Below are 72,089 nucleotides of genomic sequence, written 5' to 3' on the forward strand. Positions count from 1 at the left end.
GTTGGGATGCTGCATAAAACCAGAGATTGAAATTAGCACAGATACTGTTCCATAAGCCAAATATATAATAGACAAAACCTACTCCTTGCTCAACGAAATGGACTCAACACCCTATATTCAACGCCTGGGATGATACCTGACAAGTAAGAATCTTAAAACCCATGGATTTATATGTCTCTATAAGGAAATCAAGCGTGTGTACAGTGGCCTAAAAGCAGCAGTGAAAATCCGATAAATCCCATTATCAAAATGAATTTCAAAAACAAAACACAATGACAGTGAAATAGAGAGCAATTCTTAAATAATTCATTCAGGGCTTGAGATGCAACCTGTATTTACCACATCTACACCCAGAGCTGGATGAGACATAAGGCTGGACACTTCGGGCTGATAGCATTGGTGAGGTTCGGTGAACAAACGCAGACCCTTTGAAGTCATACTGCATGGTACCCATTCCATGGGTCCCAACTCTCCAGGTTTAAGGGATTCTTCCTTCAGCTAAAACATGCATGGGAAACCCAGAATATCGTACACCATGAGATTGGGAAACGTTTTCAAATGCATCTCAGTTTTCGACCCTGGTACTCGGGTTCAACATTTGAACGCTTTACTAACACTCTCCCCACTTGGAGAGTCAGTGCCATTAACCTCCTGTTTGGCACAGTTTGCAATTTCTGCGCAAGATGAACAAGAATAGGGAGAAGCAATGAGAGACTAGCTGTAGGTGTCTGCACGGGCAAATGGAACGCTCATTTCCCACCAGGAAGAGGAATTAATCAAAGGCTCAGCGTGCCCTGCCGGAAACAGATTAGGGCCTGAAGCAATCCTGCGGTTTTGCGGCCAGCTCACAAGAAAAGGAGTTGAAGAAAGGAGCTCAGGGGCACTGTAATTCACAAACCTGCAGAGTTATGAATGACAGCTATCGTCCAAAAATGTACTGAAGTAAGTCTTCAAAGAGGACTTGAAAGCGGGGCAGAATTTCAGGAAAACGATTTCAGGGGGTAGACTGGAATTGCACTTAAAGCATAGGAAAAGAGGCAGAATGTCGACAATGATGAGTTGGCCAAAAAGGGCGTATGCGTTTTTTCCTGAATATATTCAGGAAAAAACGCATATGCACTTTTTTGCCAACCAAGCAAGCGTGTAAAGGAAATCTGCACTACAATGAAGTCTCACTGCCCCCCAGTCAAAAGTGCCATCTGAAAAAAGAGTAAAATCCAGAAAGACAGGACAGGTCATGGAGAACAGGGAGCCTTATTATGCTGATGGGCGGGATGTAAATTGCCAACAGCCACTCTGGAGAAATGTATGGTGTATCCTGAAACACGTAGGAAACAAAGCAACACAGCCTATGTCACTTCCACTTATGGTCCTATAGCTTAGGGAAATTAAAATCAAAAACACACAGCCACCCCAGAGTTTGGGACGGCTCTGTTTACAAGAACCTCGTCTACGGTACAAGTAAAATATCCCAGAAAGTAAGAAATGGATAAAGAAGTTGTGGTACGCACGTACAATGGAATATCACTCAGCAATGAAATCTACGTCATCAGGCCCGTAGCGGCATAATGAGTGGATTCAGGTATGATGATTCTACGAGAAATAAGTCACACAGAAAAAGAAACATCATAAGATATCACTAATACACGGAATGTAAACTTGGCTACCCATGAACTGAATTACAAAACAGAACAGGGTCTCAAATTTAGAAAACCAACTTATGCTTGCTTATGGCGAAAGGTGAGTTGGGGTGCTGCATAAAACCAGAGATTGAAATTAGCACAGATACCGTTCCATAAGCCAAATATATAATAGACAAGACCTACCCCTTGCTCAACTAAATGGACTCAACACCCCATATTCAACGCCTGGCAAGATACCTGACAAGTAAGAATCTTAAAACCCATGGATTTATATGTCTCCATAAGGAAATCAAGCGTGTGTACAGCGGCCTAAACGCAGCAGTGAAAATCCGATAAATCCCATTATCAAAATAAATTTCAAAAACAAAACACAATGACAGTGAAATAGAGAGCAATTCTTAAATAATTCATTCAGGGCTTGTGATGCAACCTGGATTTCCCACATCTACACCCAGAGCTCGGTGAGACATAAGGCTGGACACTTCGGGCTGATAGCGTTGGTGAGGTTCGGTGAGCAAACGCAGACCCTTTGAAGTCATACTGCATGGTACCCATTCCATGGGTTCCAAATTTCCAGGTTTAAGGGATTCTTCCTTCAGCTAAAACATGCATGGGAAACCCATAGTATGGTCCACCGTGTGATTGGGAAACGTTTTCAAATGCATCTCAGTTTTCGTCCCCTGGTACTCGGGTTCACCATTCCAGACGCTTTACTAACACTCTCCCCACTTGGAGAGTCAGTGCATTTAACCTCCTGTTTGGCACACTTTGCAATTTCTGTGCAAGATGAACAGGAATAGGGAGAAGCAATGAGAGACTAGCTGTAGGTGTCTGCACGGGCAAATGGAACGCTCATTTCCCACCAGGAAGAGGAATTAACCAAAGGCTCAGCGTGCCCTGCCGGAAAGAGATTAGGGCCTGAAGCAATCCTGCGGGTTTGCGGCCAGCTCACAAGAAAGCGAGTTGAAGAAAGGAGCTCAGGGGCACTGTAATTCACAAACCTGCAGAGTTATGAATGACAGCTATCGTCCAAAAATGTATAGAAGTAAGTCTTCGGAGAGGACTTCAATGCGGGGCAGAATTTCAGGAAAACGATTTCAGGGGGTAGACTGGAATTGCACTTAAAGCATAGGAAAAGAGGCAGAATATCGACAATGATGCACTTGGCCAAAAAGGGCGTATGCGTTTTTTCCTTAATATGTTCAGGAAAAAACGCATACGCCCCTTTTGGCCAACCAAGCAAGCGTGTAAAGGAAATCTGCACTACAATGAAGTCTCACTGCCCCCCGGTCAAAAGGGACATCTGAAAAAAGTGTAAAATCCAGAAAGGCAGGACAGGTCATGGAGAATAGGGAGCCTTGTTATGCTGATGGGCGGATTCAAATTGCCAACAGCCACTCTGGAAAAGTGTATGGTGTTTCCTGAAACACGTAGGAAACAAAGCAACACAGCCTATGGCACTTCCACTTATGGTCCTATAGCTTAGGGAAATTAAAATCAAAAACACACAGCCACCCCAAAGTTTGGGATGGCTCTGTTTACAAGAACCTCATCTACGGTAGCAGTTAAATATCCGAGAAAGCATAAAATGGATAAAGAAGTTGTGGTACGCACGTACAATGGAATATCACTCAGCAATGAAATCTACGTCATCAGGACCGTAGCGGCATAATGAGTGGATTCAGGTACGATGATTCTATGAGAAATAAGTCAGACAGAAAAAGAAATATCATAAGTTATCACTAATACACGGAATGTAAACTTGGCTACCCATGAACTGAACTACAAAACAGAACAGGGTCTCAAATTTAGCAAAACAACTTATGCTTGCTTATGGGGAAAGGTCAGTTGGGATGCTGCATAAAACCAGAGATTGAAATTAGCACAGATACCGTTCCATAAGCCAAATATATAATAGACAAAACCTACTCCTTGCTCAACGAAATGGACTCAACACCCTATATTCATCGCCTGGGAAGATACCTGACAAGTAAGAATCTTAAAACCCATGGATTTATATGTCTCCATAAGGAAATCAAGCATGTGTACAGTGGCCTAAAAGCAACAGTGAAAATCCGATAAATCCCATTATCAAAATGATTTTCAAAAACAAAACACAATGACAGTGAAATAGAGAGCAATTCTTAAATAATTCATTCAGGGCTTGTGATGCAACCTGGATTTACCACATCTACACCCAGAGCTGGATGAGACATAAGGCTGGACACTTCGGGCTGATAGCATTGGTGAGGTTCGGTGAGCAAACGCAGACCCTTTGAAGTCACACTGCATGGTACCCATTCCATGGGTCCCAACTCTCCAGGTTTAAGGGATTCTTCCTTCAGCTAAAACATGCATGGGAAACCCATAGTATGGTCCACCGTGTGACTGGGAAACGTTTTCAAATGCATCTCAGTTTTCGACCCTGGTACTCGGGTTCAACATTTGAACGCTTTACTAACACTCTCCCCACTTGGAGAGTTAGTGCCATTAACCTCCTGTTTGGCACAGTTTGCAATTTCTGCGCAAGATGAACAGGAATAGGGAGAAGCAATGAGAGACTAGCTGTTGGTGTCTGCACGGGCAAATTGAACGATCATTTCCCACCAGGAAGAGGAATTAACCAAAGGCTCAGCGTGCCCGGCCGGAAACATATTAGGGCCTGAAGCAATCCTGCGGTTTTGCGGCCAGCTCACAAGAAAACGAGTTGAAGAAAGGAGCTCAGGGGCACTGTAATTCAAAAACCTGCAGAGTTATGAATGACAGCTATCGTCCAAAAATGTACTGAAGTAAGTCTTCAAAGAGGACTTGAAAGCGGGGCAGAATTTCAGGAAAACGATTTCAGGGGGTAGACTGGAATTGCACTTAAAGCATAGGAAAAGAGGCAGAATGTCAACAATGATGCACTTGGCCAAAAAGGGCGTATGCGTTTTTTCCTGAATATATTCAGGAAAAAACGCATACGCCCTTTTTGGCCAACCAAGCAAGCGTGTAAAGGAAATCTGCACTACAATGAAGTCTCACTGCCCCCCGGTCAAAAGGGCCATCTGAAAAAAGAGTAAACTCCAGAAAGACAGGACAGGTCATGGAGAACAGGGAGCCTTGTTATGCTGATGGGCGGGATGTAAATTGCCAACAGCCACTCTGGAGAAATGTATGGTGTATCCTGAAACACGTAGGAAACAAAGCAACACAGCCTATGTCATTTCCACTTATGGTCCTATAGCTTAGGGAAATTAAAATCAAAAACACACAGCCACCCCAGAGTTTGGGATAGCTCTGTTTACAAGAACCTTGTCTACGGTACAAGTTAAATATCCGAGAAAGGAAAAAATGGATAAAGAAGTTGTGGTACGCACGTACAATGGAATATCACTCAGCAATGAAATCTACGTCATCAGGCCCATAGCGGCATAATGAGTGGATTCAGTTATGATGATTCTACGAGAAATAAGTCACACAGAAAAAGAAACATCATAATATATCAGTAATACACGGAATGTAAACTTGGCTACCCATAAACTGAATTACAAAACAGAACAGGGTCTCAAATTTAGAAAACCAACTTATGCTTGCTTATGGCGAAAGGTGAGTTGGGGTGCTGCATAAAACCAGAGATTGAAATTAGCACAGATACCGTTCCATAAGCCAAATATATAATAGACAAGCCCTACTCCTTGCTCAACGAAATGGACTCAACACCCCATATTCAACGCCTGGCAAGATACCTGACAAGTAAGAATCTTAAAACCCATGGATTTATATGTCTCCATAAGGAAATCAAGCGTGTGTACAGCGGCCTAAACGCAGCAGTGAAAATCCGATAATTCCCATTATCAAAATAAATTTCAAAAACAAAACACAATGACAGTGAAATAGAGAGCAATTCTTAAATAATTCATTCAGGGTTTGTGATGCAACCTGGATTTCCCACATCTACACCCAGAGCTGGGTGAGACATAAGGCTGGACACTTCGGGCTGATAGCGTTGGTGAGGTTCGGTGAGCAAACGCAGAGCCTTTGAAGTCATACTGCATGGTACCCATTCCATGGGTTCCAAATTTCCAGGTTTAAGGGATTCTTCCTTCAGCTAAAACATGCATGGGAAACCCATAGTATGGTCCACCGTGTGACCGGGAAACGTTTTCAAATGCATCTCAGTTATCGTCCCCTGGTACTCGGGTTCACCATTCCAGACGCTTTACTAACACTCTCCCTACTTGGAGACTCAGTGCCATTAACCTCCTGTTTGGCACAGTTTGCAATTTCTGCGCAAGATGTACAGGAATAGGGAGAACCAATGAGAGACCAGCTGTAGGTGCCTGCACAGGAAAAAGGAACGCTCATTTCCGACCAGGAAGAGGAATTAAACAAAGGCTCAGCATGCCCTGCCAGAAAGAGATTAGGGCCTGAAGCAATCCTGCGGTTTTGCGGCCAGCTCAAAAGAAAGCGAGTTGAAGAAAGGAGCTCAGGGGCACTGTAATTCACAAACCTGCAGAGTTATGAATGACACCTATCGTCCAAAAATGTATAGAAGTAAGTCTTCGAAGAGGACTTGAAAGTGGGGCAGAATTTCAGGAAAACGATTTCGGGGGTAGACTGGAATTGCACTTAAAGCATAGGAAAAGAGGCAGAATGTTGACAATGATGCACTGGGCCAAAAAGGGCGTATGCGTTTTTTCCTGAATATATTCAGGAAAAAACGCATACGCCCTTTTTGGCCAACCAAGCAAGCGTGTAAAGGAAATCTGCACTACAATGAAGTCTCACTGCCCCCCGGTCAAAAGGGCCATCTGAAAAAAGTGTAAAATCCAGAAAGGCAGGACAGGTCATGGAGAACAGGGAGCCTTGTTATGCTGATGGGCGGATTTAAATTGCCAACAGCCACTCTGGAAAAGTGTATGGTGTTTCCTGAAACACGTAGGAAACAAAGCAACACAGCCTATGGCACTTCCACTTATGGTCCTATAGCTTAGGGAAATTAAAATCAAAAACACACAGCCACCCCAAAGTTTGGGATGGCTCTGTTTACAAGAACCTCATCTACGGTAGCAGTTAAATATCCGAGAAAGCATAAAATGGATAAAGAAGTTGTGGTACGCACGTACAATGGAATATCACTCAGCAATTAAATCTACGTCATCAGGACCGTAGCGGCATAATGAGTGGATTCAGGTACGATGATTCTATGAGAAATAAGTCAGACAGAAAAAGAAACATCATAAGTTATCACTAATACACGGAATGAAAACTTGGCTACCCATGAACTGAATTACAAAACAGAACAGGGTCTCAAATTTAGCAAACCAACTTATGCTTGCTTATGGGGAAAGGTCAGTTGGGATGCTGCATAAAACCAGAGATTGAAATTAGCACAGATACCGTTCCATAAGCCAAATATATAATAGAAAAATCCTACTCCTTGTTCAACGAAATGGACTCAACACCCTATATTCAACGCCTGGGAAGATACCTGACAAGTAAGAATCTTAAAGCCCATGGATTTATATGTCTCCATAAGGAAATCAAGCGTGTGTACAGTGGCCTAAAAGCAGCAGTGAAAATCCGATAAATCCCATTATCAAAATGAATTTCAAAAACAAAACACAATGACAGTGAAATAGAGAGCAATTCTTAAATAATTCATTCAGGGCTTGTGATGCAACCTGGATTTACCACATCTACACCCAGAGCTGGATGAGACATAAGGCTGGACACTTCGGGCTGATAGCATTGGTGAGATTCGGTGAGCAAACACAGACCCTTTGAAGTCATACTGCATGGTACCCATTCCATGGGTCCCAACTCTCCAGGTTTAAGGGATTCTTCCTTCAGCTAAAACATGCATGGGAAACCTAGAGTATGGTCCACCGTGTGATTGGGAAACGTTTTCAAATGCATCTCAGTTTTCGTCCCCTGGTACTCGGGTTCAACATTTGAACGCTTTACTAACACTCTCCCCACTTGGAGAGTCAGTGCCATTAACCTCCTGTTTGGCACAGTTTGCAATTTCTGTGCAAGATGAACAGGAATAGGGAGAAGCAATGAGAGATTAGCTGTAGGTGTCTGCACGGGCAAATGGAACGCTCATTTCCCACCAGGAAGAGGAATTAACCAAAGGCTCAGCGTGCCCTGCCGGAAAAAGATTAGGGCCTGAAGCAATCCTGTGGTTTTGCGGCCAGCTCACAAGAAAGCGAGTTGAAGAAATGAGCTCAGGGGCACTGTAATTCACAAACTTGCAGAGTTATGAATGACAGCTATCGTCCAAAAATATATTTAAGTAAGTCTTCAAAGAGGACTTGAAAGCGGGGCAGAATTTCAGGAAAACGATTTCAGGGGGGAGACTGGAATTGTACTAAAAGCATAGGAAAAGAGGCAGAATGTCGACAATGATGCACTTGGCCAAAAAGGGCGTATGCGTTTTTTCCTGAATATATTCAGGAAAAAACGCATACGCCCTTTTTGGCCAACCAAGCAAGCGTGTAATGGAAATCTGCACTACAATGAAGTCTCACTGCCCCCCGGTCAAAATGGCCATCTGAAAAAAATTTAAAATCCAGAAAGTCAGGACAGATCATGGAGAACAGGGAGCCTTGTCATGCTGATTGGCGGGATGTAAATTGCCAACAACCACTCTGGAGAAGTGTATGGTGTTTCCAGAAACACGTAGGAAACAAAGCAACACAGCCTATGGCACTTCCACTTATGGTCCTATAGCTTAGGGAAATTAAAATCAAAAACACACAGCCACCCCAGAGTTTGGGACGGCTCTGTTTACAAGAACCTCGTCTACGGTACAAGTAAAATATCCCAGAAAGCAAAAAATGGATAAAGAAGTTGTGGTACGCACGTACAATGGAATATCACTCAGCAATGAAATCTACGTCATCAGGCCCGTAGCGGCATAATGAGTGGATTCAGGTACGATGATTCTACGAGAAATAAGTCACACAGAAAAAGAAACATCATAAGATATCACTAATACATGGAATATAAACTTGGCTACACATGAACTGAATTACAAAACAGAACAGGGTCTCAAATTTAGAAAACCAACTTATGCTTGCTTATGGGGAAAGGTGAGTTCGGGTGCTGCATAAAACCAGAGATTGAAATTAGCACAGATACCGTTCCATAAGCCAAATATATAATAGACAAGCCCTACTCCTTGCTCAACGAAATGGACTCAACACCACATATTCAACGCCTGGCAAGATACCTGACAAGTAAGAATCTTAAAACCCATGGATTTATATGTCTCCATAAGGAAATCAAGCGTGTGTACAGTGGCCTAAACGCAGCAGTGAAAATCCGATAAATCCCATTATCAAAAATAAATTTCAAAAACTAAACACAATGATAGTGAAATAGAGAGCAATTCTTAAATAATTCATTCAGGGCTTGTGATGCAACCTTGATTTACCACATCTACACGCAGAGCTGTGTGAGACATAAGGCTGGACACTTCGGGCTGATAGCATTGGTGACGTTCGGTGAGCAAAGGCAACCCTTTGAAGTCATACTGCATGGTACCCATTCCATGGGTCCCAACTCTCCAGGTTGAAGGGATTCTTCCTTCAGGTAAAACATGCATGGGCAACCCAGAATATGGTCCACCGTATGACCGGGAAACCTTTTTAAATGCATCTCAGTTTTCGTCCCCTCGTACTCGGTTTTACCATTCCAGACGCTTTACTAACACTCTCCCCACTTGGAGAGTCAGTGCCTTTAACCTCCTGTTTGCACAGTTTGGAATTTCTGCGCAAGATGAACAGGAATAGGGAGAACCAATGAGAGATTAGCTGTAGGTGTCTGCACAAACAAATTTAACACTCATTTCCCACCAGGAAGAGGAATTAGCCAAAGGCTCAGCATGCCGTGCCGGAACCAGATTAGGGCCTGAAGCAATCCTGCGGTTTTGCGGCCAGCTCACAAGAAAGCGAGTTGAAGAAAGGAGCTCAGGGGCACTGTAATTCACAAACCTGCAGAGTTATAAATGACAGCTATCGTCCAAAAATATATTGAAGTAAGGCTGCAAAGAGGACTTGAACGCGGGGCAGAATTCCAGGAATACGATTTCAGGAGGTAGACGGGAAGTCCTCTGAAAGTATAGGAGAAGAGGCAGAACATCGACAATGATGCACTTGCTCAAAAAGGGCATATGCGTTTCTTCCAGGGCCCTTATTAAAGAGGGTAGGAGGCTCCCAGCATGCTTCAGTGGCCAACAGAGGGCCTACGTCGCCAAGGCGACATGAGCCATCCAGGCAGTAGTGACCTCACATCAGAGGGCCCACCTCACAGAAGGGTAAGGAACCCAGTCAGGATCAGACTCTCACCAGGGTGCCCACATAAGCAAGGGGCTGGGAATCAGGCACGAGTGTCCTCACACCCGTGGGGCCACATCATCGAAAGTTGAGGTACCCAGCACATGTGGCCTCAAACCAGAGGACCCACATCACCATGGGTCTCGGAGCGAGGCAGGCAGGATTAACCTCAAAACACATGGCCCATTGTATAAAAAAGGTGAGGAATCCAGCAGTTGGAACATCCCAGCAGGCGGCCCAGAGCACCGAGGCTATGGGATCCAGGCAGTGATGAACTCACAACAGAGGGCCCTCATCGTGATACTGTAAGCAACCCAGCCGTTGTAACCTCAGAGCACAAGGCCCACATCCCCATGGGGAAGGGAAACAAGCAGGAGTGTCATCGCACCATTGGGCACACATCAGGAAATGTGGGGAGCCCAGCAGTTAGGGCCGGACGCCAGAGGGCCCTCATCACTGAGGAGAGGAGGCTCCCAGCAAGCTCCAACTGCTACCAGAAGGCCGATGTCGCCAATGCGGGGTGTGCCAGCCAGGCAGGAGTGACCTCACAGCAGAGGGCCAACCACACAAAAGTGTGAGGAACCCAAAGAGGATCAGACACTCACCGGAGGGCCCACATCACCAAGGGAATGGAAACCAGGCAGGAGTGTCCTCACACCAGTGGGGCCACATCACCGAAATGTGACGGACCCAGCACACGTGGCCTCAAACCAGAGGACACACATCACCAAGGGGCTGGGAGTGAGGCAGGCAGGAGGAGCCTCCAAACAGAGGGCCCATAGCGTAAAAAAGGTGAGGAATCCCGCAGTTGGAACCTCCCAGCAGGCGGCCAGGAGCAGCGAGGCTATGGGATCCAGGCCTGACTGAACTCAAAACAGAGGGCCCTCATCATGAAACTGTGAGCAACCCAGCCGTTGGGACCTTAGAGCAGAAGGCCCACATTCCCATGTGGTTGGGAACTTGGCAGAAGTGTACTCACACCACAGGGCGCACATCAGAGAATTTTGGGAGCCCAGAAGTTAGGGCCTGACGCCAGAGAGCCCTCATTACCAAGGGGAGGAGACCCCAAGCAGGCACCAACTCCCAACTGAGGGCCCATGTCGCCAAGGTGACGTGCAACAGCCAGGCAGGAGTGACCTCACAGCTGAGGGCCTACCTCACAGAATGGTGAGGAACCCAGCCAGGGTAAGACTCTCACCAGAGGGCCCACATCACCAAGGGCATCAGAACCAGGCAGGACTGTCTTCACACCAGGGTGGCCACATCATAGAAAGGTGAGGAACCCAGCACATGTGGCCTAAACCAGAGGATCCAGATCTCCAAGGGGCTCGGAGTGAGGCAGGCAAGAGTAGCCTCACAACACAGGGCCAATAGAATAAAAAAGCTGAGGAATCCTGCAGTGGGAACCTCCCAGCAGGCGGCCCAGAGCACCGAGTCTATGTGATCCAGGCCAAGGTGAACTCACAGCAGAGGGCCCACATCATGAAACTGTGAGCAACCCAGGCGTTGGGACCTCAGAGCAGAAGGCCCACATCCCCATGGGGATGGGAACCTCGCAGGAGTGTCCACGCACAACTTAGCACGTATCAGAAAATGTGGGAACCCAGCAGTTATGGCCTGACGCCAGAGGGCCCTCATCACGGAGGAGAGGAGGCTACCAGCAGGCTCCAAATGCCACCAGAGGGCCGACGTCACCAAGGCAATGGGAGCAAGCCAGGCAGGAGTTACCTCACAGCAGAGGGCCCACCTCACAGAAGTGTGAGGAGCCCAAACAGGATCAGACTCTAACCAGTGCGCCCACATCACCAAGGGGATGGAAACCAGGCAAGAGTGTCCTCACACCAGTGGGGCCACATCAGCGAAAGGTGAGGAACACAGCACATGTGGCCTCAAACAAGCGGACACACATCACGAAAGGGCTGGGAGTGAGGCATGCAGGAGGAAACTCACAACAGAGCGCCCATAGAATAAAAAAGGTGAGGAACCCCGCAGATGGAAGCTCCAAGCGGGTGGCCCAGAGCACCGAGGCTATGGGATCCATGCCGGAGTGAACTCACAGCAGAGGGCCCACATTCTGACACTGTGAGCAACCCAGGCGTTGGGACCTCAGAGCAGAAAGCCCACATCCCCATGGGGATGGGACCCTGGCTGGAGTGTACTCGCACGACAGGGCGCACATCAGAAAATTTTGGGAGCCCATGAGTTAGGGCCTGACGCCAGAGGGCCCTCATTACCGAGGGGAGGAGACTCCCAGCAGGCACCAACTCCCAACTGAGGGCCCACATCGCCAACGTGACGTGTGCCAGCCAGACAGGAGTGACCTCACAGCAGAGGGCCCACCTCCCAGAAGTGTGAGGAATCCAGACAGGATCAGACTCTCACCAGAGGGCCCCCATCAACAAGAGGATGGGAACCAGGCAGGAGTGTTCTCACACCAGTGGGGCCACATCAATAAAGGTGAGGAAACCGGTACATGTGGCCTTAAACCAGAGGACCTACATCACAAATGGGTTGGGAGTGAGTCAGGAAGTAGGAGCATGAAAACACAGGACCAAAAGAATAAAAAAGGTAAGGAATCCAGCAGTAGCAACCTCCCAGCAGGCCGCTCAGAGCACAGAGTCTATGGGATCTAGGCCTGAGTGAACTAACACCAGAGAGCCAACATCATGAAACGGTGAACAACACAGGTGTTGGGACCTTAGAGCAGAAGGCCCGCATGCCCATGTGGATGGGAACCTCGCAGGAGTGTCCTCGCACCACTTAGCACGTATCAGAAAATGTGGGTACCCAGCAGTTAGGGCCTGACGCAAGAGGGCCCCCATCACCGAGGGGAGGTTCCCAGCAGGCTCCAACTGCCACAAGAGGGCCGATGTTACTCAGGTGGGGTGTGCCAGCCAGGCAGGAGTGACCTCACAGCAGAGGGCCCCCCTCACAGAAGGGTGAGGAACCCAGCCAGGATCAGACTCTCACCAGAGGGCCCACATCATCAAGGGGATAGGAACCAGGCAGGAGTGTCCTCACACCTGTGGGGCCACATCATCGAAAGGCGAGGGACCCAGCATACGTGGCCTCAAACCAGAGGACACACATCACCAAGGGGCTGGGAGTGAGGCAGGCAGGAGGAGTCTCAAAACAGAGGGCCCATAGAAGAAAAAAGGTGAGGAATCCCGCAGTTGTAACCTCCCAGCAGGTGGCCAGGAGCAGCGAGCTTATGGGATCCAGGCCAGAGAGAACTCACAGCAGAGGGCCCTCATCATGAAACTGAGCAACCCACGGTTGGGACCTCAGAGCAGAAGGCCCACATTCCCATGGGGTTGGGAACCTGGCAGGAGTGTACTCGAACCACAGGGCGCATATCAGAAAATATTGGGAGCCCAGGAATTAGGGCCTGACGCCAGAGGGCCCTCATTACCGAGGGGAGGAGACACCCAGCAGGCACCAAATCCCACCAGAGGGCCGACGTCGCCAAGGCGGGGTGTGCCAGCCAGGCAGGAGTGACCTCAGAGAAGAGGGCCCACCTCACAGAAGTGTGAGGAACCCAACCAGGATCAGACTCTCACCGGAGGGCCCACATCACCAAGGGGATGGGAACCAGGCAGGAATGTCCTCACAGCAGTGGGGCCACATCAGCCAAAGGTGAGGAACCCAGCACATGTGGCCTCAAACCACAGGACACACATCACCAAGGGGCTAGGAGTGAGGCAGGTGTCTGGAGGGGCACATTTAACTCTAATTTCCCACCAGGAAGTGGAATGAACCAAAGTCTCAGAGTGCCGTGCCGGACCCTGATTATGGCCTGAAGCAAACCTGCGGTTCGGTGGCCAGTTTTCAAGGAAACGTGTTAAGAAAGGAAATCACGGGCACTGTAATTCACAAACCTGCAGAGTTATAAATGACATCTATTGGCAAAAATATATGGAAGTAAGTCTGCAAAGAGGACTTGAAAACGAGGCAGAATTGCAGGAATCATATTTCAGGAGGTAGATTGGAATTGCATTTAAAGCATGTGAAAAGCGGCAGATCTTTGACAGTGATGCACTTGGACAAAAGTGCGTAAACATTTTTTCCTGAATATATTCAGGAAAAAACACATATGCCCTTTTTGGCCAACCAAGCACTTGAGAAATGGAAATCCACACTACAATGAAGTTTCATTTCCCATTCGTCAAAAGGGCCATCTGAAAAAAGTGTAAAAACCAGAAACACAGGACAGGCCATGGAGAACAGGGAGCCTTGTTATGCTGATGGGCGGGATGTAAATTGCCAACAGACACTCTGGAGATGTTTATGGTGTATCCTGAAACATCTGAAAAACAAAGCTACAGACCCTAGGGCACTTCCACATTTGGCCCTGTAGCTTAGGAAAATTAAAATCAACAAGACACAGCCAACACAAAATTTAGGGCTGCTGTGTTTACAAGAACCTTGAGTCCAGTACAAATTAAATATCCCAGAAAGAAAAAATGGATAAAGGAGTTGTGCTACTTACGTACAACGGAATATCACTCAGCAATGAAATCAATGTCATCAGGCCTGTAGCAGCAAATTGAGTGGATTTAAGTATGATGATTCTAAGAGAAATAGGTCACACAGAGAAAGATAATTATCATAAGATATCACTAATAGAGAGAGTGTAAACTTGGCTACACATCAACTGAATTCCAAAACCGAACAGAGTCTCACATTTAGATAAAATCTTATGCTTGCTTAAGGGGAAAGTTGAGTTGCGGTGCTGTATAAAACCAGAGATTGAAATTAGCACACATACCGTTCCATAAGCCAAATATGTAATAGACAAGACCTACTCTTTGCTCAACGAAATAGACTCATCCATGGTGTATCACCTCACACCTGTTAGAATGGGCATCATCAGAAAATCTACAAACAACAAATGCTGGAAAGGGTGTGGAGATAAGGAACCCTCTTCCGCTATTGTTGGGAATGTAAATTGATACAGTCACTGTGGAGAACATTATGGAGTTTCTTATAACACTAAGAATAGAATTACCATATGATACAGCAATCCCACTACTGGGCATATACCCAGACAAAACCATAAATCAAAAAGAGACATTCACTGCAATGTTCATTGCATCACTATTTACAATATCCAGGTAATGGAAGCAACCTAAATGCCCACAGACAGACGAATGCATAAAGATGTGGTACATATATGAAATGGAATATTACTAAGCCATAAAAAGGAATGAAATTGGGTCATTTGTAGAGACGTTGCTGGATCTAGAGACTGTCATACAGAGTGAAGTCAGAAAGAGAAAAACAAATCTTGTCTATTAATGCATATATGTGGAACCTAGAAAAATTGTACAGATGAACCGTTTTGCAAGGCAGAAATAGAGCAACAGACGTAGACAACAAACGTATGGACACCAAGGGGGGAAAGCTGTTGGGGGGTGGTGGTGGGAGGAGTTGAGAGATTGGGATTGGCATGTATACATTTATATGTATAAAATAGATAACCAAAAAGAACCTGCTGTATAAAAAAATAAAATTCAAATTACAAAAAGTAAAACAGAAAAAATATTCTTCCCTTCACATACATGTATTTATATGAATAAATTATTTCCATGCTTATATCTGTAAATACAAAAAAGAGGAATAAAATCTACCTTGAACCAAAAAAGAAAAAAAAAACAGAACCCACCAGCTACACAGAGGAAAACCGTATCAGGGCACTTGCTCCAGTTGTAAACAATTCTGAATTTGGTCAGTGGTGGGGAATCATCTCCCATTCAGCCAGCAGGCCCCACGCAACAAGCTTCCTCATTGCAAAGCTGGGGGACAGTGCCGAGGCATCTGTGAGTAAACGTGGGCTGAGCCCCAGGCCAGCTGCTGCTGAAATGTTCCCACCCTTCCCAGGTAAAACACCTGAATATGTACAAGGACTTGAAAGCCTAGAGGAAGGGCCATGGAGCCACATGAGTGACAGCATGCCAGCCGACTTGGTGCCTGCAGGCCAGCCAGGATGGTCCTGGCCCTGGGTACTCTTCTGGAAGCTTTCCATTTCCCTGCTTGAGATACCCCTGCTGTCCCGGCCCCCACTGCTTTCTTCCTCACTCACCTCTGCCCAGGGAGAAATTCCAGCGGCAGGTATGGGTGACACGTCCTCTTCTTTAGCAGGTGGCATCTTGGCAACTGCTGCAGAAAGTCCAGCAGAGCCCCACTCACACTGGGCCACCCACAAAGCCGTGGCCTCTCACTCCCTCCCACCAGTCCAGCCCCAAGACTGCTGACAGGGCAGAGAAAATGGCGTCAGGCACAGCTGCAGGGGCTCTTGCTGCCTGGAGCGGTGTTTATATTGATCTGAACCCAGGCACACCTGGGGAGGGCTGGCCGGCATGGTCGGGCTTCCCAGGCCAGCCAATAATCACCCCTCAGGGGCTCACAGTTGCAGAAACTGGAACTTGCTGAATCGGCCAGGTCCAAGGAACAGGTGTGGGCTCCTGAGAGTCAGGATAGACAAGGGGCTGCAGCTCTGGCTTGTTTTCTAATTATATTATCTGGCCCATGAGTGGGAGACAACTTCAAGAAAACCCTCTCCTAATGAGAGGAACCCAGGAGTCAGGGAGAGGAGGAGTGGCTGGTGGGTGGAGACAGAGGCCTGGTGCCCCGGGTGCAGTGGAAGTCTCTGAAAGGCCAGGTGGAGGGAGGCCACACAGAGTGATGCCCAGGGTCACAGACCTGTCGGAGCTGCTGTTTGTTAGTTCAAGTCCTGCTCTGAGGTGCTCTGTGTCAGATCTGAGTGACAGGTGAGCTGGGAGTGCTCTGCAATGAGGGCGATATGCACGGTTCCTGTGTTCCCAGCCCTGCCATGGTACCTGCATGGGTAGCTCTGTATCCTGGGAGGGGCCTGACCACGAGAGCCCCATGAGCTGCAGGGGAACCTGCCAAGGGAACCCCATATCCTGGGAGGGGCCTGACCACGAGAACCCCATGGTATGGGGTTCGGGTAGGGTACCTGCGCAGGTGATCTCCATATCCTGGGATTGGCCTGACCTCGAGAGCCCCACGGGCTGCTGGAGTCCTGGTAAATGATGTCAGGACAGTCAGTGAAGCCACCGAGGATATACCTCCAGTAGTTCCTAAATTCTACACCCTGCTGGTCATTCTACCAACCACCAGGACATGGTATTCTGTATTAGTCTTCAATGATGCCTTCTTTTGTATTCTATTAGTCCCAGAGTCACAAGAAATTTTGGCTTGTGAGTGGCAGGACTCAACATACAACTAAAACAATACTTCTGGGCCGTCTTGCCCTAAGGGTTCAAAAATTCCCACACCATCTTTGGGGAAAGCTCAGCTAAAGACCTAAAAGTTCTACCTCTGGAAAAGGAAACACTCCTTCAATTTGCAGATGACATTCTGATTGCCAGCCCTACTAAGGAGACCTCTGAACTACCAAGCCAATAAAGGATACAGGTTGTCCAAGAAAAAGCTCAAATATCACAGACTACGGTGACCTGCCTGGGCTTCATTCTCACAGAAGGTCGGAGAAGCCCATCCCAGGAAAGGGAAGAAACAATTTACAGTCTTACCCATATCTAAAACTAGAAGACAGCTTAGGGGTTCCTGGGGAGGCCAGGGTTTGCTGCTTCTGGATCCCTAACTACAGTCTACTAGCTGGGCCTCTATATGAAACACTGAAAGGAAAAGATGATGATCCTTTTGAATAGAATCCAGAAGTGGCCTTTCAAGAATGGAAAGAGCAGTCAATTCAGACCCTTGCCCTGGAACTCCCTAATTTAGCTAAACCCTTTGATCTTTACATTCCTGGTGAAAAGTGAATCGCCATTGGAGTATTAGTGCAAAACCTGGGACCACTTGAAATGGAACAATGCAAGAATGCCATCCAGGTAGGATAAACTACAGTCACCAAGGGGCTTGGCCCACTGCCACATCTGGCCAAGATACTGGCGGTATCTAAAAACCTGGAAATCAGCAGCCCAAAAGGCCACCTCCCTCCTAAGGGAAAAGGACCCCACGTGGTGATCCTAACCCCCAACCATGCCCTGAAGTTGCAGGGTTTGCTCCGTGGGCACACTGACCTCGAGTGAGGAGGCCCTCCAACTCCAACCTCCAGAGAGATAACCGGGGGCAACGGGGCACCATGACGACTCATGTGACCATCACTTGACCTGGAGTTTCTCTCATAAAACAACAAGAGTGTGTCCCAAAAGAGTAGACTACTGCTTGCAGGACTTACTGCACCCAGAGCGGACCTAATAATCTTGGCAGGGGAACCGTATATCACGCTGTCACCATAGAAAAGCCTACAGACACTGTGATAATGGTGGCCAATAAGACCGGCTGGACTCCTGTTTACTTCAAAAGGCTGTTGACTCAGTGGCCATCATGGTCCTTCATCACCAGTGACCCTGGACTGTCTGGGAGTTGAGCGGACAGGGTCCTGACACCTGGTGCTGTTTTTACGTTAATTCAGCGGCCTAATTGAAGAAAGCGCAGACTACTGGTCAGAGCATCTAGGCTGGCAGAAACGGTCAGCCTAAGGTGGCCAAACAAATGTGGGGCGGGGTGAAACTGGACCTCACAGCGTCACTGCACATCTCCTTCCTGGACCCTTAAAGGTCATTAGAATCTATAACACTTCCAATACTGGTGCTCAGGCGGACGAGCAGGGAGGCAGGAGGCCTGGGGACAATCAACGTCACCTGGAGGCTGCTGGGGAGAAGTTCTGACCCTCGCCCACGGGTATGAGGGCTCCTAACTCAGCACTCAGCAGTTACAGAAGAAGGGTCTGCACCCTCAGCACTCCAAGAATGAGGAAGGGGACAAAAGGCAGAAGAGGGTTTTGTCCCAGGCAAAGCCCCTTAAAAATCCCTGGGAGATAAAAATAGAATCTGGGCAATAAAATAAAGTCTAACCTTTTTTATCCTTTGTGCTTTGTCTAATTTCACATGCTCCTAGGGTCCCGCATACAGAGGTTCCACACCCAGCACTTCAGACCAGAGTTCCTAGTGCAGAATGTCTGGGTCGACACCTCAGCTCCTGGGGCACAGTGCACACTCTGTGATATAGAGCCTGAGCTGCAGCCAACTCTGACAGGATATCTACACAGCAGCCCAGCCCACAGCCCACGGGGTAGCACATGCTCTCACCTCTCCACTCTCTGATCAAAATATAAAGTTTCCTTTGCTTCTGAACCAAACTCAGTCTCGATCTGTTGGCTCCAATGACACTGGGCAGGGGGACACTTGTTGGGGTCTACTCTGGAGGATCAGTAACAGAAATTGAGAACATTGTAACTTCAATGAACAGATGTGTGAGCCAAACTGTAATTAACATAGAACAGTGTATAAGGCTCGGGTAAAATAAGATGTTTCTAACACTTCCATTTGATATTTCCATCACTTTATTATAAGCAAGTTCAGTGAAAAGGTTTGTCTTATTTGTCAGGTCAATATTAGAGAAACGAAGTGATTTCTTTCCAAGGATGTACATCTAATAATCTTGGTTAAAGCTTCAATCTTGTTTTAAATGCTTTTCCATTGAAAATGATACCTCTCTTTCAGCTCCCCCATTTCTGAGAAGTATAAAGTCTTATAATTTATTATTGCCAAAGGGGAAAGGTGAGAGGAGGGATAAATTAACAGTTTGGGATTAACACATACACACTGCTATGTATAAAATCGATCATCAACAAGGAACTACTGTATAGCACAGGGAACTACACTCAATATTTTGCAATAACCTATAAGGGGAAATAATCTGAAAAAGAATAGATATTTTTATTGACATCATCTATTAATGACAGTTAAAATGGAACCTAAGGGAAGCCGGTGGTGAGTGCTTCTGACCCTGAAGACTTCAATCATCTAAAGTTTGGACTCTGCCTACTTCCCAAGGCCCTTAATGAACATATGTGTAGCCGTAGCTTAAAAAATTCGCCAGTTTGGGTTGCGGAGAGACACTGATTTTGAAAAAGCCCTGGTGTTCTCCTCACATGAATGGGACCCTTCCTACAGCTAAAGCATGCCTGTCACACCCAGAGGATGGTATACCGTCTGATCGGGAAGAGTTTGGAAAAGGCATCTCATCTCCTCATCTCCTGGTGCTCGGGTTCACCCCTCCAGCGTCTTTACTAACAGTCTCCCCACTTGGAGATGTCAGCACTGTCAACATCCTGTTGCATACAGTTTGGAATTTGTCCAGAGGATGAAGCAGAAGGAGGAGGAACAATGAGAGACAAGTCCTAGGGGTTCGGACAGGCACATGTCACTCTAATTTCCAATCAGGAAGACGAATTGACCAAAGGCTAGGGTTGCCCATGGAAACAGAATAGGGCTTGAGGAAATCCCGCTGCTTTGTGGCCAGTTCCCATAAACACAAGTTGAAAAATGGAGCTCAGTGGCACTAAAATTCACGAAACTGCAGAGTTGAAAATATCTATCACTGAAAAATGTCCTGAGGAAAGTCAGAGAAAAGGACTTGTAAGCAACGGAGAATGGCAGGAAAGGGATTGGAAGAGGTAGAAAGGACTCGCCATTAAGCACAAGAAAAGGGGCTGAACATTGCCAACATTGCAGTTGGCCAAAAAGGGTGTATGCGTCTTTTTCTGTATATATTCAAGAAAAGAGCATACACGTTTTTAGCCAACCAAACAGGTGGGCACTGGAAATCAATACTACAAAACATGTCACTTCGCATCAGTCAGAAGAGCCGTCCTCATAAAGTGTAAACACCGGAAATGCAGGACAGGGCAAGGAGAAAAGGGAGCCCTGTGAGGCTTATACTGGAAATGTATATTACCAATGGTCACTCTGGAGAAGTGTATTGTGTTTACTAAAGCATCTAAAAAATGAGCTACAGAGCACAGGGCACTTGCACTCATGGACGTATATCTTGGGAAAAACAAAAATCGAGAGGACACAGGCACCCCAATGTATACCGCCTCACTGTTTAAAAGATCCTCGAATAGGATATAACTTAAATGTCTCTGGAGGGAAAAAATGGATACAGATGTGGTGCTCATGTAGAGTGGAATATGACTCAGCCTGGAAATCAATGCAATATGGCCACTTGTAACAACTCCAGAGGAGTTACATATGATCATACAAAGTCACAGAATTCAAAAAGTAAAAGACATACTATATCACTAATACATGGAATGTAAACTTGGCTACACATGAACTGAATTACAAAACAGAACAGGGTCTCATATTTAGAAAACCAACTTATTCTTGCTTAAGGATAAAGGTGAGTTGGGGTGCTGCAAAAAACCAGAGATTGAAATTAGCACAGATACTGTTCCATAAGACAAATATGTAATAGTCAAGACCTACTGCTTGCTCAACAAAATGGACTCAACACCACATATTCAACGCCTAGGAATATACCTGACTAGTAAGAATCTTCAAACCTATGGGTTTATATGTCTCCGAAAGACAATCAAGCGTGTGTACAGCGGCATGAACACAGCAGTGAAAATACGATAAATCCCATTATCAAAATAAATTACAGAAACAAAACACAATGACAATGAAATAGAGAGCAATTCTTAAATAATTCATTCAGGGCCTGTGATGCAACCTGGATTTATCATATCTACACCTAGAGATGAGTGAGACATAAGGCTGGACACCAGGCTGATAGCACTGGTGAGGTTCGGTGAGCAAATGCAGACCCCTTGAAGTACCCATTCCATGGGTCTCAACTCTCCAGGTATAAGGGATTCTTCCTTCAGCTAAAACATGCCTTTGAAACCCACAGTATGCTGCACCAAGTGACCGAGAAACGTTTTCCAATGCATCTCAGGTTTCGTCCCCTTTTACACGGGTTCAACATTCCAGACGCTTTACTAACACTCTCCCCACTTGGAGAGTCAGTGCCTTTAACCTCCTGTTTGGCACAGTTTGCAATTTCTGCGCAAGATGAACAGGCATAGGGAGAACCAATGAGAGACTAGCTGTTGGTGTCTGCATGGGCAAATTGAACGCTCATTTCCCACCAGGAAGAGGAATTAACCAAAGGCTCATCATGCCATGCCGGAAACAGATTAGGGCCTGAAGCAATCCTGCGGTTTTGCGGCCAGCTCACAAGAAAACGAGTTGAAGAAAGGGGCTCAGGGGCACTGTAATTCACAAACCTGCAGAGTTATGAATGACAGCTATCGTCCAAAAATGTACTGAAGTAAGTCTTCAAAGAGGACTTGAAATCGGGGCAGAATTTCAGGAAAACGATTTCAGGGGGTAGACTGGAATTGCACTTAAAGCATAGGAAAAGAGGCAGAATGTCGACAATGATGCACTTGGCCAAAAAGGGCGTATGCGTTTTTTCCTGAATATATTCAGGAAAAAACGCATACGCCCTTTTTGGCCAACCAAGCAAGCGTGTAAAGGAAATCTGCACTACAATGAAGTCTCACTGCCCCCCGGTCAAAAGGGCCATCTGAATAAAGAGTAAAATCCAGAAAGACAGCACAGGTCATGGAGAACAGGGAGCCTTGTTATGCGGATGGGCGGGATGTAAATTGCCAACAGCCACTCTGGAGAAATGTATGGTGTATCCTGAAACACGTAGGAAACAAAGCAACACAGCCTATGTCACTTCCACTTATGGTCCTATAGCTTAGGGAAATTAAAATCAAAAACACACAGCCACCCCAAAGTTTGGGATGGCTCTGTTTACAAGAACCTTGTCTACGGTACAAGTTAAATATCCGAGAAAGGAAAAAATGGATAAAGAAGTTCTGGTACGCACGTACAATGGAATATCACTCAGCAATGAAATCTACGTCTTCAGGCCCATAGCGGCATAATGAGTGGATTCAGGTACGATGATTCTACGAGAAATAAGTCACACAGAAAAAGAAACATCATAATATATCAGTAATACACGGAATGTAAACTTGGCTACACATAAACTGAATTACAAAACAGAACAGGGTCTCAAATTTAGAAAACCAACTTATGCTTGCTTATGGGGAAAGGTGAGTTGGGGTGCTGCATAAAACCAGAGATTGAAATTAGCACAGATACCGTTCCATAAGCCAAATATATAATAGACAAGCCCTACTCCTTGCTCAACGAAATGGACTCAACACCCCATATTCAACGCCTGGCAAGATACCTGACAAGTAAGAATCTTAAAACCCATGGATTTATATGTCTCCATAAGGAAATCAAGCGTGTGTACAGCAGCCTAAACGCAGCAGTGAAAATCCGATAAATCCCATTATCAAAATAAATTTCAAAAACAAAACACAATGACAGTGAAATAGAGAGCAATTCTTAAATAATTCATTCAGGGCTTGTGATGCAACCTGGATTTACCACATCTACACCCAGAGCTGGGTGAGACATAAGGCTGGACACTTCGGGCTGATAGCATTGGTGAGGTTCGGTGAGCAAACGCAGACCCTTTGAAGTCATACTGCATGGTACCCATTCCTTGGGTCCCAACTCTCCAGGTTTAAGGGATTCTTCCTTCAGCTAAAACATGCATGGGAAACCCACAGTACAGTGCACTGTGTGACCGGAAAACGTTTTCAAATGCATCTCAGTTTTCGTCCCCTGGTACTCGGGTTCACCATTCCAGACGCTTTACTAACACTCTCCCCACTTGGAGAGTCAGTCCCATTAACATCCTGTTTGGCACAGTTTGCAATTTCTGCGCAAGATGTACAGGAATAGGGAGAAGCAATGAGAGACTAGCTGTAGGTGTCTGCTCGGGCAAATGGAACGCTCATTTCCGACCAGGAAGAGGAATTAAACAAAGGCTCAGCGTGCCCTGCCGGAAAGAGACTTTGGCCTGAAGCAATCCTGCGGTTTTGCGGCCAGCTCACAAGAAAGCGAGTTGAAGACATGAGCTCAGGGGCACTGTAATTCACAAACCTGCAGAGTTATGAATGACAGCTATCATCCAAAAATGTATTGAAGTAAGTCTTCCAAGAGGACTTGAAAGCGGGGCAGAATTTCAGGAAAACGATTTCAGGGGGTAGACTGGAATTGTACTAAAAGCATAGGAAAAGAGGCAGAATGTCGACAATGATGCACTTGGCCAAAAAGGGCATATGCGTTTTTTCCTGAATATATTCAGGAAAAAACGCATACGCCCTTTTTGGCCAAGCAAGCAAGCATGTAATGGAAATCTGCACTACAATGAAGTCTCACTGCCCCCCGGTCAAAAGGGCCATCTGAAAAAAATGTAAAATCCAGAAAGTCAGGACAGGTCATGGAGAACAGGGAGCCTTGTCATGCTGATGGGCGGGATGTAAATTGCCAACAACCACTCTGGAGAAGTGTATGGTGTTTCCAGAAACACGTAGGAAACAAAGCAACACAGCCTATGGCACTTCCACTTATGGTCCTATAGCTTAGGGAAATTAAAATCACAAACACACAGCCACCCCAAAGTTTGGGATGGCTCTGTTTACAAGAACCTTGTCTACGGTACAAGTTAAATATCCGAGAAAGGAAAAAATGGATAAGGAAGTTCTGGTACGCACGTACAATGGAATATCACTCAGCAATGAAATCTACGTCTTCAGGCCCGTAGCGGCATAATGAGTGGATTCAGGTACGATGATTCTACGAGAAATACGTCACACAGAAAAAGAAACATCATAATATATCAGTAATACACGGAATGTAAACTTGGCTACACATAAACTGAATTACAAAACAGAACAGGGTCTCAAATTTAGAAAACCAACTTATGCTTGCTTATGGGGAAAGGTGAGTTGGGGTGCTGCATAAAACCAGAGATTGAAATTAGCACAGATACCGTTCCATAAGCCAAATATATAATAGACAAGCCCTACTACTTGCTCAACGAAATGGACTCAACACAACATATTCAACGCCTGGCAAGATACCTGATAATTAAGAATCTTAAAACCCATGGATTTATATGTCTCCATAAGGAAATCAAGCGTGTGTACAGCGGCCTAAACACAGCAGTGAAAATCCGATAAATCCCATTATCAAAATAAATTTCAATAACAAAACACAATGACAGTGAAATAGAGAGCAATTCTTAAATAATTCATTCAGGGCTTGTGATGCAACCTGGATTTACCACATCTACACCCAGAGCTGGGTGAGACATAAGGCTGGGCACTTCGGGCTGATAGCATTGGTGAGGTTCGGTGAGCAAACGCAGACCCTTTGAAGTCATACTGCATGGTACCCATTCCATGGGTCCTAACTCTCCAGGTTTAAGGGATTCTTCCTTCAGCTAAAACATGCATGGGAAACCCAGACTATCGTCCACCGTGTGATTGGGAAACGTTTTCAAATGCATCTCAGTTTTCGTCCCCTGGTACTCGGGTTCACCATTCCAGACGCTTTACTAACACTCTCCCCACTTGGAGAGTCAGTGCCTTTAACCTCCTGTTTGGCACACTTTGCAATTTCTGCGCAAGATGAACAGGCATAGGGAGAACCAATGAGAGACTAGCTGTTGGTGTCTGCACGGGCAAATTGAACGCTCATTTCCCACCAGGAAGAGGAATTAACCAAAGGCTCATCGTGCCCGGCCAGAAACAGATTAGGGCCTGAAGCAATCCTGCGGTTTTGCGGCCAGCTCACAAGAAAACGAGTTGAAGAAAGGAGCTCAGGGGCACTGTAATTCACAAACCTGTAGAGTTATGAATGTCAGCTTTCGTCCAAAAATATACTGAAGTAAGTCTTCAAAGAGGACTTAAAAGCGGGGCAGAATTTCAGGAAAACGATTTCAGGGGGTAGACTGGAATTGCACTTAAAGCGTAGGAAAAGAGGCAGAATGTCAACAATGATGCACTTGGCCAAAAAGGGCGTATGTGTTTTTTCCTGTATATATTCAGGAAAAAACGCATACGCACTTTTTGGCCAACCAAGCAACCGTGTAAAGGAAATCTGCACTACAATGAAGTCTCACTGCCCCCCGGTCAAAAGGGACATCTGAAAAAAGTGTAAAATCCAGAAAGACAGGACAGGTCATGGAGAACAGGGAGCCTTGTCATGCTGATGGGCGGGATGTAAATTGCCAACAACCACTCTGGAGAAGTTTATGGTTTTTCCAGAAACACGTAGGAAACAAAGCAACACAGCCTATGGCACTTCCACTTATGGTCCTATAGCTTAGGGAAATTAAATTCAAAAACACACAGCCACCCCAGAGTTTGGGACGGCTCTGTTTACAAGAACCTCGTCTACGGTACAAGTAAAATATCGCAGAAAGCAAAAAATGGATAAAGAAGTTGTGGTACGCACGTACAACGGAATATCACTCAGCAATGAAATCTACGTCATCAGGCCCGTAGCGGCATAATGAGTGGATTCAGGTACGATGATTCTACGAGAAATAAGTCACACAGAAAAAGAAACATCATAAGATATCACTAATACACGGAATGTAAAGTTGGCTACACATGAACTGAAATACAAAACAGAACAGGGTCTCAAATTTAGAAAACCAACTTATGCTTGCTTATGGGGAAAGGTGAGTTGGGGTGCTGCATAAAACCAGAGATTGAAATTAGCACAGATACCGTTCCATAAGCCAAATATATAATAGACAAGCCCTACTCCTTGCTCAACGAAATGGACTCAACACTCCATATTCAACGCCTGGCAAGATACCTGACAAGTAAGAATCTTAAAACCCATGGATTTATATGTCTCCATAAGGAAATCAAGCGTGTGTACAGCGGCCTAAACGCAGCAGTGAAAATCCGATAAATCCCATTATCAAAATAAATTTCAAAAACAAAACACAATGACAGTGAAATAGAGAGCAATTCTTAAATAATTCATTCAGGGCTTGTGATGCAACCTGGATTTACCACATCTACACCCAGAGCTGGGTGAGACATAAGGCTGGACACTTCGGGCTGATAGCATTGGTGAGGTTCGGTGAGCAAACGCAGACCCTTTGAAGTCATACTGCATGGTACCCATTCCATGGGTCCCAACTCTCCAGGTTTAAGGGATTCTTCCTTCAGCTAAAACATGAATGGGAAACCCAGACTATCGTCCGCCGTGTGATTGGGAAACGTTTTCAAATGCATCTCAGTTTTCGTCCCCTGGTACTCGGGTTCACCATTCCAGACGCTTTACTAACACCCTCCCCACTTGGAGAGTCAGTGCCTTTAACCTCCTGTTTGGCACAGTTTGCAATTTCTGCGCAAGATGAACAGGCATAGGGAGAACCAATGAGAGACTAGCTGTTGGTGTCTTCACGGGCAAATGGAACGCTCATTTCCCACCAGGAAGAGGAATTAACCAAAGGCTCAGCGTGCCCTGCTGGAAAGAGATTAGGGCCTGAAGCAATCCTGCGGTTTTGCGGCCAGCTCACAAGAAAGCGAGTTGAAGAAAGGAGCTCAGGGGCACTGTAATGCACAAACCTGCAGAGTTATGAATGACAGCTATCGTCCAAAAATGTACTGAAGTAAGTCTTCAAAGAGGACTTGAAAGCGGGGCAGAATTTCAGGAAAACGATTTCAGGGGGTAGACTGGAATTGCACTTAAAGCGTAGGAAAAGAGGCAGAATGTCAACAATGATGCACTTGGCCAAAAAGGGCGTATGCGTTTTTTCCTGAATATATTCAGGAAAAAACGCATACGCCCTTTTTGGCCAACCAAGCAAGCGTGTAAAGGAAATCTGCACTACAATGAAGTCTCACTGCCCCCCGGTCAAAAGGGCCATCTGAAAAAAGTGTAAAATCCAGAAAGGCACTACAGGTCTTGTAGAACAGGGAACCTTGTTATGCTGATGGGCAGGATGTAAACTGCCAACAGCCGCTCTGGAGAAATGTATGGTGTATCCTGAAACACGTAGGAAACAAAGCAACACAGCCTATGTCACTTCCACTTATGGTCCTATAGCTTAGGGTAATTAAAATCACAAACACACAGCCACCACAAATTTTGGGATGGCTCTGTTTACAAGAACCTTTTCTACGGTACAAGTTAAATATCCGATAAAGGAAAAAATAGATAAAGAATATCTGGTACGCACGTACAATGGAATATCACTCAGCAATGAAATCTACGTCATCAGGCCCGTAGCGGCAAAATGAGTGGATTCAGGTACGATGATTCTACGAGAAATAAGTCACACAGAAAAAGAAACATCATAATATATCAGTAATACACGGAATGTAAACTTGGCTACACATAAACTGAATTCCAAAACAGAACAGGGTCTCAAATTTAGAAAACCAACTTATGCTTGCTTATGGGGAAAGGTGAGTTGGGGTACTGCATAAAACCAGAGATTGAAATTAGCACAGATACCGTTCCATAAGCCAAATATATAATAGACAAGACCTACTCCTTGCTCAACGAAATGGACTCAACACCCCATATTCAACGCCTGGCAAGATACCTGACAAGTAAGAATCTTAAAACCCATGGATTTATATGTCTCCATAAGGAAATCAAGCGTGTGTACAGCGGCCTAAACGCAGCAGTGAAAATCCGATAAATCCCGTTATCAAAATAAATTTCAAAAACAAAACACAATGACAGTGAAATAGAGAGCAATTCTTAAATAATTCATTCAGGGCTTGTGATGCAACCTGGATTTCCCACATCTACACCCAGAGCTGGATGAGACATAAGGCTGGACACTTCGGGCTGATAGCATTGGTGAGGTTCGGTGAGCAAACGCAGACCCTTTGAAGTCATACTGCATGGTACCCATTCCATGGGTTCCAAATTTCCAGGTTTAAGGGATTCTTCCTTCAGCTAAAACATGCATGGGAAACCCATAGTATGGTCCACCGTGTGATTGGGAAACGTTTTCAAATGCATCTCAGTTTTCGTCCCCTGGTACTCGGGTTCACCATTCCAGACGCTTTACTAACACTCTCCCCACTTGGAGAGTCAGCGCATTTAACCTCCTGTTTGGCACACTTTGCAATTTCTGCGCAAGATGAACAGGAATAGGGAGAAGCAATGAGAGCCTAGCTGTAGGTGTCTGCACGGGCAAATGGAACGCTCATTTCCCTCCAGGAAGAGGAATTAACCAAAGGCTCAGCGTGCCCTGCCAGAAAGAGATTAGGGCCTGAAGCAATCCTGCGGTTTTGCGGCCATCTCACAAGAAAGCGAGTTGAACAAAGGAGCTCAGGGGCACTGTAATTCACAAACCTGCAGAGTTATGAATGACAGCTATCGTCCAAAAATGTACTGAAGTAAGTTTTCAAATAGGACTTGAAAGCGGGGCAGAATTTCAGGAAAACGATTTCAGGGGGTAGACTGGAATTGCACTTAAAGCGTAGGAAAAGAGGCAGAATGTCAACAATGATGCACTTGGGCAAAAAGGGCGTATGCGTTTTTTCCTGAATATATTCAGGAAAAAACGCATACGCCCTTTTTGGCCAACCAAGCAAGCGTGTAAAGGAAAACTGCACTACAATGAAGTCTCACTGCCCCCCGGTCAAAAGGGCCATCTGAAAAAAGTGTAAAATCCAGAAAGACAGGACAGGTCATGGAGAACAGGGAGCCTTGTTATGCTGATGGGCGGGATGTAAATTGCCAACAGCCACTCTGGAGAAATGTATGGTGTATCCTGAAACACGTAGGAAACAAAGCAACACAGCCTATGTCACTTCCACTTATGGTCCTATAGCTTAGGGAAATTAAAATCAAAAACACACAGCCACCCCAAAGTTTAGGATGGCTCTGTTTACAAGAACGTTGTCTACGGTACAAGTTAAATATCCGAGAAAGGAAAAAATGGATAAAGAAGTTCTGGTACGCACGTACAATGGAATATCACTCAGCAATGAAATCTACGTCTTCAGGCCCATAGCGGCATAATGAGTGGATTCAGGTACGATGATTCTACGAGAAATAAGTCACACAGAAAAAGAAACATCATAATATATCAGTAATACACGGAATGTAAACTTGGCTACACATAAACTGAATTACAAAACAGAACAGGGTCTCAAATTTAGAAAACCAACTTATGCTAGCTTATGGGGAAAGGTGAGTTGGGGTGCTGCATAAAACCAGAGATTGAAATTAGCACAGATACCGTTCCATAAGCCAAATATATAATAGAAAAGCCCTACTCCTTGCTCAACGAAATGGACTCAACACCCCATATTCAACGCCTGGCAAGATACCTGACAAGTAAGAATCTTAAAACCCATGGATTTATATGTCTCCATAAGGAAATCAAGCGTGTGTACAGCGGCCTAAATGCAGCAGTGAAAATCCGATAAATCCCATTATCAAAATAAATTTCAAAAACAAAACAAAATGACAGTGAAATAGAGAGCAATTCTTAAATAATTCATTCAGGGTTTGTGATGCAACCTGGATTTACCACATCTACACCCAGAGCTGGGTGAGACATAAGGCTGGACACTTCGGGCTGATAGCATTGGTGAGGTTCGGTGAGCAAACGCAGACCCTTTGAAGTCATACTGCATGGTAACCATTCCATGGTTCCCAACTCTCCAGGTTTAAGGAATTCTTCCTTCAGCTAAAACATGCATGGGAAACCCACAGTACAGTGCACTGTGTGACCGGGAAACGTTTTCAAATGCATCTCAGTTATCGTCCCCTGGTACTCGGGTTCACCATTCCAGACGCTTTACTAACACTCTCCCCACTTGGAGAGTCAGGGACATTAACCTCCTGTTTGGCACAGTTTGCAATTTCTGCGCAAGATGTACAGGAATAGGGAGAACCAATGAGAGACTAGCTGTAGGTGCCTGCACGGGCAAAAGGAACACTCATTTCCGACCAGGAAGAGGAATTAAACAAAGGCTCAGCATGCCCTGCCGGAAAGAGATTATGGCCTGAAGCAATCCTGCGGTTTTGCGGCCAGCTCACAAGAAAGCGAGTTGAAGACATGAGCTCAGGGGCACTGTAATTCACAAACCTGCAGAGTTATGAATGACAGCTATCGTCCAAAAATGTATTGAAGTAAGTCTTCGAAGAGGACTTGTAAGCGGGGCAGAATTTCAGGAAAACGATTTCAGGGGGTAGACTGGAATTGTACTAAAAGCATTGGAAAAGAGGCAGAATGTCGACAACGATGCACTTGGCCAAAAAGGGCGTATGCGTTTTTTCCTGAATATATTCAGAAAAAAACGCATACGCCCTTTTTGGCCAACCAAGCAAGCATGTAAAGGAACTCTGCACTACAGGAAGTCTCACTGCCCCCCCGGTCAAAAGGGCCATCTGAAAAAACTGTAAAATCCAGAAAGGCAGGACAGGTCATGGAGAACAGGGAGCCTTGTCATCCTGATGGGCGGGATGTAAATTGCCAACAACCACTCTGGAGAAGTGTATGGTGTTTCCAGAAACACGTAGGAAACAAAGCAACACAGCCTATGGAAATTCCACTTATGGTCCTATAGCTTAGGGAAATTAAAATCAAAAACACACAGCCACCCCAGAGTTTGGGACGGCTCTGTTTACAAGAACCTCGTCTACGGTACAAGTAAAATATCCCAGAAAGTAAAAAATGGATAAAGAAGTTGTGGTACGCACGTACAATGGAATATCACTCAGCAATGAAATCTACGTCATCAGTCCCGTAGCGGCATAATGAGTGGATTCAGGTATGATGATTCTATGAGAAATAAGTCACACAGAAAAAGAAACATCATAAGATATCACTAATACACGGAATGTAAACTTGACTACCCATGAACTGAATTACAAAACAGAACATGGTCTCAAATTTAGAAAACCAACTTATGCTTGCTTATGGGGAAAGGTGAGTTGGGGTGCTGCATAAAACCAGAGATTGAAATTAGCACAGATACCGTTCCATAAGCCAAATATATAATAGACAAGACCTACTCCTTGCTCAACGAAATGGACTCAACACCCCATATTCAACGCCTGGCAAGATACCTGACAAGTAAGAATCTTAAAACCCATGGATTTATATGTCTCCATAAGGAAATCAAGCGTGTGTACAGCGGCCTAAACGCAGCAGTGAACATCCGATAAATCCCATTATCAAAATAAATTTCAAAAACAAAACAAAATTACAGTGAAATAGAGAGCAATTCTTAAATAATTCATTCAGGGCTTGTGATGGAACCTGGATTTACCACATCTACACCCAGAGCTGGGTGAGACATAAGGGTGGACACTTCGGGCTGATAGCATTGGTGAGGTTCGGTGAGCAAACGCAGACCCTTTGAAGTCATAGTGCATGGTACCCATTCCATGCGTCCCAAATTTCCAGGTTTAAGGGATTCTTCCTTCAGCTAAAACATGCATGGGAAACCCATAGTGTGGTCCACCATGTGATTGGGAAACGTTTTCAAATGCATCTCAGTTTTCGTCCCCTGGTACTCGGGTTCACCATTCCAGACGCTTTACTAACACTCTCCCCACTTGGAGAGTCAGCGCATTTAACCTCCTGTTTGGCACACTTGGCAATTTCTGCGCAAGATGAACAGGCATAGGGAGAAGCAATGAGAGACTAGCTGTAGGTGTCTGCACGGGCAAATGGAACGCTCATTTCCCACCAGGAAGAGGAATTAACCAAAGGCTCAGCGTGCGCTGCCGGAAACAGATTAGGGCCTGAAGCAATCTTGCGGTTTTGCGGCCAGCTCACAAGAAAGCGAGTTGAAGAAAGGAGCTCAGGGGCACTGTAATTCACAAACCTGCAGAGTTATGAATGACACCTATCGTCCAAAAATGTATAGAAGTAAGTCTTCGAAGAGGACTTGAAAGCGGGGCAGAATTTCAGGAAAACGATTTCAGGGGGTAGACTGGAATTGCACTTAAAGCATAGGAAAAGAGGCAGAATGTCGACAATGATGCACTTGGCCAAAAAGGGCGTATGCGTTTTTTCCTGAATATATTCAGGAAAAAACGCATACGCCCTTTTTGGCCAACCAAGCAAGCGTGTAAAGGAAATCTGCACTACAATGAAGTCTCACTGCCCCCCGGTCAAAAGGGCCATCTGAAAAAAGTGTAAAATCCAGAAAGGCAGGACAGGTCATGGAGAACAGGGAGCCTTGTTATGCTGATGGGCGGATTTAAATTGCCAACAGCCACTCTGGAAAAGTGTATGGTGTTTCCTGAAACACGTAGGAAACAAAGCAACACAGCCTATGGCACTTCCACTTATGGTCCTATAGCTTAGGGAAATTAAAATCAAAAACACACAGCCACCCCAAAGTTTGGGATGGCTCTGTTTACAAGAACCTCATCTACGGTAGCAGTTAAATATCCCAGAAAGCATAAAATGGATAAAGAAGTTGTGGTACGCACGTACAATGGAATATCACTCAGCAATGAAATCTACGTCATCAGGACCGTAGCGGCAAAATGAGTGGATTCAGGTACGATGATTCTATGAGAAATAAGTCAGACAGAAAAAGAAACATCATAAGTTATCACTAATACACGGAATGTAAACTTGGCTACCCATGAACTGAATTACAAAACAGAACAGGGTCTCAAATTTAGCAAACCAACTTATGCTTGCTTAGGGGAAAGGTCAGTTGGGATGCTGCATAAAACCAGAGATTGAAATTAGCACAGATACCGTTCCATAAGCCAAATATATAATAGACAAAACCTACTCCTTGCTCAACGAAATAGACTCAACACCCTATATTCAACGCCTGGGAAGATACCTGACAAGTAAGAATCTTAAAACCCATGGATTTATATGTCTCCATAAGGAAATCAAGCGTGTGTACAGTGGCCTAAAAGCAGCAGTGAAAATCCGATAAATCCCATTATCAAAATGAATTTCAAAAACAAAACACAATGACAGTGAAATAGAGAGCAATTCTTAAATAATTCATTCAGGGCTTGTGATGCAACCTGGATTTCCCACATCTACACCCAGAGCTGGATGAGACATAAGGCTGGACACTTCGGGCTGATAGCATTGGTGAGGTTCGTTGAGCAAACGCAGACCCTTTGAAGTCATACTGCATGGTACCCATTCCATGGGTCCCAACTCTCCAGGTTTAAGGGATTCTTCCTTCAGCTAAAACATGCATGGGAAACCCAGAGTATGGTCCACCGTGTGATTGGGAAACGTTTTCAAATGCATCTCAGTTTTCGTCCCCTGGTACTCGGGTTCAACATTTGAACGCTTTAATAACACTCTCCCCACTTGGAGAGTCAGTGCCATTAACCTCCTGTTTGGCACAGTTTTCAATTTCTGCGCAAGATGAACAGGAATAGGGAGAAGCAATGAGAGACTAGCTGTTGGTGTCTGCACGGGCAAATTGAACGATCATTTCCCACCAGGAAGAGGAATTACCCAAAGGCTCAGCGTGCCCGGCCGGAAACATATTAGTGCCTGAAGCAATCCTGCGGTTTTGCGGCCAGCTCACAAGAAAAGGAGTTGAAGAAAGGAGCTCAGGGGCACTGTAATTCACAAACATGCAGAGTTATGAATGACAGCTATCGTCCAAAAATGTACTGAAGTAAGTCTTCAAAGAGGACTTGAAAGCGGGGCAGAATTTCAGGAAAACGATTTCAGGGGGTAGACTGGAATTGCACTTAAAGCATAGGAAAAGAGGCAGAATGTCGAAAATGATGCACTTGGCCAAAAAGGGCGTATGCGATTTTTCCTGAATATATTCAGGAAAAAACGCATACGCCCTTTTTGGCCAACCAAGCAAGCGTGTAAAGGAAATCTGCACTACAATGAAGTCTCACTGCCCCCCGGTCAAAAGGGCCATCTGAAAAAAGTGTAAAATCCAGAAAGGCAGAACAGGTCTTGGAGAACAGGGAGCCTTGTTATGCTGATGGGCGGGATGTAAATTGCCAACAGCCACTCTGGAGAAATGTATGGTGTATCCTGAAACACGTAGGAAACAAAGCAACACAGCCTATGTCACTTCCACTATGGTCCTATAGCTTAGGGTAATTAAAATCACAAACACACAGCCACCCCAAAGTTTGGGATGGCTCTGTTTACAAGAACCTTTTCTACGGTACAAGTTAAATATCCAAGAAAGGAAAAAATGGATAAAGAATATCTGGTACGCACGTACAATGGAATATCACTCAGCAATGAAATCTACGTCTTCAGGCCCGTAGCGGCATAATGAGTGGATTCAGGTACGATGATTCTACGAGAAATAAGTCATACAGAAAAAGAAACATCATAAGATATCACTAATACACGGAATGTAAACTTGGCTACACATAAACTGAATTCCAAAACAGAACAGGGTCTCAAATTTAGAAAACCAACTTATGCTTGCTTATGGGGAAAGGTGAGTTGGGGTACTGCATAAAACCAGAGATTGAAATTAGCACAGATACCGTTCCATAAGCCAAATATATAATAGACAAGACCTACTCCTTGCTCAACGAAATGGACTCAACACCCCATATTCAACGCCTGGCAAGATACCTGACAAGTAAGAATCTTAAAACCCATGGATTTATATGTCTCCATAAGGAAATCAAGCGTGTGTACAGCGGCCTAAACGCAGCAGTGAAAATCCGATAAATCCCATTATCAAAATAAATTTCAAAAACAAAACACAATGACAGTGAAATAGAGAGCAATTCTTAAATCATTCATTCAGGGCTTGTGATGCAACCTGGATTTCCCACATCTACACCCAGAGCTGGATGATACATAAGGCTGGACACTTCGGGCTGATAGCATTGGTGAGGTTCGGTGAGCAAACGCAGACCCTTTGAAGTCATACTGCATGGTACCCATTCCATGGGTCCCAAATTTCCAGGTTTAAGGGATTCTTCCTTCAGCTAAAACATGCATGGGAAACCCATAGTATGGTCCACCGTGTGATTGGGAAACGTTTTCAAATGCATCTCAGTTTTCGTCCCCTGGTACTCGGGTTCACCATTCCAGACGCTTTACTAACACTCTCCCCACTTGGAGAGTCAGTGCATTTAACCTCCTGTTTGGCACACTTTGCAATTTCTGCGCAAGATGAACAGGAATAGGGAGAAGCAATGAGAGACTAGCTGTAGGTGTCTGCACGGGCAAATGGAACGCTCATTTCCCACCAGGAAGAGGAATTAACCAAAGGCTCAGCGTGCCCGGCCGGAAAGAGATTAGGGCCTGAAGCAATCCTGTGGTTTTGCGGCCAGCTCACAAGAAAGCGAGTTGAAGAAAGGAGCTCAGGGGCACTGTAATTCACAAATCTGCAGAGTTATGAATGACAGCTATCGTCCAAAAATGTACTGAAGTAAGTCTTCAAAGAGGACCTGAAAGCGGGGCAGAATTTCAGGAAAACGATTTCAGGGGGTAGACTGGAATTGCACTTAAAGCGTAGGAAAAGAGGCAGAATGTCAACAATGATGCACTTGGCCAAAAAGGGCGTATGCGTTTTTTCCTGAATATATTCAGGAAAAAACGCATACGCCCTTTTTGGCCAACCAAGCAAGCGTGTAAAGAAAACTGCACTACAATGAAGTCTCACTGCCCCCCGTTCAAAAGGGCCATCTGAAAAAAGTGTAAAATCCAGAAAGACAGGACAGGTCATGGAGAACAGGGAGCCTTGTTATGCTGATGGGCGGGATGTAAATTGCCAACAGCCACTCTGGAGAAATGTATGGTGTATCCTGAAACACGTAGGAAACAAAGCAACACAGCCTATGTCACTTCCACTTATGGTCCTATAGCTTAGGGAAATTAAAATCAAAAACACACAGCCACCCCAAAGTTTAGGATGGCTCTGTTTACAAGAACGTTGTCTACGGTACAAGTTAAATATCCGAGAAAGGAAAAAATGGATAAAGAAGTTCTGGTACGCACGTACAATGGAATATCACTCAGCAATGAAATCTACGTCTTCAGGCCCATAGCGGCATAATGAGTGGATTCAGGTACGATGATTCTACGAGAAATAAGTCACACAGAAAAAGAAACATCATAATATATCAGTAATACACGGAATGTAAACTTGGCTACACATAAACTGAATTACAAAACAGAACAGGGTCTCAAATTTAGAAAACCAACTTATGCTTGCTTATGGGGAAAGGTGAGTTGGGGTGCTGCATAAAACCAGAGATTGAAATTAGCACAGATACCGTTCCATAAGCCAAATATATAATAGACAAGCCCTACTCCTTGCTCAACGAAATGGACTCAACACCCCATATTCAACGCCTGGCAAGATACCTGACAAGTAAGAATCTTAAAACCCATGGATTTATATGTCTCCATAAGGAAATCAAGCGTGTGTACAGCGGCCTAAACGCAGCAGTGAAAATCCGATAAATCCCATTATCAAAATAAATTTCAAAAACAAAACAAAATGACAGTGAAATAGAGAGCAATTCTTAAATAATTCATTCAGGGTTTCTGATGCAACCTGGATTTACCACATCTACACCCAGAGCTGGGTGAGACATAAGGCTGGACACTTCGGGCTGATAGCATTGGTGAGGTTCGGTGAGCAAACGCAGACCCTTTGAAGTCATACTGCATGGTAACCATTCCATGGGTCCCAACTCTCCAGGTTTAAGGAATTCTTCCTTCAGCTAAAACATGCATGGGAAACCCACAGTACAGTGCACTGTGTGACCGGGAAACGTTTTCAAATGCATCTCAGTTATCGTCCCCTGGTACTCGGGTTCACCATTCCAGACGCTTTACTAACACTCTCCCCACTTGGAGAGTCAGGGCAATTAACCTCCTGTTTGGCACAGTTTGCAATTTCTGCGCAAGATGTACAGGAATAGGGAGAACCAATGAGAGACTAGCTGTAGGTGCCTGCACGGGCAAAAGGGACACTCATTTCCGACCAGGAAGAGGAATTAAACAAAGGCTCAGCATGCTCTGCCGGAAAGAGATTATGGCCTGAAGCAATCCTGCGGTTTTGCGGCCAGCTCACAAGAAAGCGAGTTGAAGACATGAGCTCAGGGGCACTGTAATTCACAAACCTGCAGAGTTATGAATGACAGCTATCGTCCAAAAATGTATTGAAGTAAGTCTTCGAAGAGGACTTGTAAGCGGGGCAGAATTTCAGGAAAACGATTTCAGGGGGTAGACTGGAATTGTACTAAAAGCATTGGAAAAGAGGCAGAATGTCGACAACGATGCACTTGGCCAAAAAGGGCGTATGCGTTTTTTCCTGAATATATTCAGAAAAAAACGCATACGCCCTTTTTGGCCAACCAAGCAAGCATGTAAATGAACTCTGCACTACAAGGAAGTCTCACTGCCCCCCCGGTCAAAAGGGCCATCGGAAAAAAGTGTAAAATCCAGAAAGGCAGGACAGGTCATGGAGAACAGGGAGCCTTGTCATCCTGATGGGCGGGATGTAAATTGCCAACAACCACTCTGGAGAAGTGTATGGTGTTTCCAGAAATACGTAGGAAACAAAGCAACACAGCCTATGGCACTTCCACTTATGGTCCTATAACTTAGGGAAATTAAAATCAACAACACAAAGGCACCCCAGAGTTTGGGACGGCTCTGTTTACAAGAACCTCGTCTACGGTACAAGTAAAATATCCCAGAAAGTAAAAAATGGATAAAGAAGTTGTGGTACGCACGTACAAGGGAATATCACTCACCAATGAAATCTACGTCATCAGTCCCGTAGCGGCATAATGAGTGGATTCAGGTACGATGATTCTACGAGAAATAAGTCACACAGAAAAAGAAACATCATAAGATATCACTAATACACGGAATGTAAACTTGACTACCCATGAACTGAATTACAAAACAGAACATGGTCTCAAATTTAGAAAACCAACTTATGCTTGCTTATGGGGAAAGGTGAGTTGGGGTGCTGCATAAAACCAGAGATTGAAATTAGCACAGATACCGTTCCATAAGCCAAATATATAATAGACAAGACCTACTCCTTGCTCAACGAAATGGACTCAACACCCCATATTCAACGCCTGGCAAGATACCTGACAAGTAAGAATCTTAAAACCCATGGATTTATATGTCTCCATAAGGAAATCAAGCGTGTGTACAGCGGCCTAAACGCAGCAGTGAACATCCGATAAATCCCATTATCAAAATAAATTTCAAAAACAAAACAAAATTACAGTGAAATAGAGAGCAATTCTTAAATAATTCATTCAGGGCTTGTGATGCAACCTGGATTTACCACATCTACACCCAGAGCTGGGTGAGACATAAGGGTGGACACTTCGGGCTGATAGCATTGGTGAGGTTCGGTGAGCAAACGCAGACCCTTTGAAGTCATAGTGCATGGTACCCATTCCATGCGTCCCAAATTTCCAGGTTTAAGGGATTCTTCCTTCAGCTAAAACATGCATGGGAAACCCATAATGTGGTCCACCATGTGATTGGGAAACGTTTTCAAATGCATCTCAGTTTTCGTCCCCTGGTACTCGGGTTCACCATTCCAGACGCTTTACTAACACTCTCCCCACTTGGAGAGTCAGCGCATTTAACCTCCTGTTTGGCACACTTGGCAATTTCTGCGCAAGATGAACAGGCATAGGGAGAAGCAATGAGAGACTAGCTGTAGGTGTCTGCACGGGCAAATGGAACGCTCATTTCCCACCAGGAAGAGGAATTAACCAAAGGCTCAGCGTGCGCTGCCGGAAACAGATTAGGGCCTGAAGCAATCTTGCGGTTTTGCGGCCAGCTCACAAGAAAGCGAGTTGAAGAAAGGAGCTCAGGGGCACTGTAATTCACAAACCTGCAGAGTTATGAATGACACCTATCGTCCAAAAATGTATAGAAGTAAGTCTTCGAAGAGGACTTGAAAGCGGGGCAGAATTTCAGGAAAACGATTTCAGGGGGTAGACTGGAATTGCACTTAAAGCATAGGAAAAGAGGCAGAATGTTGACAATGATGCACTTGGCCAAAAAGGGCGTATGCGTTTTTTCCTGAATATATTCAGGAAAAAACGCATACGCACTTTTTGGCCAACCAAGCAAGCGTGTAAAGGAAATCTGCACTACAATGAAGTCTCACTGCCCCCCGGTCAAAAGGGCCATCTGAAAAAAGTGTAAAATCCAGAAAGGCAGGACAGGTCATGGAGAACAGGGAGCCTTGTTATGCTGATGGGCGGATTTAAATTGCCAACAGCCACTCTGGAAAAGTGTATGGTGTTTCCTGAAACATGTAGGAAACAAAGCAACACAGCCTATGGCACTTCCACTTATGGTCCTATAGCTTAGGGAAATTAAAATCAAAAACACACAGCCACCCCAAAGTTTGGGATGGCTCTGTTTACAAGAACCTCATCTACGGTAGCAGTTAAATATCCCAGAAAGCATAAAATGGATAAAGAAGTTGTGGTACGCACGTACAATGGAATATCACTCAGCAATGAAATCTACGTCATCAGGACCGTAGCGGCAAAATGAGTGGATTCAGGTACGATGATTCTATGAGAAATAAGTCAGACAGAAAAAGAAACATCATAAGTTATCACTAATACACGGAATGTAAACTTGGCTACCCATGAACTGAATTACAAAACAGAACAGGGTCTCAAATTTAGCAAACCAACTTATGCTTGCTTATGGGGAAAGGTCAGTTGGGATGCTGCATAAAACCAGAGATTGAAGTTAGCACAGATACCGTTCCATAAGCCAAATATATAATAGACAAAACCTACTCCTTGCTCAACGAAATGGACTCAACACCCTATATTCAACGCCTGGGAAGATACCTGACAAGTAAGAATCTTAAAACCCATGGATTTATATGTCTCCATAAGGAAATCAAGCGTGTGTACAGTGGCCTAAAAGCAGCAGTGAAAATCCGATAAATCCCATTATCAAAATGAATTTCAAAAACAAAACACAATGACAGTGAAATAGAGAGCAATTCTTAAATAATTCATTCAGGGCTTGTGATGCAACCTGTATTTACCACATCTACACCCAGAGCTGGATGGGACATAAGGCTGGACACTTCGGGCTGATAGCATTGGTGAGGTTCGTTGAGCAAACGCAGACCCTTTGAAGTCATACTGCATGGTACCCATTCCATGGGTCCCAACTCTCCAGGTTTAAGGGATTCTTCCTTCAGCTAAAACATGCATGGGAAACCCAGAGTATGGTCCACCGTGTGATTGGGAAACGTTTTCAAATGCATCTCAGTTTTCGTCCCCTGGTACTCGGGTTCAACATTTGAACGCTTTAATAACACTCTCCCCACTTGGAGAGTCAGTGCCATTAACCTCCTGTTTGGCACAGTTTGCAATTTCTGCGCAAGATGAACAGGAATAGGGAGAAGCAATGAGAGACTAGCTGTTGGTGTCTGCACGGGCAAATTGAACGATCATTTCCCACCAGGAAGAGGAATTACCCAAAGGCTCAGCGTGCCCGGCCGGAAACATATTAGTGCCTGAAGGAATCCTGCGGTTTTGCGGCCAGCTCACAAGAAAAGGAGTTGAAGAAAGGAGCTCAGGGGCACTGTAATTCACAAACATGCAGAGTTATGAATGACAGCTATCGTCCAAAAATGTACTGAAGTAAGTCTTCAAAGAGGACTTGAAAGCGGGGCAGAATTTCAGGAAAACGATTTCAGGGGGTAGACTGGAATTGCACTTAAAGCATAGGAAAAGAGGCAGAATGTCGAAAATGATGCACTTGGCCAAAAAGGGCGTAAGCGATTTTTCCTGAATATATTCAGGAAAAAACGCATACGCCCTTTTTGGCCAACCAAGCAAGCGTGTAAAGGAAATCTGCACTACAATGAAGTCTCACTGCCCCCCGGTCAAAAGGGCCATCTGAAAAAAGTGTAAAATCCAGAAAGGCAGAACAGGTCTTGGAGAACAGGGAGCGTTATTATGCTGATGGCGGGATGTAAATTGCTAACAGCCACTCTGGAGAAATGTATGGTGTATCCTGAAACACGTAGGAAACAAAGCAACACAGCCTATGTCACTTCCACTATGGTCCTATAGCTTAGGGAAATTAAAATCACAAACACACAGCCACCCCAAAGTTTGGGATGGCTCTGTTTACAAGAACCTTTTCTACGGTACAAGTTAAATATCCGAGAAAGGAAAAAATGGATAAAGAATATCTGGTACGCACGTACAATGGAATATCACTCAGCAATGAAATCTACGTCTTCAGGCCCGTAGCGGCATAATGAGTGGATTCAGGTACGATGATTCTACGAGAAATAAGTCACACAGAAAAAGAAACATCATAAGATATCACTAATACACGGAATGTAAACTTGGCTACCCATGAACTGAATTACAAAACAGAACAGGGTCTCAAATTTAGAAAACCAACTTATGCTTGCTTATGGGGAAAGGTGAGTTGGGGTGCTGCATAAAACCAGAGATTGAAATTAGCACAGATACCGTTCCATAAGCCAAATATATAATAGACAAGACCTACTCCTTGCTCAACGAAATGGACTCAACACCCCATATTCAACGCCTGGCAAGATACCTGACAAGTAAGAATCTTAAAACCCATGGATTTATATGTCTCCATAAGGAAATCAAGCGTGTGTACAGCGGCCTAAACGCAGCAGTGAACATCCGATAAATCCCATTATCAAAATAAATTTCAAAAACAAAACAAAATTACAGTGAAATAGAGAGCAATTCTTAAATAATTCATTCAGGGCTTGTGATGCAACCTGGATTTACCACATCTACACCCAGAGCTGGGTGAGACATAAGGGTGGACACTTCGGGCTGATAGCATTGGTGAGGTTCGGTGAGCAAACGCAGACCCTTTGAAGTCATAGTGCATGGTACCCATTCCATGCGTCCCAAATTTCCAGGTTTAAGGGATTCTTCCTTCAGCTAAAACATGCATGGGAAACCCATAATGTGGTCCACCATGTGATTGGGAAACGTTTTCAAATGCATCTCAGTTTTCGTCCCCTGGTACTCGGGTTCACCATTCCAGACGCTTTACTAACACTCTCCCCACTTGGAGAGTCAGCGCATTTAACCTCCTGTTTGGCACACTTGGCAATTTCTGCGCAAGATGAACAGGCATAGGGAGAAGCAATGAGAGACTAGCTGTAGGTGTCTGCACGGGCAAATGGAACGCTCATTTCCCACCAGGAAGAGGAATTAACCAAAGGCTCAGCGTGCGCTGCCGGAAACAGATTAGGGCCTGAAGCAATCTTGCGGTTTTGCGGCCAGCTCACAAGAAAGCGAGTTGAAGAAAGGAGCTCAGGGGCACTGTAATTCACAAACCTGCAGAGTTATGAATGACACCTATCGTCCAAAAATGTATAGAAGTAAGTCTTCAAAGAGGACCTGAAAGCGGGGCAGAATTTCAGGAAAACGATTTCAGGGGGTAGACTGGAATTGCACTTAAAGCGTAGGAAAAGAGGCAGAATGTCAACAATGATGCACTTGGCCAAAAAGGGCGTATGCGTTTTTTCCTGAATATATTCAGGAAAAAACGCATACGCCCTTTTTGGCCAACCAAGCAAGCGTGTAAAGAAAACTGCACTACAATGAAGTCTCACTGCCCCCCGTTCAAAAGGGCCATCTGAAAAAAGTGTAAAATCCAGAAAGACAGGACAGGTCATGGAGAACAGGGAGCCTTGTTATGCTGATGGGCGGGATGTAAATTGCCAACAGCCACTCTGGAGAAATGTATGGTGTATCCTGAAACACGTAGGAAACAAAGCAACACAGCCTATGTCACTTCCACTTATGGTCCTATAGCTTAGGGAAATTAAAATCAAAAACACACAGCCACCCCAAAGTTTAGGATGGCTCTGTTTACAAGAACGTTGTCTACGGTACAAGTTAAATATCCGAGAAAGGAAAAAATGGATAAAGAAGTTCTGGTACGCACGTACAATGGAATATCACTCAGCAATGAAATCTACATCTTCAGGCCCATAGCGGCATAATGAGTGGATTCAGGTACGATGATTCTACGAGAAATAAGTCACACAGAAAAAGAAACATCATAATATATCAGTAATACACGGAATGTAAACTTGGCTACACATAAACTGAATTACAAAACAGAACAGGGTCTCAAATTTAGAAAACCAACTTATGCTTGCTTATGGGGAAAGGTGAGTTGGGGTGCTGCATAAAACCAGAGATTGAAATTAGCACAGATACCGTTCCATAAGCCAAATATATAATAGACAAGCCCTACTCCTTGCTCAACGAAATGGACTCAACACCCCATATTCAACGCCTGGCAAGATACCTGACAAGTAAGAATCTTAAAACCCATGGATTTATATGTCTCCATAAGGAAATCAAGCGTGTGTACAGCGGCCTAAACGCAGCAGTGAAAATCCGATAAATCCCATTATCAAAATAAATTTCAAAAACAAAACAAAATGACAGTGAAATAGAGAGCAATTCTTAAATAATTCATTCAGGGTTTCTGATGCAACCTGGATTTACCACATCTACACCCAGAGCTGGGTGAGACATAAGGCTGGACACTTCGGGCTGATAGCATTGGTGAGGTTCGGTGAGCAAACGCAGACCCTTTGAAGTCATACTGCATGGTAACCATTCCATGGGTCCCAACTCTCCAGGTTTAAGGAATTCTTCCTTCAGCTAAAACATGCATGGGAAACCCACAGTACAGTGCACTGTGTGACCGGGAAACGTTTTCAAATGCATCTCAGTTATCGTCCCCTGGTACTCGGGTTCACCATTCCAGACGCTTTACTAACACTCTCCCCACTTGGAGAGTCAGGGCAATTAACCTCCTGTTTGGCACAGTTTGCAATTTCTGCGCAAGATGTACAGGAATAGGGAGAACCAATGAGAGACTAGCTGTAGGTGCCTGCACGGGCAAAAGGGACACTCATTTCCGACCAGGAAGAGGAATTAAACAAAGGCTCAGCATGCTCTGCCGGAAAGAGATTATGGCCTGAAGCAATCCTGCGGTTTTGCGGCCAGCTCACAAGAAAGCGAGTTGAAGACATGAGCTCAGGGGCACTGTAATTCACAAACCTGCAGAGTTATGAATGACAGCTATCGTCCAAAAATGTATTGAAGTAAGTCTTCGAAGAGGACTTGTAAGCGGGGCAGAATTTCAGGAAAACGATTTCAGGGGGTAGACTGGAATTGTACTAAAAGCATTGGAAAAGAGGCAGAATGTCGACAACGATGCACTTGGCCAAAAAGGGCGTATGCGTTTTTTCCTGAATATATTCAGAAAAAAACGCATACGCCCTTTTTGGCCAACCAAGCAAGCATGTAAATGAACTCTGCACTACAAGGAAGTCTCACTGCCCCCCCGGTCAAAAGGGCCATCGGAAAAAAGTGTAAAATCCAGAAAGGCAGGACAGGTCATGGAGAACAGGGAGCCTTGTCATCCTGATGGGCGGGATGTAAATTGCCAACAACCACTCTGGAGAAGTGTATGGTGTTTCCAGAAATACGTAGGAAACAAAGCAACACAGCCTATGGCACTTCCACTTATGGTCCTATAACTTAGGGAAATTAAAATCAACAACACAAAGGCACCCCAGAGTTTGGGACGGCTCTGTTTACAAGAACCTCGTCTACGGTACAAGTAAAATATCCCAGAAAGTAAAAAATGGATAAAGAAGTTGTGGTACGAACGTACAATGGAATATCACTCACCAATGAAATCTACGTCATCAGTCCCGTAGCGGCATAATGAGTGGATTCAGGTACGATGATTCTACGAGAAATAAGTCACACAGAAAAAGAAACATCATAAGATATCACTAATACACGGAATGTAAACTTGACTACCCATGAACTGAATTACAAAACAGAACATGGTCTCAAATTTAGAAAACCAACTTATGCTTGCTTATGGGGAAAGGTGAGTTGGGGTGCTGCATAAAACCAGAGATTGAAATTAGCACAGATACCGTTCCATAAGCCAAATATATAATAGACAAGACCTACTCCTTGCTCAACGAAATGGACTCAACACCCCATATTCAACGCCTGGCAAGATACCTGACAAGTAAGAATCTTAAAACCCATGGATTTATATGTCTCCATAAGGAAATCAAGCGTGTGTACAGCGGCCTAAACGCAGCAGTGAACATCCGATAAATCCCATTATCAAAATAAATTTCAAAAACAAAACAAAATTACAGTGAAATAGAGAGCAATTCTTAAATAATTCATTCAGGGCTTGTGATGCAACCTGGATTTACCACATCTACACCCAGAGCTGGGTGAGACATAAGGGTGGACACTTCGGGCTGATAGCATTGGTGAGGTTCGGTGAGCAAACGCAGACCCTTTGAAGTCATAGTGCATGGTACCCATTCCATGCGTCCCAAATTTCCAGGTTTAAGGGATTCTTCCTTCAGCTAAAACATGCATGGGAAACCCATAATGTGGTCCACCATGTGATTGGGAAACGTTTTCAAATGCATCTCAGTTTTCGTCCCCTGGTACTCGGGTTCACCATTCCAGACGCTTTACTAACACTCTCCCCACTTGGAGAGTCAGCGCATTTAACCTCCTGTTTGGCACACTTGGCAATTTCTGCGCAAGATGAACAGGCATAGGGAGAAGCAATGAGAGACTAGCTGTAGGTGTCTGCACGGGCAAATGGAACGCTCATTTCCCACCAGGAAGAGGAATTAACCAAAGGCTCAGCGTGCGCTGCCGGAAACAGATTAGGGCCTGAAGCAATCTTGCGGTTTTGCGGCCAGCTCACAAGAAAGCGAGTTGAAGAAAGGAGCTCAGGGGCACTGTAATTCACAAACCTGCAGAGTTATGAATGACACCTATCGTCCAAAAATGTATAGAAGTAAGTCTTCGAAGAGGACTTGAAAGCGGGGCAGAATTTCAGGAAAACGATTTCAGGGGGTAGACTGGAATTGCACTTAAAGCATAGGAAAAGAGGCAGAATGTTGACAATGATGCACTTGGCCAAAAAGGGCGTATGCGTTTTTTCCTGAATATATTCAGGAAAAAACGCATACGCACTTTTTGGCCAAACAAGCAAGCGTGTAAAGGAAATCTGCACTACAATGAAGTCTCACTGCCCCCCGGTCAAAAGGGCCATCTGAAAAAAGTGTAAAATCCAGAAAGGCAGGACAGGTCATGGAGAACAGGGAGCCTTGTTATGCTGATGGGCGGATTTAAATTGCCAACAGCCACTCTGGAAAAGTGTATGGTGTTTCCTGAAACATGTAGGAAACAAAGCAACACAGCCTATGGCACTTCCACTTATGGTCCTATAGCTTAGGGAAATTAAAATCAAAAACACACAGCCACCCCAAAGTTTGGGATGGCTCTGTTTACAAGAACCTCATCTACGGTAGCAGTTAAATATCCCAGAAAGCATAAAATGGATAAAGAAGTTGTGGTACGCACGTACAATGGAATATCACTCAGCAATGAAATCTACGTCATCAGGACCGTAGCGGCAAAATGAGTGGATTCAGGTACGATGATTCTATGAGAAATAAGTCAGACAGAAAAAGAAACATCATAAGTTATCACTAATACACGGAATGTAAACTTGGCTACCCATGAACTGAATTACAAAACAGAACAGGGTCTCAAATTTAGCAAACCAACTTATGCTTGCTTATGGGGAAAGGTCAGTTGGGATGCTGCATAAAACCAGAGATTGAAGTTAGCACAGATACCGTTCCATAAGCCAAATATATAATAGACAAAACCTACTCCTTGCTCAACGAAATGGACTCAACACCCTATATTCAACGCCTGGGAAGATACCTGACAAGTAAGAATCTTAAAACCCATGGATTTATATGTCTCCATAAGGAAATCAAGCGTGTGTACAGTGGCCTAAAAGCAGCAGTGAAAATCCGATAAATCCCATTATCAAAATGAATTTCAAAAACAAAACACAATGACAGTGAAATAGAGAGCAATTCTTAAATAATTCATTCAGGGCTTGTGATGCAACCTGTATTTACCACATCTACACCCAGAGCTGGATGAGACATAAGGCTGGACACTTCGGGCTGATAGCATTGGTGAGGTTCGTTGAGCAAACGCAGACCCTTTGAAGTCATACTGCATGGTACCCATTCCATGGGTCCCAACTCTCCAGGTTTAAGGGATTCTTCCTTCAGCTAAAACATGCATGGGAAACCCAGAGTATGGTCCACCGTGTGATTGGGAAACGTTTTCAAATGCATCTCAGTTTTCGTCCCCTGGTACTCGGGTTCAACATTTGAACGCTTTAATAACACTCTCCCCACTTGGAGAGTCAGTGCCATTAACCTCCTGTTTGGCACAGTTTGCAATTTCTGCGCAAGATGAACAGGAATAGGGAGAAGCAATGAGAGACTAGCTGTTGGTGTCTGCACGGGCAAATTGAACGATCATTTCCCACCAGGAAGAGGAATTACCCAAAGGCTCAGCGTGCCCGGCCGGAAACATATTAGTGCCTGAAGGAATCCTGCGGTTTTGCGGCCAGCTCACAAGAAAAGGAGTTGAAGAAAGGAGCTCAGGGGCACTGTAATTCACAAACATGCAGAGTTATGAATGACAGCTATCGTCCAAAAATGTACTGAAGTAAGTCTTCAAAGAGGACTTGAAAGCGGGGCAGAATTTCAGGAAAACGATTTCAGGGGGTAGACTGGAATTGCACTTAAAGCATAGGAAAAGAGGCAGAATGTCGAAAATGATGCACTTGGCCAAAAAGGGCGTATGCGATTTTTCCTGAATATATTCAGGAAAAAACGCATACGCCCTTTTTGGCCAACCAAGCAAGCGTGTAAAGGAAATCTGCACTACAATGAAGTCTCACTGCCCCCCGGTCAAAAGGGCCATCTGAAAAAAGTGTAAAATCCAGAAAGGCAGAACAGGTCTTGGAGAACAGGGAGTGTTATTATGCTGATGGCGGGATGTAAATTGCCAACAGCCACTCTGGAGAAATGTATGGTGTATCCTGAAACACGTAGGAAACAAAGCAACACAGCCTATGTCACTTCCACTATGGTCCTATAGCTTAGGGAAATTAAAATCACAAACACACAGCCACCCCAAAGTTTGGGATGGCTCTGTTTACAAGAACCTTTTCTACGGTACAAGTTAAATATCCGAGAAAGGAAAAAATGGATAAAGAATATCTGGTACGCACGTACAATGGAATATCACTCAGCAATGAAATCTACGTCTTCAGGCCCGTAGCGGCATAATGAGTGGATTCAGGTACGATGATTCTACGAGAAATAAGTCACACAGAAAAAGAAACATCATAAGATATCACTAATACACGGAATGTAAACTTGGCTACCCATGAACTGAATTACAAAACAGAACAGGGTCTCAAATTTAGAAAACCAACTTATGCTTGCTTATGGGGAAAGGTGAGTTGGGGTGCTGCATAAAACCAGAGATTGAAATTAGCACAGATACCGTTCCATAAGCCAAATATATAATAGACAAGACCTACTCCTTGCTCAACGAAATGGACTCAACACCCCATATTCAACGCCTGGCAAGATACCTGACAAGTAAGAATCTTAAAACCCATGGATTTATATGTCTCCATAAGGAAATCAAGCGTGTGTACAGCGGCCTAAACGCAGCAGTGAAAATCCGATAAATCCCATTATCAAAATAAATTTCAAAAACAAAACACAATGACAGTGAAATAGAGAGCAATTCTTAAATAACTCATTCAGGGATTGTGATGCAACCTGGATTTCCCACATCTACACCCAGAGCTGGGTGAGACATAAGGCTGGACACTTCGGGCTGATAGCACTGGTGAGGTTCGGTGAGCAAACGCAGACCTTTTGAAGTCATACTGCATGGTACCCATTCCATGGGTTCCAAATTTCCAGGTTAAAGGGATTCTTCCTTCAGCTAAAACATGCATGGGAAACCCATAGTATGGTCCACCGTGTAATTGGGAAACGTTTTCAAATGCATCTCAGTTTTCGTCCCCTGGTACTCGGGTTCACCATTCCAGACGCTTTACTAACACTCTCCCCACTTGGAGAGTCAGTGCATTTAACCTCCTGTTTGGCACACTTTGCAATTTCTGCGCAAGATGAACAGGAATAGGGAGAAGCAATGAGAGACTAGCTGTAGGTGTCTGCACGGGCAAATGGAACGCCCATTTCCGACCAGGAAGAGGAATTAAACAAAGGCTCAGCGTGCCCGGCCGGAAAGAGATTAGGGCCTGAAGCAATCCTGCGGTTTTGCGGCCAGCTCACAAGAAAGCGAGTTGAAGAAAGGAGCTCAGGGGCACTGTAATTCACAAACCTGCAGAGTTATGAATGACAGCTATTGTCCAAAAATGTATTGAATTAAGTCTTCCAAGAGGACTTGAAAGCGGGGCAGAATTTCAGGAAAACGATTTCAGGGAGTAGACTGGAATTGTACTAAAAGCATAGGAAAAGAGGCAGAATGTCGACAACGATGCACTTGGCCAAAAAGGGCGTATGCGTTTTTTCCTGAATATATTCAGGATAAAACGCATACGCCCTTTTTGGCCAACCAAGCAAGCATGTAAAGGAAATCTGCACTACAATGAAGTCTCACTGCCCCCGCGGTCAAAAGAGCCATCTGAAAAAAGTGTAAAATCCACAAAGGCAGGACAGGTCATGGAGAAAAGGGAGCCTTGTCATACTGATGGGCGAGATGTAAATTGCCAACAACCACTCTGGAGAAGTGTATGGTGTTTCCAGAAACACGTAGGAAACAAAGCAACACAGCCTATGGCACTTCCACTTATGGTCCTATAGCTTAGGGAAATTAAAATCAAAAACACACAACCACCCCAATGTTTGGGACGGCTCTGTTTACAAGAACCTCGTCTACAGTACAAGTTAAATATCCGAGGAAGCAAAAAATGGATAAAGAAGTTGTGGTACGCACGTACAATGGAATATAACTCAGCAATGAAATCTACGTCATCAGGCCCGTAGCGGCATAATTAGTGGATTCAGGTACGATGATTCTACGAGAAATAAGTCACACAGATAAAGAAACATCATAAGATATCACTAATTCACGGAATGTAAATTTGGCTACACATAAACTGAATTACAAAACAGAACAAGGTCTCAAATTGAGAAAACCAACTTATGCTTGCTTATGGGGAAAGGTGAGTTGGGGTGCTGCATAAAACCAGAGATTGAAATTAGCACAGATACCGTTCCATAAGCCAAATATATAATAGACAAGACCTACTCCTTGCTCAACGAAATGGACTCAACACCCCATATTCAACGCCTGGGAAGATACCTGACAAGTAAGAATCTTAAAACCCATGGATTTATATGTCTCCATAAGGAAATCAAGCGTGTGTACAGCGGCCTGAACACAGCAGAGAAAATCCGATAAATCCCATTATCAAAATAAATTTCAAAAACAAAACACAATGACAGTGAAATAGAGTGCAATTCTTAAATAATTCATTCAGGGCTTGTGATGCAACCTGGATTTACCACATCTACACCCAGAGCTGGGTGAGACATAACGCTGGACACTTTGGGCTGATAGCATTGGTTAGGTTGGGTGAGCAAATGCAGAGCCTTTGAAGTCATACTGCATGGTACCCATTCCATGGGTCCCAACTCTCCAGGTTTAAGGGATTCTTCCTTCAGCTAAAACATGCATGGGAAACCCACAGTACAGTGCACTGTGTGACCGGGAAACGTTTTCATATGCATCTCAGTTTTCGCTCCTGGCACTCAGGTTCACCATTCCAGACGCTTTACTAACACTCTCCCCACTTGGAGAGTCAGTGCCTTTAACCTCCTGTTTGGCACAGTTTGCAATTTCTGTGCAAGATGAACAGGAATAGGGAGAACCAATGAGAGACTAGCTGTAGGTGTCTGCACGGGCAAATGGAACGCTCATTTCCCACCAGGAAGAGGAATTAACCAAAGGCTCAGTGTGCCCCGCCGGAAACAGATTAGGGCCTGAAGCAATCCTCCGGTTTTGCAGCCAGCTCACAAGAAAGTGAGTTGAAGAAAGGAGCTCAGGGGCACTGTCATTCACAAACCTGCAGAGTTATGAATGACACCTATCGTCCAAAAATGTACTGAATTAAGTTTTCGAAGAGGACTTGAAAGCGGGGCAGAATTTCAGGAAAACGATTTCAGGGGGTAGACTGGAATTGCAATTAAAGCATACGAAAAGAGGCAGAATGTCGACAATGATGCACTTGGCCAAAAAGGGCGTATGCGTTTTTTCCTGAATATATTCAGGAAAAAACGCATACGCACTTTTTGGCCAACCAAGCAAGCCTGTAAAGGAAATCTGCACTACAATGAAGTCTCACTGCCCCATGGTCAAAAGGGCCATCTGAGAAAAGTGCAAGATCCAGAAAGGCAGGACAGGTCATGGAGAACAGGGAGCCTTGTTATGCTGATGGGCGGGATATAAATTGCCAACAGCCACTCTGGAGAAGTGTATGGTGTATCCTGAATCACGAAGGAAACAAAGCAACACAGCCTATGGCACTTCCACTTATTGTCCTATAGCTTAGGGAAATTAAAATCAAAAAGACAGAGCCACCCCAAAATTTGGGACGGTTCTGTTTACAAGAACCTCGTCTACGGTACAAGTTAAATATCCGAGAAAGCAAAAAATGGATAAAGAAGTTGTGGTACGCACATACAATGGAATATCACTCAGCAATGAAATCTATGTCATCAGGTCCCTAGCGGCATAATGAGTGGATTCAGGTACGATGATTCTATGAGAAATAAGTCACACAGAAAAAGAAACATCATAAGATATCACTAATACACGGAATATAAACTTGGCTACACATGAACTGAATTAACAAAACAGAACAGGGTCTCAAATTTAGAAAACCAGCTTATGCTTGCTTATGGGGAAAGTTGAGTTGGGGTGCTGCATAAAACCAGAGATTGAAATTAGCACACATACCGTTCCATAAGCCAAATATATAATAGACAAGACCTACTCCTTACTCAAAGAAATGGACTCAACACCCCATATTCAACGCCTGGGAAGATACCTGACAAGTAAGAATCTTAAAACCCATGGATTTATATGTCTCCATAAGGAAAACAAGCGTGTGTAGAGCGGCGTAAACGCAGCAGTGAACATCCGATAAATCCCATTATCAAAATGAATTTCAAAAACAAAACACAATGACAGTGAAATAGAGAGCAATTCTTAAATAATTCATTCAGGGCTTGTGATGCAACCTGGATTTACCACATCTACACCCAGAGCTGGGTGAGACATAAGGCTGGACACTTTGGGCTGATAGCATTGGTGAGGTTTGGTGAGCAAACGCAGACACTTTGAAGTCATACTGCATGGTACCCATTCCATGGGTCCCAACTCTCCAGGTTTTAGGCATTCTTCTTCAGTTAAAACATGCATGGGAAACCCAGAGTATGGTCAACCGTGTGATTGGGAAACGTTTTCAAATGCATCTCAGTTTTCGTTCCCTGGTACTCGGGTTCACCATTCCAGACGCTTTACTAACACTCTCCCCACTTGGAGAGTCAGTGCCTTTCACCTCCGGTTTGGCACAGTTTACAATTTCTGCGCAAGATGAACAGGAATAGGGAGAACCAATGAGAGACTAGCTGTAGGTGTCTGCACGGGCAAATGGAATGCTCATTTCCCACCAGTAAGAGGAATAAACCAAAGGCTCACCGTGCCCTGCCAGAAACAGATTAGGGCCTGAAGGAATCCTGCGGTTTTGCAGCCAGCTCACAAGAAAGCAAGTTGAAGAAAGGAGCTCAAGGGCACTGTAATTCACAAACCTGCAGTGTTATGAATGACAGCTATCGTCCAAAAATGTACTGAAGTAAGTCTTCGAAGAGGACTTGAAAGCGGGGCAAAATTTCAGGAAAACCATTTCAGGGGGTAGACTGGAATTGCACTTAAAGCATAGGAAAAGAGGCAGAATGTCGACAATGATACACTTGGCCAAGAAGGGCGTATGCATTTTTTCCTGAATATATTCAGGAAAAAACGCATACGCACTTTTTGGCCAACCAAGCAAGCATGTAAGGGAAATCTGCACTACAATGAAGTCTCACTGCCCCCAGGTCAAAAGGGCCATCGGAAAAAAGTGTAAAATCCAGAAAGGCAGGACAGGTCATGGAGAACAGGGAGCCTTGTTATGCTGATGGGCGGATGAAAATTGCCAACAGCCACTCTGGAGAAGTGTATGTTGTTTCCTGAAACAGGTAGGAAACAAAGCAACACAGCCTATGGCACTTCCACTTATGGTCCTATAGCTTAGGGAAATTAAAATCAAAAACACACAGCCACCCCAAATTTTCGGACGGCTCTGTTTACAATAACCTCGTCTACAGTACAAGTTAAATATCCAAGAAAGCAACAAATGGATAAAGATGTTGTGGTATGCACGTACAATGGAATATCACTCAGCAATGAAATCTACGTCATCAGGTCCCTAGCCGCATAATGAGTGGATTCAGGCACCATGATTCTACGAGAAATAAGTCACACAGAAAAAGAAACATCATTAGATATCCCTAATACACGGAATGTAAACTTGGCTACACATGAACTGAATTACAAAACAGAACAGGGTCTCAAATTGAGAAAACCATATTATGCTTGCTTACGGGGAAAGGTGAGTTGGGGTGCTGCATCAAACCAGAGATTAAATTAGCACAGATACCGTTCCATAAGCCAAATATATAATAGACAAGACCTACTCCTTGCTCAACAAAATGGACTCAACACCCCATATTCAACGCCTGGGAAGATACCTGACAAGTAAGAATCTTAATACCCATGGATTTATATGTCTCCATAAGGAAATCAAGAGTGTGTACAGTGGCCTAAACGCTGCAGTGAAAATCCGATAAATCCCATTATCAAAATAAATTTCAAAAACAAAACACCATGACAGTGAAATAGAGAGCAATTCTTAAATAATTCATTACGGTCTTGTGATGCAACCTGGATTTACGACTTCTACACCCAGAGCTGGGTGAGACATAAGGCTGGACACTTCGGGCTGATAGCATTGGTGAGGTTCGGTGAGCAAACGCAGACCCTTTGCAGTCATACTGCATGGTACCCATTCCATGAGTCCCAACTTTCCAGGTTTAAGGGATTCTTCCTTCAGCTAAAACATGCATGGGAAACCCACAGTACAGTGCACTCTGTGACAGGGAAACGTTTTCAAATGCATCTCAGTTTTCGTCCCCTGGTACTCGGGTTCACCATTCCAGACGCTTTACTAACACTCTCCCCACTTAGAGAGTCAGTGCCTTTAACCTCCTGTTTGGCACAGTTTGCAATTTCTGCGCAAAATGTACAGGAATAGGGAGAACCAATGAGAGACTAGCTGTAGGTGCCTGCACGGGCAAATGGAACACTCATTTCCGACCAGGAAGAGGAATTAAACAAAGGCTCAGTGTGCCCCGCTGGAAACATATTAGGGCCTGACGCAATCCTGCGGTTTTGCGGCCAGCTCACAAGAAAGAGAGTTGAAGAAAGGAGCTCAGGGGCACTCCAATTCACAAACCTGCAGAGTTATGAAGGACAGCTATCGTCCAAAAGTGTATTGAATTAAGTCTTCGAAGAGGACATGAAAGCGGGGCAGAATTTCAGCAAAACGATTTCAAGGGGTAGACTGGAATTGCACTTAAAGCATACGAAAAGAGGCAGAATGTCAACAATGATGCACTTGGCCAAAAAGGGCGTATGCGGTTTTTCCTGAATATATTCAGGTAAAAACGCATACGCACTTTTTGGCCAACCAAGCAAGTGTGTAAAGGAAATCTGCACTATAATGAAGTCTCACTGCCCCCCGGTCAAAAGGGCCATCTGAAAAATGTGTAAAATCCAGAAAGGCACGACAGGTCATGGAGAACAGGGAGCATGGTTATGCTGATGGTTGGGATGTAAATTGCCAGCAGCCACTCTGGAGAAGTGTATGGTGTTTCTTGAAACACGTAGGAAACAAAGCAACACAGCCTATGGCACTTCCACTTATGCCCCTATAGCTTAGGGAAATTAAAATCAAAAACACAGCCACCCCAAAGTTTGGGACGGCTCTGTTTACAAGAACCTCGTCTACGGTACAAGTTAAATATCCGAGAAAGCAAAAACTGGATAAAGCAGTTGTGGTACGCACGTACAATGGAATGTCACTCAGCAATGAAATCTACGTCATCAGGCCCGTAACGGCATAATGAGTGGATTCAGGTACGATGATTCTACGAGAAATAATTCACACAGAAAAAGAAACATCATAAGATATCACTAATACACGGAATGTAAACTTGGCTACACATGAACTGAATTACAAAACAGAACAGGGTCTCAAATTTAGAAAACCAACTTATGCTTGCTTACGGGGAAAGGTGAGATGGGGTGCTGCATAAAACGAGAGATTGAAATTAGCACAGATACTGTTCCATAAGCCAAATAAATAATAGACAAGACCTACTCCTTGCTCAACGAAATGGACTCAACACCCCATATTCAACGCCTGGGAATATACCTGACAAGTAAGAAACTTAAAACCCATGGATTTATATTTCTTCATAAGGAAATCAAGCGTGTGTACAGCGGCCTAAACGCAGCAGTGAAAATCCGATAAATCCCATTATCAAAATAAATTTCAAAAACAAAACACAATGACAGTGAAATAGAGAGCAATTCTTAAATCATTCATTCAGGGCTTGTGATGCAACCTGGATTTACCACATCTACACCCAGAGCTGGGTGAGACATAAGGCTGGACACTTCGGGCTGATAGCATTGGTGAGGTTCGGTGAGCAAACGCAGACCCTTTGAAGTCATACTGCATGGCACCCATTCCATGGGTCACAACTCTCCAGGTTTAAGGGATTCTTCCTTCAGCTAAAACATGCATGGGAAACCCACAGTACAGTGCACTGTGTGACCGGGAAACGTTTTCAAATGCCTCTCAGTTTTCGTCCCCTGGTACTCGGGTTCACCATTCCAGACGCTTTACTAACACTCTCCTCATTTGGAGAGTCAGTGCCTTTAACCTCCTGTTTGACACAGTTTGCAATTTCTGCGCAAGATGAACAGGAATAGGGAGAACCAATGAGAGACTAGCACTAGGTGTCTGCACGGGCAAATGGAACGCTCATTTCCCACCAGAAAGAAGAATTAAACAAAGGCTCAGCATGCCCTGCCGGAAACAGATTATGGCCTGAAGCAATCCTGCGGTTTTGCGGCCAGCTCACAAGAAAGCGAGTTGAAGACATGAGCTCAGGGGCACTGTAATTCACAAACCTGCAGAGTTATGAATGACAGCTATCGTCCAAAAATGTATTAAAGTAAGTCTTCGAAGAGGACTTGAAAGCGGGGCAGAATTTCAGGAAAACGATTTCAGGGGGTAGACTGGAATTGTACTAAAAGCATAGGAAAAGAGGCAGAATGTCGACAACGATGCACTTGGCCAAAAAGTGCGTATGCGTTTTTTCCTGAATATATTCAGGAAAAAACGCATACGCCCTTTTTGGCCAACCAAGCAAGCGTGTAAAGGAAATCTGCACTACAATGAAGTCTTCTGCCCCCCCGGTCAAAAGGGCCATCGGAAAAAAGTGTAAAATCCAGAAAGGCAGGACAGGTCATGGAGAACACGGAGAATTGTTATGCTGATGGGCGGGATGTAAATTGCCAACAGCCACCCTGGAGAAGTGTATGGTGTTTCCTGAAACACGTAGGAAACAAAGCAACACAGCCTATGGCACTTCCACATATGGTCCTATAGCTTAGGGAAATTAAAATCAAAAACACACAGCCACCCCAATGTTTGGGACGGCTCTGTTTACAACAACCTCGTCTACAGTACAAGTTACATATCCGAGAAAGCAAAAAATGGATAAAGAAGTTGTGGTATGCACGTACAATGGAATATAACTCAGCAATGAAATCTACGTCATCAGGCCCGTAGCGGCATAATTAGTGGATTCAGGTACGATGATTCTACGAGAAATAAGTCACACAGATAAAGAAACATCATAAGATATCACTAATTCATGGAATGTAAATTTGGCTACACATAAACTGAATTACAAAACAGAACAGGGTCTCAAATTGAGAAAACCATATTATGCTTGCTTATGGGGAAAGGTGAGTTGGGGTGCTGCATAAAACCAGAGATTGAAATTAGCACAGATACCGTTCCATAAGCCAAATATATAATAGACAAGACCTACTCCTTGCTCAACGAAATGGACTCAACACCCCATATTCAACGCCTGGGAATATACCTGACAAGTAAGAATCTTAATACCCATGGATTTATATGTCTCCATAAGGAAATCAAGAGTGTGTACAGTGGCCTAAACGCTGCAGTGAAAATCCGATAAATCCCATTATCAAAATAAATTTCAAAAACAAAACACCATGACAGTGAAATAGAGAGCAATTCTTAAATAATTCATTACGGTCTTGTGCTGCAACCTGGATTTACGACTTCTACACCCAGAGCTGGGTGAGACATAAGGCTGGACACTTCGGGCTGATAGCATTGGTGAGGTTGGGTGAGCAAACGCAGACCCTTTGCAGTCATACTGCATGGTACCCATTCCATGAGTCCCAACTTTCCAGGTTTAAGGGATTCTTCCTTCAGCTAAAACATGCATGGGAAACCCACAGTACAGTGCACTCTGTGACAGGGAAACGTTTTCAAATGCATCTCAGTTTTCATCCCCTGGTACTCGGGTTCACCATTCCAGACGCTTTACTAACACTCTCCCCACTTAGAGAGTCAGTGCCTTTAACCTCCTGTTTGGCACAGTTTGCAATTTCTGCGCAAAATGTACAGGAATAGGGAGAACCAATGAGAGACTAGCTGTAGGTGCCTGCACGGGCAAATGGAACACTCATTTCCGACCAGGAAGAGGAATTAAACAAAGGCTCAGTGTGCCCCGCTGGAAATATATTAGGGCCTGACGCAATCCTGCGGTTTTGCGGCCAGCTCACAAGAAAGAGAGTTGAAGAAAGGAGCTCAGGGGCACTCCAATTCACAAACCTGCAGAGTTATGAAGGACAGCTATCGTCCAAAAGTGTATTGAATTAAGTCTTCGAAGAGGACATGAAAGCGGGGCAGAATTTCAGCAAAACGATTTCAAGGGGTAGACTGGAATTGCACTTAAAGCATACGAAAAGAGGCAGAATGTCAACAATGATGCACTTGGCCAAAAAGGGCGTATGCGGTTTTTCCTGAATATATTCAGGTAAAAACGCATACGCACTTTTTGGCCAACCAAGCAAGCGTGTAAAGGAAATCTGCACTATAATGAAGTCTCACTGCCCCCCGGTCAAAAGGGCCATCTGAAAAATGTGTAAAATCCAGAAAGGCACGACAGGTCATGGAGAACAGGGAGCATGGTTATGCTGATGGTTGGGATGTAAATTGCCAGCAGCCACTCTGGAGAAGTGTATGGTGTTTCTTGAAACACGTAGGAAACAAAGCAACACAGCCTATGGCACTTCCACTTATGCCCCTATAGCTTAGGGAAATTAAAATCAAAAACACAGCCACCCAAAGTTTGGGACGGCTCTGTTTACAAGAACCTCGTCTACGGTACAAGTTAAATATCCGAGAAAGCAAAAACTGTATAAAGCAGTTGTGGTACGCACGTACAATGGAATATCACTCAGCAATGAAATCTACGTCATCAGGCCCGTAGCGGCATAATGAGTGGATTCAGGTACGATGATTCTACGAGAAATAATTCACACAGAAAAAGAAACATCATAAGATATCACTAATACACGGAATGTAAACTTGGCTACACATGAACTGAATTACAAAACAGAACAGGGTCTCAAATTTAGAAAACCAACTTATGCTTGCTTACGGGGAAAGGTGAGATGGGGTGCTACATAAAACGAGAGATTGAAATTAGCACAGATACTGTTCCATAAGCCAAATAAATAATAGACAAGACCTACTCCTTGCTCAACGAAATGGACTCAACACCCCATATTCAACGCCTGGGAATATACCTGACAAGTAAGAAACTTAAAACCCATGGATTTATATGTCTTCATAAGGAAATCAAGCGTGTGTACAGCGGCCTAAACGCAGCAGTGAAAATCCGATAAATCCCATTATCAAAATAAATTTCAAAAACAAAACACAATGACAGTGAAATAGAGAGCAATTCTTAAATCATTCATTCAGGGCTTGTGATGCAACCTGGATTTACCACATCTACACCCAGAGCTGGGTGAGACATAAGGCTGGACACTTCGGGCTGATAGCATTGGTGAGGTTCGGTGAGCAAACGCAGACCCTTTGAAGTCATACTGCATGGCACCCATTCCATGGGTCACAACTCTCCAGGTTTAAGGGATTCTTCCTTCAGCTAAAACATGCATGGGAAACCCACAGTACAGTGCACTGTGTGACCGGGAAACGCTTTCAAATGCCTCTCAGTTTTCGTCCCCTGGTACTCGGGTTCACCATTCCAGACGCTTTACTAACACTCTCCTCATTTGGAGAGTCAGTGCCTTTAACCTCCTGTTTGACACAGTTTGCAATTTCTGCGCAAGATGTACAGGAATAGGGAGAACCAATGAGAGACTAGCTGTAGGTGCCTGCACGGGCAAAAGGAACGCTCATTTCCGACCAGGAAGAGGAATTAAACAAAGGCTCAGCATGCCCTGCCGGAAAGAGATTATGGCCTGAAGCAATCCTGCGGTTTTGCGGCCAGCTCACAAGAAAGCGAGTTGAAGACATGAGCTCAGGGGCACTGTAATTCACAAACCTGCAGAGTTATGAATGACAGCTATCGTCCAAAAATGTATTAAAGTAAGTCTTCGAAGAGGACTTGAAAGCGGGGCAGAATTTCAGGAAAACGATTTCAGGGGGTAGACTGGAATTGTACTAAAAGCATAGGAAAAGAGGCAGAATGTCGACAACGATGCACTTGGCCAAAAAGTGCGTATGCGTTTTTTCCTGAATATATTCAGGAAAAAACGCATACGCCCTTTTTGGCCAACCAAGCAAGCGTGTAAAGGAAATCTGCACTACAATGAAGTCTTCTGCCCCCCCGGTCAAAAGGGCCATCGGAAAAAAGTGTAAAATCCAGAAAGGCAGGACAGGTCATGGAGAACACGGAGAATTGTTATGCTGATGGGCGGGATGTAAATTGCCAACAGCCACCCTGGAGAAGTGTATGGTGTTTCCTGAAACACGTAGGAAACAAAGCAACACAGCCTATGGCACTTCCACATATGGTCCTATAGCTTAGGGAAATTAAAATCAAAAACACACAGCCACCCCAATGTTTGGGACGGCTCTGTTTACAACAACCTCGTCTACAGTACAAGTTAAATATCCGAGAAAGCAAAAAATGGATAAAGAAGTTGTGGTACGCACGTACAATGGAATATAACTCAGCAATGAAATCTACGTCATCAGGCCCGTAGCGGCATAATGAGTGGATTCAGGTACGATGATTCTACGAGAAATAAGTCACACAGATAAAGAAACATCATAAGATATCACTAATTCACGGAATGTAAATTTGGCTACACATAAACTGAATTACAAAACAGAACAGGGTCTCAAATTTAGAAAACCAACTTATGCTTGCTTATGGGGAAAGGTGAGTTGGGGTGCTGCATAAAACCAGAGATTGAAATTAGCACACATACCGTTCCATAAGCCAAATATATAATAGACAAGACCTACTCCTTGCTCAACGAAATGGACTCAACACCCCATATTCAACGCCTGGGAAGATACCTGACAAGTAAGAATCTTAAAACCCATGGATTTATATGTCTCCATAAGGAAATCAAGCGTGTGTACAGCGGCCTGAACACAGCAGAGAAAATCCGATAAATCCCATTATCAAAATAAATTTCAAAAACAAAACACAATGACAGTGAAATAGAGTGCAATTCTTAAATAATTCATTCAGGGCTTGTGATGCAACCTGGATTTACCACATCTACACACAGAGCTGCATGAGACATAACGCTGGACACTTCGGGCTGATAGCATTGGTTAGGTTGGGTGAGCAAATGCAGAGCCTTTGAAGTCATACTGCATGGTACCCATTCCATGGGTCCCAACTCTCCAGGTTTAAGGGATTCTTCCTTCAGCTAAGACATGCATGGGAAACCCAGACTATCGTCCGCCGTGTGATTGGGAAACGTTTTCAAATGCATCTCAGGTTTCGTCCCCTGGTACTCGGGTTCACCATTCCAGACGCTTTACTAACACTCTCCCCACTTGGAGAGTCAGTGCCTTTAACCTCCTGTTTGGCACAGTTTGCAATTTCTGCGCAAGATGAACAGGAATAGGGAGAACCAATGAGAGACCAGCTGTAGGTGTATGCACGGGCAAATGGAACGCTCATTTCGCACCAGGAAGAGGAATTAACCAAAGGCTCAGCGTGCCCTGCCGGAAACAGATTAGGGCCTGAAGCAATCTTGCGGTTTTGCGGCCAGCTCACAAGAAAGCGAGTTGAAGAAAGGAGCTCAGGGGCACTGTAATTCACACACCTGCAGAGTTATGAATGGCACCTATCGTCCAAGAATGTATTGAAGTAAGTCTTCAAAGAGGACTTGACAGCGGGGCAGAATTTCAGGAACACGATTTCAGGGGGTAGACTGGAATTGCACTTAAAGCATAGGAAAAGAGGCAGAATGTCGACCCTGATGCACTTAGCCAAAAAGGGCGTATGCGTTTTTTCCTGAATATATTCAGGAAAAAACGCATACGCCCTTTTTGGCCAACCAAGCAAGCGTGTAAAGGAAATCTGCACTACAATGAAGTCTCACTGCCCCCCGGTCAAAAGGGCCATCTGAGAAAAGTGTAAAATCCAGAAAGGCAGGACAGGTCATGGAGAACAGGGAGCCTTGTTATGCTGATGGGCGGGATGAAAATTGCCAACAGCCACTCTGGAGAAGTGTATGGTGTATCGTGAAACACGAAGGAAACAAAGCAACACAGCCTATGGCACTTCCACTTATTGTCCTATAGCTTAGGGAAATTAAAATCAAAAACACACAGCCACCCCAAAGTTTGGGACGGCTCTGTTTACAAGAACCTCGTCTACGGTACAAGTTAAATATCCGAGAAAGCAAAAAATGGATAAAGAAGTTGTGGTACACACGTACAATGGAATATCACTCAGCAATGAAATCTACGTCATCAGGCCCGTAGCGGCATAATGAGTGGATTCAGGTACGATGATTCTACGAGAACTAAGTCACACAGAAAAAGAAACATCATAAGATATCACTAATACACGGAATGTAAACTTGGCTACACATGAACTGAATTACAAAACAGAACAGGGTCTCAAATTTAGAAAACCAACTTATGCTTGCTTATGGGGAAAGGTGAGTTGGGGTGCTGCATAAAACCAGAGATTGAAATTAGCACAGATACCGTTCCATAAGCCAAATATATAATAGACAAGACCTACTCCTTGCTCAACGAAATGGACTCAACACCCCATATTCAACGCCTGGGAAGATACCTGAAAATTAAGAATCTTTAAAACCATGGATTTATATGTCTCCATAAGGAAAACAAGCGTGTGTACAGCAGCCTAAACGGAGCAGTGAAAATCCGATAAATCCCATTATCAAAATAAATTTCAAAAACAAAACACAATGACAGTGAAATAGAGAGCAATTCTTAAATCATTCATTCAGGGCTTGTGATGCAACCTGGATTTACCACATCTACACCCAGAGCTGGGTGAGACATAAGGTTGGACACTTCGGGCTGATAGCATTGGTGAGGTTCGGTGAGCAAACGCAGACCCTTTGAAGTCATACTGCATAGTACCCATTCCATGGGTCCCAACTCTCCAGGTTTAAGGGATTCTTCCTTCAGCTAAAACATGCATGGGAAACGCAGAATATCGACCGCCATGTGATTGGGAAACGTTTTCAAATGCATCACAGTTTTCGTCCCCTGGTACTCGGGTTCACCATTCCAGACGCTTTACTAACACTCTCCCCACTTGGAGAGTCAGTGCCTTTAACCTCCTGTTTGGCACAGTTTGCAATTTCTGCGCAAGATGAACAGGAATAGGGAGAACCAATGAGAGACTAGCTGTAGGTGTCTGCACGGGCAAATGGAACGCACATTTCGCACCAGGAAGAGGAATTAACCAATGGCTCAGCCTGCCCTGCCGGTAACAGATTAGTCCCTGAAGCAATCCTGCGGTTTTGTGGCAAGCTCACAAGAAAGCGAGTTGAAGAAAGGAGCTCAGGGGCACTGTAATTCACAAATATGCAGAGTTATGAATGACCGCTATCGTCCAAAAATGTACTGAAGTAAGTCTTCGAAGAGGACTTGAAAGCGGGGCAGAATTTCAGGAAAACTATTTCAGGGGGCAGACAGGAATTGCACTTACAGCATAGGAAAAGAGGCAGAATGTCGACAATGATGCACTTGGCCAAAAAGGGCGTATGCGTTTTTTCCTGAATATATTCAGGAAAAAACGCATATGCAGTTTTTGGACAACCAAGCAAGCGTGTAAAGGAAATCTGCACTACAATGAAGTCTCACTGCCCCCCGGTCAATAGGGCCATCTGAAAAAAGTTTAAAATCCAGAAAGTCAGGACAGGTCATGGAGAACAGGGAGCCTTGTTATGCTGATGGGCGGGATGTAAATTGCCAACAGCCACTCTGGAGAAGTGTATGGTGTTTCCTGAAACGCCTAAAAAACAAAGCAACGGAGCCTATGGCACTTCCACTTATGGTCCGACAGCTTAGGGAAATTAAAATCAAAAACACAAAGCAACCCCAAAGTTTGGGACGGCTCTGTTTACAAAAACCTCGTCTACGGTACAAGTTAAATATCCGAGAAAGCAGAAAATGGATAAAGAAATTGTGGTACGTACGTACAATGGAATATCACTCAGCAATGAAATCTACGTCATCAGGCCCGTAGCCGCATAATGAGTGGATTCAGGTACGATGATTCTACGAGAAATATATCACACAGAAAAAGAAACATCATAAGATATCACTAATACACGGAATGTAAACTTGGCTACACGTGAAATGAATTACAAAACAGGACAGGGTTTCAAATTTAGAAAACCAACTTATGCTTGCTTATGGGGAAAGGTGAGTTGGGGTGCTGCATAAAACCAGAGATTGAAATTAGCACAGATACCGTTCCATAAGCCAAATATATAATAGACAAGACCTACTCCTTGCTCAACGAAATGGACTCAACACACCGTATTCAACGCCTGGGAAGATACCTGACAATTAAGAATCTTAAAACCCATGGATTTATATGTCTCCATAAGGAAATCAAGCATGTGTACAACGGCCTAAACGCAGCAGTGAAGATCCGAAAAATCCCATTATCAAAATTAATTTCAAAAACAAAACACAATGACAGTGAAATAGAGAGCAATTCTTAAATAATTGATTCAGGGCTTGTGATGCAACCTGGATTTACCACATCTACACCCAGAGCTGGGTGAGACATAAGGCTGGACACTTCGGGCTGATAGCATTGGTGAGGTTCGGTGAGCAAACGCAGACCCTTTGAAGTCATACTGCATGGTACCCATTCCATGGGTCCCAACTCTCCAGGTTTAAGGGATTATTCCTTCAGCTAAAACATGCATGGGAAACACAAAGTATGGTCCGCCGTGTGATTGGGAAACCTTTTCAAATGCATCTCAGTGTTCGAACCCTGGTACTCGGGTTCGCCATTCCAGACACTTTACTAACACTCTCCCGACTTGGAGAGTCAGTGCCTATAACTTCCTGTTTGGCACAGTTTGCAATTTCTGCGCAAGATGAACAGGAATAGGGAGAACCAATGAGAGACTAGCACTAGGTGTCTGCACGGGCAAATGGAACGCTCATTTCCCACCAGAAAGCAGAATTAACCAAAGGCTCAGCGTGCCCTGCCGGAAACAAATTAGTGCCTGAAGCAATCCTGCGGTTTTGCGGCCAGCTCACAAGAAAGCGAGTGGAAGAAAGGAGCTCAGGGACACCGTAATTCACAAACCTGCAGAGTTATCAATGACAGCTATCGTCCAAAAATGTACTGAAGTAAGTCTTCGAAGAGGACTTGAAAGCGGGGCAGAATTTCAGGAAAACTATTTCAGGGGGCAGACTGGAATTGCACTTACAGCATAGGAAAAGAGGCAGAATGTCGACAATGATGCACTTGGCCAAAAAGGGCGTATGCGTTTTTTCCTGAATATATTCAGGAAAAAACGCATACGCCGTTTTTGGCCAACCAAGCAAGCGTGTAAAGGAAATCTGCACTACAATGAAGTCTCACTGCCCCCCGGTCAGCTGGGCCATCTGGGAAAAGTGTAAAATCCAGAAAGGCAGGACAGGACATGGAGAACAGGGAGCCTTGTTATGATGATGGGTGGGATGTAAATTGCCAACAGCCACTCTGGAGAAGTGTACGGTGTTTCCTGAAACAGGTAGGAAACAAAGCAACACAGCCTATGGCACTTCCACTTATGGTCCTATAGCTTAGGGAAATTAAAATCAAAAACACACAGCCACCCCAAATTTTCGGACGGCTCTGTTTACAATAACCTCGTCGACGGTACAAGTTAAATATCCAAGAAAGCAACAAATGGATAAAGATGTTGTGGTATGCACGTACAATGGAATATCACTCAGCAATGAAATCTACGTCATCAGGTCCCTAGCCGCATAATGAGTGGATTCAGGCACCATGATTCTACGAGAAATAAGTCACACAGAAAAAGAAACATCATTAGATATCCCTAATACACGGAATGTAAACTTGGCTACACATGAACTGAATTACAAAACAGAACAGGGTCTCAAATTGAGAAAACCATATTATGCTTGCTTACGGGGAAAGGTGAGTTGGGGTGCTGCATCAAACCAGAGATTAAATTAGCACAGATACCGTTCCATAAGCCAAATATATAATAGACAAGACCTACTCCTTGCTCAACAAAATGGACTCAACACCCCATATTCAACGCCTGGGAAGATACCTGACAAGTAAGAATCTTAAAACCCATGGATTTATATGTCTCCATAAGGAAATCAAGAGTGTGTACAGCGGCCTAAACGCTGCAGTGAATATCCGATAAATCCCATTATCAAAATAAATTTCAAAAACAAAACACCATGACAGTGAAATAGAGAGCAATTCTTAAATAATTCATTACGGTCTTGTGATGCAACCTGGATTTACGACTTCTACACCCAGAGCTGGGTGAGACATAAGGCTGGACACTTCGGGCTGATAGCATTGGTGAGGTTCGGTGAGCAAACGCAGACCCTTTGAAGTCATACTGCACGGTACACATTCCATGGGTCCTAACTCTCCAGGTTTAAGGGATTCTTCCTTCAGCTAAAACATGCATGGGAAACCCAGAGTATGGTCCACCATGTGATTGGGAAACGTTTTCAAATGCATCTCAGTTTTCGTCCCCTGGTACTCGGGTTCAACATTTGAACGCTTTACTAACACTCTCCCCACTTGGAGAGTCAGTGCCATTAACCTCCTGTTTGGCACAGTTTGCAATTTCTGCGCAAGATGAACAGGAATAGGGAGAACCAATGAGAGACTAGCTGTAGGTGTCTGCACGGGCAAATGGAACGCTCATTTCCCACCAGGAAGAGGAATTAACCAAAGGCTCAGCGTGCCCTGCCGGAAACAGATTAGGGCCTGAAGCAATCCTGCGGTTTTGCGGCCAGCTCACAAGGAAGCGAGTTGAAGAAATGAGCTCAGGGGCACTGTAATTCACAAACCTGCAGAGTTATGAATGACAGCTATCGTCCAAAAATGTATTGAAGTAAGTCTTCGAAGAGGACTTGAAAGCGGGGCAGAATTTCAGGAAAACGATTTCAGGGGATAGACTGGAATTGTACTAAAAGCATAGGAAAAGAGGCAGAATGTCGACAACGATGCACTTGGCCAAAAAGGGCGTATGCGTTTTTTCCTGAATATATTCAGGAAAAAACGCATACGCCCTTTTTGGCCAACCAAGCAAGCGTGTAATGGAAATCTGCACTACAATGAAGTCTCACTGCCCCCCGGTCAAAAGGGCCATCTGAAAAAAATGCAAAATCCAGAATGTCAGGACAGGTCATGGAGAACAGGGAGCCTTGTCATGCTGATGGGCGGGATGTAAATTGCCAACAACCACTCTGGAGAAGTGTATGGTGTTTCTAGAAACACGTAGGAAACAAAGCAACACAGCCTATGGCACTTCCACTATTGGTCCTATAGCTTAGGGAAATTAAAATCAAAAACACACAGCCACCCGAGTTTGGGACGGCTCTGTTTACAAGAACCTCGTCTACGGTACAAGTAAAATATCCCAGAAAGCAAAAAATGGATAAAGAAGTTGTGGTACGCACGTACAATGGAATATCACTCAGCAATGAAATCTACGTCATCGGGCCCGTAGCGGCATAATGAGTGGATTCAGGTACGATGATTCTACGAGAAATAAGTCACACAGAAAAAGAAACATCATAAGATATCACTAATACACGGAATGTAAACTTGGCTACCCATGAACTGAATTACAAAACAGAACAGGGTCTCAAATTTAGAAAACCAACTTATGCTTGCTTATGGGGAAAGGTGAGTTCGGGTGCTGCATAAAACCAGAGATTGAAATTAGCACAGATACCGTTCCATAAGCCAAATATATAATAGACAAGCCCTACTCCTTGCTCAACGAAATGGACTCAACACCCCATATTCAACGCCTGGCAAGATACCTGACAAGTAAGAATCTTAAAACCCATGGATTTATATGTCTCCATAAGGAAATCAAGCGTGTGTACAACGGCCTAAACGCAGCAGTGAAATTCCGATAAATCCCATTATCAAAATAAATTTCAAAAACAAAACACAATGACAGTGAAATAGAGAGCAATTCTTAAATCATTCATTCAGGGCTTGTGATGCAACCTGGATTTACCACATCTACACCCAGAGCTGGGTGAGACATAAGGCTGGGCACTTCGGGCTGATAGCATTGGTGAGGTTCGGTGAGCAAACGCAGACCCTTTGAAGTCCTACTGCATGGAACCCATTCCATGGGTCCCAACTCTCCAGGTTTAAGGGATTCTTCCTTCAGTTAAAACATCCATGGGAAACCCAGACTATCGTCCGCCGTGTGATTGGGAAACGTTTTCAAATGCATCTCAGGTTTCGTCCCCTGGTACTCGGGTTCACCATTCCAGACGCTTTACTAACACTCTCCCCACTTGGAGAGTCAGTGCCTTTAACCTCCTGTTTGGCACAGTTTGCAATTTCTGCGCAAGATGAACAGGAATAGGGAGAACCAATGAGAGACCAGCTGTAGGTGTATGCACGGGCAAATGGAACGCTCATTTCGCACCAGGAAGAGGAATTAACCAAAGGCTCAGCGTGCCCTGCCGGAAAGAGATTAGGGCCTGAAGCAATCTTGCGGTTTTGCGGCCAGCTCACAAGAAAGCGAGTTGAAGAAAGGAGCTCAGGGGCACTGTAATTCACAAACCTGCAGAGTTATGAATGGCAGCTATCGTCCAAGAATGTATTGAAGTAAGTCTTCGAAGAGGACTTGACAGCGGGGCAGAATTTCAGGAACACGATTTCAGGGGATAGACTGGAATTGCACTTAAAGCATAGGAAAAGAGGCAGAATGTCGACAATGATGCACTTGGCCAAAAAGGGCGTATGCGTTTTTTCCTGAATATATTCAGGAAAAAACGCATACGCCCTTTTTGGCCAACCAAGCAAGCGTGTAAAGAAATCTGCACTACAATGAAGTCTCACTGCCCCCCGGTCAAAAGGGCCATCTGAGAAAAGTGTAAAATCCAGAAAGGCAGGACAGGTCATGGAGAACAGGGAGCCTTGTTAAGCTGATGGGCGGGATGAAAATTGCCAACAGTCACTGTGGAGAAGTGTATGGTGTTTCGTGAAACACGAAGGAAACAAAGCAACACAGCCTATGGCACTTCCACTTATGGTCCTATAGCTTAGGGAAATTAAAATCAAAAACACACAGCCACCCCAAAGTTTGGGACGGCTCTGTTTACAAGAACCTCATCTACGGTACAAGTTAAATATCCGAGAAAGCAAAAAATGGATAAAGAAGCTGTGGTACACACGTACAATGGAATATCACTCAGCAATGAAATCTACGTCATCAGGCCCGTAGCGGCATAATGAGTGGATTCAGGTACGATGATTCTACGAGAACTAATTCACACAGAAAAAGAAACTTCATAAGATATCACTAATACACGGAATGTAAACTTGGCTACACATGAACTGAATTACAAAACAGAACAGGGTCTCAAATTTAGAAAACCAACTTATGCTTGCTTATGGGGAAAGGTGAGTTGGGGTGCTGCATAAAACCAGAGATTGAAATTAGCACAGATACCGTTCCATAAGCCAAATATATAATAGACAAGACCTACTCCTTGCTCAACGAAATGGACTCAACACCCCATATTCAACGCCTTGGAAGATACCTGAAAATTAAGAATCTTTAAAACCATGGATTTATATGTCTCCATAAGGAAAACAAGCGTGTGTACAGCAGCCTAAACGGAGCAGTGAAAATCCGATAAATCCCATTATCAAAATAAATTTCAAAAACAAAACACAATGACAGTGAAATAGAGAGCAATTCTTAAATCATTCATTCAGGGCTTGTGATGCAACCTGGATTTACCACATCTACACACAGAGCTGGGTGAGACATAAGGCTGGACACTTCGGGCTGATAGCATTGGTGAGGTTCGGTGAGCAAACGCAGACCCTTTGAAGTCCTACTGCATAGTACCCATTCCATGGGTCCCAACTCTCCAGGTTTAAGGGATTCTTCCTTCAGCTAAAACATGCATGGGAAACGCAGAGTATCGACCGCCATGTGATTGGGAAACGTTTTCAAATGCATCACAGTTTTCGTCCCCTGGTACTCGGGTTCACCATTCCAGACGCTTTACTAACACTCTCCCCACTTGGAGAGTCAGTGCCTTTAACCTCCTGTTTGGCACAGTTTGCAATTTCTGCGCAAGATGAACAGGAATAGGGAGAACCAATGAGAGACTAGCTGTAGGTGTCTGCAAGGGCAAATGGAACGCTCATTTCCCACCAGGAAGAGGAATTAACCAATGGCTCAGCCTGCCCTGCCGGAAACAGATTAGGGCCTGACGCAATCCTGCGGTTTTGCGGCCAGCTCACAAGAAAGCGAGTTGAAGAAAGGAGCTCAGGGGCACTGTAATTCACAAATATGCAGAGTTATGAATGACAGCTATCGTCCAAAAATGTACTGAAGTAAGTCTTCGAAGAGGACTGGAAAGCGGGGCAGAATTTCAGGAAAAAGATTTCAGGGGGCAGACAGGAATTGCACTTAAAGCATAGGAAAATAGGCAGAATGTCGACAATGATGCACTTGGCCATAAAGGGCGTATGCGTTTTTTCCTGAATATATTCAGAAAAAAACGCATACACCCTTTTTGGCCAACCAAGCAAGCCTGTAAAGGAAATCTGCACTACAATGAAGTCTCACTGCTTCCCGGTCAAAAGGGCAATCTGAAAAAAGTGTAAAATCCAGAGAGGCAGGACAGGTCATGGAGAACAGGGAGCCTTGTTATGCTGATGGGCGGGATGTAAATTGCCAACAACCACTCTGGAGAAGTGTATGGTGTTTCCTAAAACAGGTAGGAAACAAAGCAACACAGCCTATGGCACTTCCACTTATGGTCCTATAGCTTAGGGAAATTAAAATCAAAAACACACAGCCACCCCAAAGTTTGGGACGGCTCTGTTTACAACAACCTCGTCTACGGTAGAAGTTAAATATCCCAGAAAGCAAAAAATGCATAAAGATGTAGTGGTACGCACGTACAATGGAATATCACTCAGCAATGAAATCTACGTCATCAGGTCCCTATCGGCATAATGAGTGGATTAAGTTACGATGATTCTATGAGAAATAAGTCACACAGAAAAGAAACATCATAAGATATCACTAATACACGGAATGTAAACTTGCCTACAGATGAACTGAATTACAAAACAGAACAGGGTCTCAAATTTAGAAAAACAACTTATGCTTGCTTATGGCGAAAGGTGAGTTGGGGTGCTGCATAAAACCAGAGATTGAAACTAGCACAGATACCGTTTCATAAGGCAAATATATAACAGACAAGACCTACTCCTTGCTCAACGAAATGGACTCAACAACTCATATTCAACGCCTGGGAAGATACCTGACAAGTAAGAATCTTAAAACCCATGGATTTATATGTCTCCATAAGGAAATCAAGCGTGTGTACAGCGGCCTAAACGCAGCAGTGAACATCCGATAAATCCAATTATCAAAATGAATTTCAA

This window comes from Delphinapterus leucas, unplaced genomic scaffold (genome assembly GCF_059928025.1).
Source record: "Delphinapterus leucas isolate spDelLeu-1000000601 "Yukka" unplaced genomic scaffold, BTC_Dleu_Yukka2 spDelLeu_asBTCV2_sq31, whole genome shotgun sequence".
Lineage (NCBI taxonomy): Eukaryota > Metazoa > Chordata > Mammalia > Artiodactyla > Monodontidae > Delphinapterus > Delphinapterus leucas.